Raw genomic sequence first — 72,089 nt, 5'->3', positions numbered from 1 at the left:
CGGAATTTAAACAAATATATATAAAGATAGCAATTATATAATCCACAATGCAAAAATTAAAACAACCTCAAGTGTACAAGTATTGAGAGCTTGATACAGATGTTGTTCTAAGGACAACCTTACACCAAAAACCAATGGCTTATGGTAGGACAACCTGATTCCTAGAACGATCAGTGTACCAAAATCTCAAACTGATATAGAGGAATAAAGAAATAAATAGCAAAGGAAATAACTAAGCTATTACAACATTCCCACACTTACATAAAAGAAATTACAACATTCTCCACAAATGCATAAAGGGAAATTATAACATCCACAAAATGAAATATTCAATCAATCACCACAAGACCAGAAATTATAGTGGTTCACTTGTGTGTACACCAACTGTTTAGAAAAACAACCACACAACTACTCCACTCCTAATATGCTCACACAGTGGATATTAGCGTTCACTATGAAAATAGGTTTTTCAAGGTTCACCTAAAACCCTCACAATTGCGTCTTTCAAGTGGGCTTACATAATTCAAAAACCCCATACTCTGAGTTTTCTGGATCACCTCAGATAAACCAAAATAGAGATTTTCCTGGCACAATCTCAAAAACCAAAACAAAAATTTACAAAAAAGTAAATAGACTTATCTGGATATTCTCCTTTGATACAGCCCGGTAGAACCAAATCGGAGTAGAAGTTCAATGTCCACACTCAATTTTGAAATGGTTATAGGTTCTAAATGATTTTTAAATTAAATCAAGTTGGGCTAGCTCGATTTGATTTTGATTCCAAGAAATGGGAATACTTCAATCCCTCTTTCAAATATAATTGGAATGCAGAATACAAAATCAAATACAAAAAGCTAATTAAAGAGAATATGAAATGAGCACTAAATAGCTTAAGAATATCACTAACTTATCTCTCAGAGTGAGACATTGATTTTGCTTGAATTGGATATCAAACTCTGAATTTCGTGCTCTATTTATAAGTGCAGAAATCGCATCTACGACCGGTCCTAAGGTCGATTCGACTGGTCAAAGGACCAACAAACTTTTAAAATTTTGGGTTCGATAATATAAGGTCGCTCCACGACTGGTCGAAGGACCTGCTCGACCGGTCGAGTGGCCTCCAAGACCGGTCGAGTCCTGTCCACGACTGGTCATGTAGAACTCAAATTAGTTGCTGGAGTTTGAGTCGAGCCTGCAGGACTGATCGAGCACTGTTCACACGACCGGTTGTAATGACCCGAAAATTTTTGTGCCAAGACCCGAGTACTACCTCTATTTTTCCCTTGGTAGTTAATTGGGGCAATTAGCGCTAAACTCGATTGCCTGTGGAATTCGCATCAATCACTTTAAATTTGATCTGCATGACTCAAAATCTATAGTATCATTAGCGCTAGGTTACTCTGAAATCTGGGATTCATTGCTAAATCCAGTTGCTCTGGGGAATTTTTAAAAGTTCTGGATCGGACCTGGACCGCGCGTCGAAAGTCTGATAGCGATGATCTTAGGCTGTATTGGTCACCATGTTGGACTTGGCCATCACCTCAAAAATCAAGTCCAGATGATGTTCTGGGTCGATTTGATTGAGTTCGGAATGAAGAGAGTGAGAACGGTGAGATATTAATGAGATTTTATGAAATCTGAGTCGTGTCGCTTGCGCGATGATTTTAAGCAATCTGACCATTGGATTCTGACCCAATTTCACCCTCTGATCAGGAAAGGTGGCCCAGGCATGTCTTTATACTTGTGAACCTGATCGAGTTTCAGTGACCGTTGAATTGAGTGTGGTCCGCCACGGATGATCTGAAGATTCGATCGGTACGAAAACTCAGCTTGACCTAGATCCATGGTCAGTGAGCTTAAGTCTGACCTCTCGTGGAAAAAGGCCCACCGGAAGTGCTCCGTTAGATCGAGAGAGGCCTATTTTGGTTATAACCTAAGTATACCTTAGCCCTGGGGTTGTTTTCGTCAATGTTAGGCCTATATATAGACCTTAAAACCCTAACTCTCTTTTCCATACAAATTCCAAACCCTAGCTAAGAAAGCGAGAGGAAAAGAGAGAGAAAGTGAGAGAGAAGTTGGTGAATCATCTTAGATTCTTTCATGTTCTTCTTCATCCTTAAACCTTCACTTTTGAATCATTATTCCGGCGATTCTGAGTTCATCTTTGGGTAAGTTAACCTAACCCTAATCTTTTTTAGAGCTTAGAATAGTCTTTGTGTTGTTGTAGCTCATTTCTATTCTTGCTTTAGGTTGTCTTGTCGCCGTTGACGAAGACATATCGTCTGAATCAGTTCGGTGTTCCATTTCTGGTTAAGGTGCAGACTTTAATTGTATAGGTTATGGTTTTCAAGGCTTTCAATGTTAGCTAATGGTTTATTCTTGTTATGGATGAGATTTCACATGTCAAATGTTATGTTTATGTTGCATTCCTGATATGCATGTGATATATTGAGATTTGTGTATTCTATGTATATGTAGGAAGTACTGTATATGCATAAAATATGCACCTGTGTTTGCCATGATTAATTGTCGTATACTTATGTTGATTGTATGTGTGTCAACTCCTTGGTAAAAGGAATTGTCCAAATGCGTGTATTTCAACATACGTCATGTATGTTGAACTATTTATTCTAAGTGTTTGTAGAAATGTCTGTATGATCTAAAGTGTAATATATTAACCTATTTGCGGGCATTAAGAAGCGATTCTCAACACTCCTATTGATGTGTATGATTTCCTACATGCAAGTCATATTCCTTGTTGTTTAATTTCAAGCATTACTTATATGTAAAATATATGTTAAGTTGATATTCTTTAAATGTTTACATACCATATGATTTGAGTTGTTGTTCCATTACTATTCTCAATTATTAATATGAATATCTGTTGTAGTGAGATGTGTTAAGGACTATGAATAGTCCAGAAAATCGATAATCGGCCTTAAGATTGTGGTTGAGGTTACTTTCGCTATAAAAGACGTGATTAGATGAACCCGAGTCGTATTAGAGTTGTCGGCAGTGGTTTGGCCACACAGAGTGTTTGCGCACTCTATGTCGATCAACCCAACGTGCGCTCATGCTAGTCGAGTTCGTCAATTAACCCAATTGTCCGATGTATGTTCACCATGTATGGACGCTATTGTTTGAATCTAGGGTACCAAACTTACCAGTGCAAATCCTGTAAACCGTTGTACCTTGATCCGCTAAGACTTATGAGTCGAACATGGTGGTATGGAACACCATGGTCGAGCTGTCGGCCTTCGCTGGGGTGACGAGCCTCCCCTTAGTGACCAGTGAGCAACCAAACTCGTGAGCCGATTATGGTGGTATGGGACACTATATTCGTGCTGTCGGCCTACATTGATTGGTGACGAGCCCTTTGTAGTGACCTCGAGTATGCCTGGATACCGCATTGAGGTGACGAGCCTTAGTGTAGTAACGAAGGTATGATAGGCGTGCATTGATTGGTGACGAGCCCTTTGCAACGACCTAAAACTATATGATCGTTTGAGATGCCTAGGACTGACGACCCTAGAATGGATCACTGTTTGGACGTTGATATGAGGAAGGTACCTTAGCTTCCTAATCCTGCTGTATGAAAAGGATTAATAACAACTCGGTAATCATGTTCATGCACCGCATTTGCATGTGCTTTGTAGACATGGCACACTTTGAGGCGATGTCATGCGTAACGTAAGATGAAGACGTTGAGGGTGTACACGCGAGGGCACGCATCATTCTGCATACATCCTTGCATTAACAAGAGTACTTAGGACATGTTTGATTGTTTTGCTTTACCATTACTGCTTGATTGAATTGATAATATGTTAACCTTTGCTTTATTGTTCCACTGAGTTGATCACTCACTCCCACATTCTGGGACGGTGTTTAAACACCCACCAGACTCTGTCTTAGCTGCAGATGTTGATGAGACCTCTGAGGCAGAGCAGGAGATCGAGGATGATGAGGCTGCATTTTCTTTCATGCAGTTTTCAGACGGGTTCTAGTGAGCCTTGTTCTGATGTGCGGGATGCTTGAATTTCTTTTGGGATTAAATGATGTAATTTAATACTTATAATTTTGATAGTAACACTTGTAACACGACCTGGTATGTATATGTATTTCAGGAATTTGCACATGTACACATGATTTTATAAGTCTTCCGCTTGTGTTCTTCACTTATCCCTGAATTATGTTTGCAGTTTGGCTTAATCTATTCCATGTTTTATGCACTCATACAGACAACATACATCCATCATTCAATATGTTGCATAAGTGATGTTTTGAAACTCGGGAGCTGAGTTATGCTCGACCCCCGAATTTCAGGGCATTATAAGTTGGTATCAGAGCATGAATTGGATTAAACTGTACCTGGGTAACAACCTTAGGACTGGTCGAGGATTTCTTGGACTGGTCGAGCTAGTGATAGGACTAGTCGAACTTAGTCTAAGACTAGTCGAAAAACAGACTATGCACTTATAAAATGACCCGATTAAATTATGTATGCAAAATGACTTATCCTATGGTCTATCTAGGGTTATTCATACCTTATACATGATGTATGAACATTGAATCTTCTTTTGCTTCAGTTGATAGTTGTTCTTTAAAGTTCACGGAGCTTGAGATGATGAAGCTTGAACTTAAGACTTTTAAAGCTTGAATATGACTAACATTGAAGCTTGAGCTTGAGGTTCAAAGTAAAGAATTTTGTCTTGGCTTGGACGAAGCTTTTAAAACTTGAACTATTGAAGCTTGAAAGATTGAATTCACACTTGGTGTTGTACTTGAACATGAACATGTAATCTTGCATTTGAAGTTCTTAAAGTAAAGACCTTTGATCTTGTATATGAGATGCAATGTCTTGAACTTTTAGATGAGCTACACAAGACATAGATTCCAAGAGGTTTTGGCACTACAAGATTTGACAATCAAAGGAGCTAGAAAATATAACACTTACAATTCTGCCATATGCCAAGTTCGTGAAAGACCTATGTACGGCTAAGAGATGACAAAACATCAAGAAAAAAAATATTTTTTTACTGAGAAAGCAAGTGTTATCCTAAAACAAGATGTGCCTCATAAATACAATTATCCTACTAGCCCAACCATATCTTATGTGATTGGGAATCTCCGGATTTAAGATGCACTATTAGATTTGGGGGCAACTGTGAATTTGATTTCATACTCGGTTTATGAACAATTTAGCCTTGGTGAATTAAAACCCACTAGGACCACACTCCAACTTGTTAATCATTCGATTCATATACTGAGAGGGATGATAAAGGGCGTGTTAGTCCAAGTCAATAAATTCTACTATCCAGTAGAATTTATTTTTTTAGATACTCATCCTGTTATTGATGCAAGTGCTCAAATTACAGTTATCCTTATTGACCATTCCTAGCTACATCAAATGTCACAATCAATTACAGGAATGGGATCATGAAAGTAACTTTCGGGAATATGACATTGGAGCTGAACATATCTGTAAGTGCTATTATGTTTAGCACACATAGATTGTCAAATTTCATAAAAATAAAAATTTGTAAGATAAAATAGGTTCGAGATTAGTTCTCAAGTATGGATTCACAACAATTATACATGCCTTAAGATCAGCTCAAGATCGACTTATGATCAAGTCAATATTAGCACATCTTTTCAAAGAAATCATCGCCCATATTCAAGTCAAAGTTCAAGACTTAGTTCAAGACAAGATGACTCAGATATTTATTATAATATAGGTGGTATAACCTTAGAAAGACCTTAGGAATAGGTGCTTTCAAAAATTCTCTATTTTGGGTTTTTATAAGTGTTTTTACTATGGAATTCGGCCAGCCCAACTTTAAGCCCGAGTAAAAATAACAACTTCTGTTGTAAATTCGGCTAGCCTAAGTTTTGGTTCGGCTAGCCCGAGAAAGTTCAGGTGAAATTGCAGCAACACATATCTTTGGAATTTGCAGGAATTCGGCTAGCCGAGTGGAAAATTTGGCCAGCTGAATTTTTCCTCGAGCCAACCAAATTTTATATAAATCTTATCCCACACAATCTGATAGCCGTTAAACCAAATTCAATGAATTTCGTCCAACAAAAGCCAGTCTTGGGATAGCTGAAGTTTCAACCTCTTTGCCTATAAATTGAGTCTTTCTCCCATTCCAAATTACAATGAAAATTATTACAATTCTTCTGTAAGAAAGAGAGAGAAGCTTAAGTCATCGGCAATGAAAACACGAGCTTAAGAAGTCCTAGAAGGGGGTGTGAATAGGACTATGCCAAATAATCGAATAAAGAGCTAAATAATAATTAAATCAGAGATCTCAATCGCACTAATATTGAAACGTTGATTCAAACTGATTCCTAGGACAACCTTCACCCAAACAAGTTTAGGTAGGACAACCTTATTTCATAAATTTGATAAGAATCAAAATTCTAAACTGAGCGAGAGTAAATAAAAACTAACTATTACAAATATTCATCACTTTAACATAAAAGAAATTACAACCATTAACCACAAAAATAATAAAAGCATTCACCACAACACCAAGAATTATAGTGGTTTGGTGTGTTAACAACTGTTCTCAAATAGTCACACGTACTCCAATCCCAAGATTACTAACCACGTAATCTCTGCTTTCACTATAAATAAGGTTTTCACAGGGTCACCTTAAAACCTGATACAGTTGTAATTTTATTGGGCTATCACAAACAAAGAAACCCCTCATTGAGATTTTCTAGCTTATCTTAGAAAAACCACCTCTAAGATTTTCTAGCTATCTCAGAAAAACTAAATACAAAATATAAATGTATACTTATCTTCACCGTAGAGAAGTTGTAGTTGTAGAACCGCTATTCTTGAATGACGAATGTTCAATGTTCAGTCCAATAGAAAAGGTCTAGGGTTCTATTAGTTTTAATTAGATTTAAAAAAATGGCAACTTGTAAATCACAAAAATAAGAGTATTCCCTCTCTTTTTAGAATCAGAATGATAGAATTAGAGATTAATAAATTAAACAAAAAAGCTATAAAATGATTTATAAATACCGCTTAATAGCTTAACAATAATTAAGGCTTCTTTCTCTCTTCTAGAAGGATTTTGATAAACTTGAATTGTATTTTCAGCTTGAGAAAGAACCTCAATTTATAGGCAAAGAAGTTGTTTTGACTCATTTAAGATAGTCTTCGACTCGTCTAAGCACTGGATTCAATTCTAATAAATTTTTAATTTTAAGCGGGATAAGATCTAACAGATCTTCGACTGGTCGAAGGACCTGTTCAACTGGTCGAACATGGTCTTCGACTGGTCGAAAAGGCCAAAAAATCTGAACTGAATTGGTCACTAGACTTCGAGCCGAGGAACGCTCCACTAGTCGAAGAGGGTCCTTCAACTAGTCGAGGAACGCACTCAACTAGTTGAAGATCCAACTGAATTTCTGTTTCACTTCGGCTTGAACTAAGACTAGTTAAGAAATTCCTTGACTAGTCAAGCCACAATTTAGGCTAGTCAAAACTCAACCAATTATAAGTATATAAAAACCAAGTTTAAAATATATTTTAAAAGCACCTAAATCTAAGGTCTTTCTAGGGTTTATAATACATGTATGGACTGAACTTCATTGCTTTGAAGCATATTAGAAACTTAAACATCTCTTAAGAGCTTGATCTTCTACTAGAACTTAAGTAAATCGAGTTTGTTCTTCAACTTGAGCTTGAGCTTGATCTTCAACTAGAGTTTGGCTTAAACCTTGATCTCGAACCAACTTGAAGATCACTTGCTAAGATTTTCTGACTAAATGAAATTTGACAAACAAGGTGTGAAGAGTGCTTTGAACGTTATAGCACTTAAAAGCAAGCTATTTGTTGGTATTTACAAATTTATTTTATAACTTATTCAATTCCCTTATCTCTAGATCATTTTAATCTCAATCTAAAAGAGTAATCTATACTCTTCTTTGATATCTAAGATAATTGAATTAAGTAGCATTTGGTTTTTTCATTTTTAAAATCTATAGAACCCTGGACTCTTTCTGTCTAATTAAACACTGCGACATTTATGTTCAAGAAAGAAGTTCTTCTTGTACAAGCTTCTGTTATGTCTTCTACATTTGAAGATAAGTATACTTTCTAAAATTCTTTTTGACATTTTATCCAAGATAGCCTGTGAAAATCTCAGTGAGGTTTTGTTTAAGATAACCAGTGAAAATCTCAATAAGGTTTTTATTATGATAGCCTGTGAAAATCATAAAGAACTGTATCGGGTTATTAAGGTGACCCTATGTCATGCCCTAGACTTGGTAACCGGACTCACAAGGAACCCGATAGCCGGTTCTAGCCGCAACAGCCTCTGTAGTACCCCATTCTCGGCTCTTGAAGCGGGTTCTGATCCTAGGATTCTACAAGGAGGATTTTCATAAATCATATATCCATTCTAATAAGAGCATACCCAAGATCACAGTAAGAAAATCTCAGAAATAACAAAGGAACACACCATAAAATCCACTATAAATTTAAACTTTGAATACATGGTTGAAGGAAATACATATGATAATAGAAGAAAGAGGGAAGGATCTGTAACATTGGGGTCATCGGCTCAACTCTTATCCAAGCTTCACTGTTAAGACACCGACCTAGGATCTCCTACACGCATCAATCGTGCATAAGCTTATAGAAAGCTTAGAGGGTGGTGAAAGTGTGTGACAATGGTGCACAGAAGAATAATAGGGGATGTAAAAAGGAAATATGATCAATGCCAAAATCACTAGCCTTACCAAGGCTAAGCCATAAATGCAGGAAGCTATACCAAAGCTATGTAATGCAATAAGGCTTATGCAGTAGATACCAATGCAATGCAAAGCAATGTCAATGCTCATAACCAGTCCACATATCTAATACAGTTCCATCATAAGGGATATCACTAGGGTTTAATGCACTACAGGATGATTGCCACTCTCAAGACCGCACAGTCAAACGAGCGTAAAAGACCACACTACCCACATGTGGATAGCCAATCACTAGCAAGGCTTGACGATAATGGACCCACTCACGAGTTGGTCAGACTCAGCCTAGTAATGCCCACTCACTCAGGTGGATAAGGCCACATCTCATCTCAACCGACTTCATGACAGTGGGAGACACGACCTAACGGTGTAAGGCACTCGGCGCTCATGATTTTTACTCAGTTATGGTGTTGAGGCATCCTTTAGGTACCTTGAAGGTTTAGGGGCTTTTATCCAAGGATATCCTATACACCCTAAATGCTCAAATGATATATTTCTGGTGTCCACATACAGCCATCTACGAATATACCTGTTGAGGCAAGGCCCTGGTGAAACAAGAGCGATCATATCTATGAGATGCAATGTCAGATCATGCATATCAATCATGCATTAGATCCAAGCACTCAATGTGCACGAGAGGGGAACTCCATGCCTCTATCATATCAACCCAATGACCATGTACAAATGAAATCCAAACACACCATGATGCATATGGGTCATGAGGATGCGTCATACGGCGATGATGACTCAGAACATACTCCTCCTTCCCAATGAGGGAATCAAGTCTAGGTACTTGGACAATTAATCTAAGGAATAATTCTCTAGTGGGGACCCAATACTTTGGGGTAGCCCACACAGCTAAAGAGGGTAATATATAAGCTTAAAGGAATGAGCGGTCCTAACAAGGGCCTATGGTGGGCCTTAAACCACCCATACCAACTCATAGGCCTACCTTAGGGCCACCAAGGAGGACATCCAACCTCAACTAGGTCCCAAAAGATAGCCCACCACTACTCGAGTATGAAACAAGGCCCAAGGCCTAAGCAAATCCATGGCCTAGTGGGCTATACACCAAGCCCAACACATAGGCAATATGGTGGGCCCTCAAGCAAGATTTGGGCCCAACCATAAAGGTCATCAATTCATATATTGTGGTGGGCCTAATGGGCAGCCCGGTAATCCAACCATAAGGTCAATCCTTATACTTATTTCAAGTGAGTTGGGCCTCACAACTTGGCTCAAGTACAATGGTTATTTTGGTGGGCAACCAATGGCCCAACTACTTGCATATTATGGCCCACAAACCCATTACAATGAGTAGTAAATGTAGGCCCCAAGGTCAAGGGGTCCATCTAGAAAGTTCCACCCTTTATGGCCTAAAGAATCTAACAACTAGCTACATACATGGGTCCATTAACATCCAACTATGGTGGGCCTGAGAAATGCATTAATTAATCCTAAGAATTAGGTGATTTAAAGTATGATTTATTCCTTTTAAGTAGCCACAATGTGATGGGCTCCATTCCTCAAAATATCAGCCCAAAGGCCAAGCATTTTAATAATATATCACTGAATTTTTAACCTAACAGGTTTATGGGCCTGTTGGAGCCCAGAAGGTGATCCATTTGGTTAGGACGTTAATCCAAGGAGTCTAATCATCAAGTCAGAGGGCCCCACCACATAGGATTACATTTCATTATACCAGGAATTAGGTGAGCCATACAAAGGAAGGCCAAGGGGAGAAAACACATATCATGGTGGGCCACAAAAAGGGGTGGACGGCCAGCCCATGCTGGACGTCCCAGCCTTGGGCATCCACCTGGTGGGCCAGTTCAGCTCTCGCCATAAATCACACAGATGTCCGTTGGGCCTGAAATTTTTTGGTGGGCCCATCATAAGTGGGCCACCTTCTGAAAAAATTTCAGATTTTTCTGAGCTAGGAAAGTAGTTTTATGAATTAAAAGAAAACAGACTGTCCAAAAAATTTGGTTAGTGCAGAATTATGGCTGACCCTGTTTTGAGCACCCAATGGGGTGGGCCCAAGGTCTCCAAAAATTGGAAAAAATTGATTTTAACGTCCCCACATAAGTATAGTACAAGGTAGGGTCCACCAAAGTGGCCCACCTATTTAAAAATTATTTTATATTTTGAGTTTTCCAGACTGTAATGTTGTTGGAATTTACAGCAAAAAATCCAGCAATGTATGTGATTGTACCAACTTTGGGCACTCTAATGGAGTGGGTCCAGGGCCTCTAAAAATCTAAAAATTTAGGGACAAGGCCCCTAATAATGTATATAACAAGGAAAAATCCATAAAGATGCCCCACTATCAGAGAAAATATTTTTAAATTATGGTTTTATGTGGGATAATGTTGCTGGAATTTACAGCAAAAAATCCAGCAACATACCCATATTGGCCCACTCTTTTGGAGACCCAAATGAAATCAGTTGATGCTAAAATTTGGCATGTTTATAGGAGGGACATACACCTTCAAAAGTAATATATTATTTGGTACAAAAATCCCCACTAAAAGCCCCAAAATCTGGCCTCAAATTGACCCTAAAATCTGTCCAAACAGTTCTGGACAGCAACATATAACTGAAAAGAATTAAATATAAACATTATTTAAAATAGGATTTAACCCTAGAAAATCATGTTGTGTACCACCCAATGGGCCCCAAAAATATCCAGACCTTCCCCATCATCAAGTCCCCCTTGCATGTGCCCCATTTAGGTGGATTTTGGGGCCATATGTCCAAGGATGGACTGCCATGGGCGTCCAACCTCCATAGAAGGTCTGGATTTTGTTGGTCCATGAGGTGGGCCATACACACATGATTAAAATGCTAACATTTAAGAAAATTAAAGGATCAGCCACAAGAGGAGGGGCTCCATCACATTGAGGCCCTCCCCTTCATCACATATGCATATTCATTCCATTATACAAGATACACAAGATATACATGGATCATGGGATTCCTACTTAGGATCTATGGTGTCCATGGAGAATGGCCCCTTGTATTATCCCTGATCTAAGGAAGAAAAGGCCATGAAGGGGTCCATGGAGAATGGCCCCTTGCATGTACGTGCATGCAATGTAGGATGGTTTCAACCACATCCATGGAGTCTTAGGGCCACCATCATCTCTTGATGGGCCCCACATACTCTAATATGAAAGAAGAGAGGGAGAATAGCTACAATGCAAAGAAATCTAAAGATTTGAAGAACATGCACCCACCTCTTAAGGATCCTACTCCAAAGTTACATCAATATACTCTCTATGCTCCAAGGAATATGTTTCAATGGGTGAGATGGGTTGTTGAAGGCTAAATAGGAGGGGATTAGAGGGAGAAGGGGCTGGATAGAAGGATAGGGTGGGGGATGTTTGGAGGTGTTGCTAGGAGAAGAGAGAGGAGAGAGTAAAGAGAAATGAGAGGAAGAGAGAGAGAGAGAGAGAGAGAGGTTGTAGGAGTGCAATCATCACTCTCTCCTCTCTCCTAGATAAAGAAATATCATCATAGCCTATGGTGATTTAAACTATGTTGCTAGGCTAGGAGTAGGGATGGATGTGTTTGGGTGGTGGGTAGTGTAGGTTATGGCATTTTGGGTGGTGTTGGGTAGTGTGTGTTGGAACTTGCACCAAGGGATGGGCTATCATAGAAAAATGTGTACACCACTCTTAGGTGGGCCACGTGACCATGATCAAGGGCTAGAAAATGAGATGCACACAACTTATGATCTACATATCGGATGGTCGCATAAGACGCGTCATCGGAACTACAACGACGATGCGAACGAGATGGCATAGGTTTCACTCGATTCGAATCGGGTCTACATGACGAGACTTAAGGATGACCGCAAACACTATTCAAAGGTCACGAGTTGCTGGGATTCGACCGGTAGGACCATGGGAATAAGAAAAATGAAATGTGCACTCATACACACACATGCATAAATATGCACTCGGGTCGGGTCTTACACCCTATGAAAATATTTTTATAGTGAAAGTCAAAATTACGAGGGTAGTAATTTGGGGAGTGGAGTAGGTGTGGTTGTTTTAAGCACCAAACCACTATAACTCCTTATGTCATGTGGTGAATGTTTTATTCTTTTTGGTGATTAGATTTTATTTATGATTTCATTCTTGTGGTGAATGTTGTAATCCTTTTATATACTCTTGCTAGTTTAAAAGATTGATTTTAAAGACATTCGTGAAATAAGGTTGTCCTCCCTAAAATTTTAGGTGAAGGTTGTCCTATGAATTATTTAGAATTAAGGTTTCAAAACTCAAGCAATTGAGATTTTTGTAATCTTTACATATTCCGCATTTATTTCGATTATTTGGTATTGTCCTATTCCCACCCCCTCCCCCCCCCCCCCCCCCCCCAAAGACATTGTTGGCTCTCCATTTCAAATGGTATCAGAGCGAGTTACTCTTTTAATTTTTAGATTTACTTCCTTGAGCAAGATCTAGAGCTACATGATGTCAAATTTCGAAAGCCTATCCATTACCAGGCCACCTCCCTTTAATGACTCTAATTATTCATATTGGAAAGTCAGGATGAAGATTTTCCTCAAATCCATTGATGAAAGTGTGTGACAAACTACTGTAACTAAATGGATCCCTCTTATGATGTAAGTAGTAGCCAATGATGAAACCATATCTATGGAAAAACTATAAACAATTTTTAAACTACTATTCAGAAAAGTGAAACCAGTGCAAATGCAAAACCCTTAAATGTAATAACTTATGCTCTATCGCCAGATGAATTCAAAAGAACCATTTCGTGCGATACATCTAAACAAGCTTGCGATATTCTTGAAATCACAAATGAAGGAACCACTATAGTCAAAAAATCTAAAATCCAAATCCTCACAATCAAATTTGAGAAAATTTGATTGAAAAAAATGAGTCTTTTATGGACTTCTATATGAAACTGAATGACATAGTAAATTCCATGTGGGGTCATGGAGATAAAATCCCTGAAAGCAAGGTTTACACAGAAATATTTCGATCACTTCCTGATAGGTTTAACTCAAAGGTTACTACTATATAGGAATTAAGGGATACAGATATTATGAAAGTTACGGAGTTAGTTGGTTCTCTTCAAACTTATGAGTTGAATTTCAAAGCTCCTAAAATCAAGTCCATTGCTCTTAAATCTTCTAAATTTAATTCAAAGGAATCTAATGTAAATTCTGATTTTGAAGAAAATGAAGATGATATGGCTATGTTAGCAAAAGAATTTATATAATTTTAAAAAATAAGAAAAGAACAGATTTTCAATAAACCATTTAATAAAAGAAAATGAAAATCAAATTTTTAAAAATTTAAAACAAAAGACACCCAATGTTTCAACTATTCTAAATATGAGCATTTAGCTTCTAAATGTCCTAGAAAGGATAAATATAGAAGAAAAGGCATGATAGCTACTTGGGATGAATCATCAGAATCTGAAAGTAATTCTAAAACTGATGAATCAAACCAGGAAAATGCAAATGATTTGAAAGCCTTTATGACTATAGCCAGAATCACTTCTTCAGATAACTATGATATATCTAATAATGAAACTACAAGAAGTGACTCTGAAAATGAAGATGATCTTCAAGATGCATATGATGCCCTATACAGAGAAAGTTGTAAAATTATAGTCAAGTTGAAAATTCAAAAAGAAAATTATGCTAAACTACAATTAGAACTTGAAAAAGTTGTTTTAAAAAAATCTCATTTTTCTAATTATTTTGAAAATACTAAATTAGATTTGAGTTTTAAGACTTCTGAGTTACAAAAACTTAAATTCGAAATTGTGAAACTAAAACTTGAAATTTCCTCCCTTCAAAGTTCAAAAGACACTTGGAAATATACCATTGGTGACCTGAAACTTGAAAAACTACTAACCTCATCTAGGCGATGTGGTGACAAGTCTGGACTAGGTTATATTAAAAATAACTCTTTGAAATCCAAGGATTCTGCTCCTACCTTTGTAAAAGGAGAATCCTCTAACTCTAAAGCAGAGACTCTAAAAGATTCAAACTATAAAAAGAATGACTTCAAAAACTCAAAACCTTTTCAAGTCTCTAATATAAAAATTAGTACCAACCACCAAAATCAAAGGAATAATAACAAAAATCTTCCTTTAGCTGAAAAAATTGTGGACTTTCTTAAAGAACTATTGAAATCCAACTCTAATAAGACTAGAGTATATAGAAAAAGGAGAAATCCTAACTCCCAAACACAACGTAAAGTTAGAGATCCTCCTAAATCTAAAACCATAATGAAATGGGTTCCAAATGTTAAGTGTCTTGTAATCCACCCAGCTGTCATAGCAAGTAGTCATTCAAGATGGTACCTAGATAGTGCATGTTCGAATCACATGACAGGTGATAAGGCTATACTCTCAAACATCAACCAAATAAATGGCGGCTCATTTACATTCCAAGATGGAAGCAACTGCACGATAATTGGCCATGGTAATGTACAACTTCCTAACTTACCTCTCTTTGAAAATGTTCTATATGTTGAAGGATTAAAACATAATCTTTTGTGCATATCTCAAATCTGTGATAATAAATATAACATAAAATTTTCAGATCACAGATGTGAAATAATAAATGAGAAAGGAAATGTAATATTAAATGGTTGTAGAACGTCTAAAAATTGCTATATAATTAATAACTTGTGTTCAACAAACCATTCGTGTTATATGGTCCAAACAGACAAGACAGAACTATGGCATCAACGTCTTAGACATGTAAATTATAGAGATTTATATAAATTAAGCAAAAAAAATCACTTATGTGACCTACCCAAACTGAAAAAGAGAAAAGTTTGTGGCGCATGTCAAATAGGCAAGCAAGTTAGGAATAGTCACAAGAAAGTGAACTCCTTAGCCATAACTAGACCTCTTGAACTTCTTCATATGAATTTAGTCATACCAATTAGAATGGAGAGTAGAGGTAGAAAGAAATATTTTCTGGTGGTAGTTGATGACTACATAGATACTCTTGGGTAGCCTTTCTAAGAGAAAAATTAGGTACTCTTGATGAAGTCAAAAAACTTATAAAATATATCTAGACTGAAAAAGAGTTATCTATGGTCAGAATTAGAAGTGATCACGGTATCAAATTTGAAAATAGCAATTTTGAGAAATACTGCAATGATCATGGTATATTGCATGAATTCTCTGCTCCAAAAACACCTAAGCAAAATAGGGTTGCTGAAAGAAAAAATAGAATTCTACAAGAAATGGGTAGTGCAATGCTAAATAGCATGAAGCTACCTAAGAATTTATGGGCTAAAGCTATTAGTACTACATGTTATAAATTAATTGTGTTTATATTAGAAAAGTTAAAAACAAAACAACTTATGAACTATGGTTTAACAAAAAGCCCACTATTAAATATTTTTAAACTTTTGGAAGCAAATGCTTTATTTTACGTGACCATGAAAACTTAAGAAATTTTGAAGCCAAAAGTGATAAGGGAATATTTCTAGGTTATGCCCTATATAGTCGGGCATACCATGTTCTTATTAAAAGAACTGGCTTTATATAAGAGTCTATAAATGTTGTGATAAATTGTCAATCGATCACACCCAGTCTTGACCAAGATGATGATGATGATATCAATTTGGTTAATATACCTGAATCTTCATCTAAATTTGACAATACTAAGTTAAGGTTAGTCAAAGACCATCCAACTAATCAAAAACTTGGTAACCCTCACACTGGCATTTAGATAAGAAAACAACTTGGAAATATATGTAATCATGTCTGCTTTACTTCCCAAATTGAATTGGGTAATGTAGATTAAGCGCTTGCCGATGAGAGTTGGATAAATCTCATGCAAGATGAATTAAATCAATTTATCAGAAATGATGTATGGTATTTGGTTTCCAGACCTACTGACAAACATGTGATTGGAATGAAGTGGATTTTAAAAAATAAAACTGATGAAATGGGGAACATTATCAGAAATAAGGCACGACTGGTTGTACAAGATTATACTCAGATGGAAGGTATTGATTACAATGAAACATTTGCACCAGTTGCGCACCTTGAATCAATCAGATTATTTATTTTCATTTCATGTCATAAAAAATTCAAAATATATTAAATGGATGTAAAAAGTATCTAAACGATGATTTAAATGAGGAAATCTATGCTGAACAGCCAAAGGGTTTGAAGATCTCAAACTTTCAAATCATATCTATCACCTTTTTAAGGCTCTTTATGGTTTACAACAAGCTCCAAGAGCGTGGTATGAATAGTTGACTAAATGGTTATTTAGTCATAATTTTGTTATGGGTAGTGTTGACAAAACCTTGTTTGTTAAAAAATATAATGATGATATCCTAATTGTTCAAATCTATGTTAACGATATTATCTATGGATCTACGTGTGCTAATTTATCTACTGTTTGCATATCTCATAAAATCCAAGTTTGAAATGAGTATGGTCGGTAAACTAAACTATTTCCTTAGATTGCAAGTCAAACAGCTTTAAAACGGTAAGTTCATCTCACGAACCAAATATACTTTGAACCTTGTAAAAAGATTTAGTTTTGAAAATGATAAGAATTTTAATACTCTAATTAGTACGATTCTTAAACTCTCAAAAGATGAATCAAATAAAAGAATAAACTCTCAATTATATTGTAGTATGATCGGAAGTCATCCGCATTTAATTTCTAATAGGCTTGATATTGCATTTAGTGTTAGAATCTGTGCTAGATATGAATCTGATCCTAAAGAATCTCACTTATCTGCTGTCAAACAAATAATCAGATATATCGTAAGTTCTACGAACTTAGGCTTATGGTATCCACATGATATGTTTGTACAAATCGCAAGTTATGCAGATGCAGACTGGGCAGGAAGTGTTGATAAAAAATCTACCAGTGGTGGATATTTTTATGTTGAAAACTACTTAGTATCATGGCTTAGCAAGAAACAAAACTCCATATCTCTTTCTACTGCAGAGACTGAATATATTATTGCAGGGAATGCTTGTACTCAGCTAATGTGTATGAAAAAATGTTAGTTGACTGTGGAATTATACAAGATACAATGACTCTATATTGCAATATTTCTAGTGCAATAAATATATGTAAAAATCCTATTCAACATTCTTATACAAAGCATATTAACATACGATATCATTATATTCGAGAATTAATTGAAGATAAGACTATCATGATAGAATACATTCAAACTAAGAAGCAGCTTGCAGATATACTAACTAAGCTGCTTAACAATGTTAAGTTTTCAAATCTGAAGCATAATATTGAATTGTGTATTGTTAAATAAATATTTTTTTCCTTGCATTTATCTTTATGTTTATTTGTAATTATGAAATGCATGAAAAATAAAAATAAAATTTTTGAGATTTTTCGGCTAGCCTGTCTTTGACTGTTGAGGGTCAAATATTGCATATTATCCCCCATTTATATCTTGATTTTATGAACATGATAATGCTTAATATCCTATTTTATACATGTTTGTGTTGCGAGGTGAATTTAAGAGCTTGGATTGAAAAGAATGCTAAAGGCATAGATTTGGTGCTCAAGAACAACCAAGGCAAAGGAGGGATCTTAGGATACTAATAATGGAGAATTCTCATGCCAAAGACCCTAGGAAACCAAGTACAAAAGGATGGAGAAAAGATTGGCAAAAGCACAAGTAAACAGCAGAAAAACATCACATTTCGGTGCCACTGAAAGTGCACAAAACAGTCTAGTAAGAAAACAGCTTATTTCGGTGTCACTTGAGCTTAATTCGGTGCCACCGAAATCGAGTAGAGTTGTTATGCGGGGCCAACACGGATTGCATAATTTGAGCCGATTTGTGGAAATTCCAAGTCGGTGCGAAAGGTGGAGCTTCACAACTATAAATAGGAGTCCCTATGGCATTCCTAGGTATCTTCGAGGGTTTAAGGAGTAGAGCAAAAGGGTGAAGCTGTCGTCCAAGAGTTTTCTTCTTCTTCCTTAGTTGATTTTTATGCTTTATTTGAGAGACTTTAGTTCAATCATGTCTATGGTTGGCTAAACCTCTTAGCGAGGGCTAAAAGGTGAAGCTTATAGCATGATTGGGATGTTTTCTTTGCTTTAATTCATGTTATGTTGAACCTCATTGAATTCTAGTTTGATTATAAGGAATATTTTTAGTTTTTAATGGTCCGTTGTGACAAATTATAATAGATCTACAATGGCTCTGAATATTTCCTTTTCTATTTTAAGATTGCTGGATTGGTGAATCCTATTGTTTGCCATCGTCCCATGGGCATAGTTAGGTGACAAAATCCCTTCCAATCTTCCCAATACTCCTACTTTGAGGACTGGATCAATAAGAAGTTCAGAGATCATACCATCTCTTCTTTTTAACTGGATAATATAGGACTTTGATTCCAGTTGTGTCCTTAAATCAAGTAAGGTAGCATCCTAAGAAGCTACAAGTAGATCCTTGGCATCCTAGTTCCCACTTTCAATTAATAGTTACAACCTTATTCACAATTACTTCTTTAAATTTTGATTTTTGCTTTAGTTCTTCATCTAGCTCTAGTTCTAGTTAAATTCAAAAGACATACAAGTTTAGTCCCTTTGGATTCGACCTCAAACTCACCAAGAGTATTACTACATCGCGACACTACACTTGGGGTTGTGAACAAGTTTTTGGTACCGTTGTTGGGGACTAACGGTTGCATTTTTCTGAGATTAACTAATTTTTGAATTAGGTTAAGATTAGGGTTTGTTTACTTTCTACTTTTAGGTTAGGGTTTTTTTGAATTATTGTTAAAAACTAACTTATCTTTCTATTTTTAGGTTAAGAACTTTCCTAATTTGTTTTTAGAAACTAACTTGCTTTTCTGTTTTGTAGGATTCTAACATAGTAACTTTTATTTAGTAATTTTGTTCCAACCTTCCCTCTTATCTTTTCTAGATCTCTTCTTTATTTTAGTTCATCTAGTTTTCCTTCTAGATTAGATTTTTCTTATTTTCTGAATTTTTCTAATCTAGGGTTCTTAGAACTTTCTAATTTTAGAGTTTTGTTTTTACAAATTAACTTTATTTTCTGATCTTGTAGGATCTTCAATTATAGTCTTCTCTTCTGGTAACTTCTTCCCTCTACTTACTCTCCATATTGTTGTAGGATTTTCTTTTATAATTAGATTCAGAATTAGGGTTTTATCATGTATATGCAAGAGTGGGAATGTCAGTACACTGAGCTAGTTCTAGAGAATGCGAAAAATTTTGAAGGGTTATCAAATAATTATGTTAGGAAACAACCTATGTCTCAATTTTTTTCTAAAATCATCATCGAGAACCAACTGAAATAAAATGATTCATCGGTTAAGAAGTCCTTACGCGATCATATGTGGGAGAATAATTACACTCCACTAGAGGTGGGCATCGAGTCGAGTCAAACCGAATTAGGTCCAACTCAACTCAATCCGAATTTTTCAAGTAATTGATCTGAACTCTATCTGATCTGGGACCGAGTCCAGGTCAGCTGACTCGGTCCAATCCAATGCATTACTGGCCTGACCTGAATCGAGTCTGACTCAATTGGGGAAACTGAGTCAAATCGGGTTAAGTACAGTTCAGATCGAGTCTTCTGTTTTTTTTTAAAAAAAAAATTTAAAAATAAAAAAATATAGACGGCATGGATGAAACACATACATCATGGTGGGGCCCACAGAGCACCGACCATCTGCCATTGGCTGGTGGCGGGGGGAGTAGCCGATTCGTTTTCAAATTGGAGTTGGGAGGGGAATAGGCGAGATAGAAGACCTACTTGGTAGGGACTCTAGGGAGCAATGGGATTTGGGCGGAGGAGAGGGAAGCAGATTGCGTGCGTACTAAGTAAACTATGTGGGGCCCAACATGATGTGTTTATTTTATCCACTCCGTCCATACATTTTATAATTTAATTTTAATAAATGGGACCAAAAATAAAGCATATCCAAAGCTCAAGTGGACCACACCACAGGGAATAGTGTGAATTGAACATATACCATTTTAAAATTCTTTGGGTGGATGACATTTTGGACAAGCTGATATTTGTTTTTTTTTTCCCTCATCCTTGTTCTTGTGAACTTATGAGCAGGAAGGATGACAACTAAACATTATATTGGACCCTAGGAAGGTTTCAACGGTGGAAATAATTATTCCCACTGTTTTCTGTGGTATGGCCCACTTGAGCTTTGGATATGTTTCAATTTTTGGCCCAATGGCTAAAATGAGATAATAAAAAAACAGATGGGCGGCGTGGATAAACCACATGAATTCAAGGTGGGCCGACAGAGTTTACTCAATATAATAAAAGCATACTGAGTAACACAGTACGCAATTCGATTTCAGAGGAGAAAGAAGTGGAGTAGTCACCACCATAGCTGGCTGCCTGCCTGCCCAACGCAGGCCTCATCAATGTGCCACCCACTACCCTCACATCACCTTTTCTTGGGAAATGGTTTAACCCCATCCCTTTATTTCTCATATAGGACCCGACCGAATCAGATCGGATAGGATCGAATCAAATTGGATCCTAGATCGGATCGGTCTGGATTGACCACTAATCTGAACTCGATCCAATGTATGATCAGATCTGAGTGGGCTTACTCGCACCGATCCTGACCTTCAGATCTGGTCGGATCCATCGGATTGGGTTGGATTCTGCCCAGCTCTACACTCCATAGACTAAGAAAACAGTACGTGATTGTTGGGATCATCGTGATTATGGGAGTGTGAACTATTATTACCCATCAAACAAGAAGAAAACAATGCGCAATTATATTATGGGTGATAATATGTACCAACAACCATCAGACTCTCCCACCTATGACCCATACGATTATAATCAGTGGAAACATCAATATTGGGAAGTTGAATCAGCAATACTTCATAGTGATAATTCTCTTGGATCCTCTACCTTTGAAATTTAACCAGAAACAACCCAAGATAATTCACTTCAGAGTAACACAGACTCTCTTGTAGGCATTAGAAAAATATTAGAAGCACTTGAATCGTGCCTCGATAAGATAGTGGAGGCTAGTTTATCCCAACGTCAACCCAATCCAAAAACACAATGCGAGGAAAGTAATCTCAACTCGCTTATGGAGGACACTGGAATTGGGAATGAGGAGTGGGATCATGTTAATGAGCATATGGTTCAATTTTCTAAAGAGTCGATCTCAATGACTGTCCAAAGGAATGATCAAGAGACATGGGTGTCTTTCAAATATAATGATACTGACACATTCCAGTCACATGACACACTTAACTTTAATGAGGAGGAAGAGGCTAGTCTATTTAAACCTCAACTCAACCTAGAAAAACAATGTGAGGAAAGTGATCTCATCCCACTTGTGAACTATACTAAATTAGAAGATGATAAGTATTGGGATGATAATCATGAGTTTACATCCCAAGATTCACTAGAATCGATTTCAATTATGACTCATGAAAGTGATCACGAGGTACAGGAAGCTGTCGACCATAATGATCTACTTCACCCATCTGACACATTTAATTTAAATATGGAGGAAGAGTTTCTTCCAAGTGAATCACAGGACTCTTTTGAGGCATGGTCGGCCCACTCCCTCCATTTAAATGATGAAATGATTAGGGAGATGGACAAGTTGCCCGAGATGACTTTGGAATTTGAAACCACCCAGTTGAGGTCACCATCTGAGCTTCACACCCTAGACGATATAATGCCCCTACTGAGTAGTATCAATGAACAAAATCTTCACATCAATTCTTCACCTACTAATCTTCAATCTACCTATACAGGGCAAGGTGAAATGTATCCGGTGACAATTGACTCCCACCAAGGTGAAGAATAAGAGAGCATTTTTCCCTTTATTATAAGAGAAGACAAAGGAATCATTAGGCATATCATCACAGACCTCAATGTGGAGAACGAGTCCCTCTCAACTGACTCTCAACTCTCCGGAAGATTGCTTGGCATACTTTGTAGATTCAAATAATCCCTTGATAAAAAGAAATAATGGATGCCTTTCAAAACAATACCTTGGTAGTTGTTACTGACCAAGAGAACCCTTATTTTGAAGTCCCTCCTTCCACAGATCCTGAATACTTACCATTAAAGGAGGAGGAGGAGCTAAAAATTGAATCGAAGTCTGAAACTTCGGAGTGTGTTAAGATTACATCACCTACTGAGAATTTTTCTGAATTTTATCTACGTGTAGTCTCTAACTCACCATGTTGTACTAACTCTAAAACTTTCTCTGTCACAGGCGAATCGTATATACTTTGGACACCTCAAGAGATTAAAAGGAAACTTTATGCTAAGGTCTATAAATTTCTCTAAAAATTCATGTTCTAGGGCATATAAGCTTATTGGAAAAGGGGCTTTTAGATGAACTTGGTGAGAAACCTACTGAGGAATTTATTAAGATACTGGCCGGAGGAGGAACCTTGCGGCATGATTGAGTGGCTTTCCCCTATTTTCCTAGTTAAGTTTACTGCTTTTTGCTGTTTAAGATAGTTTGTTTATCGTCTGTTTCATTGTTGTGCTAAACCATCTTGGCATTAAGAATTTTAGAAAAACTACAATTCGCCTTCTTCAGGTACAATCTTCCCATCACTACCCCTTTCTATTCGTTGCCTCATATGCATTGCATGCTCACATCTTTTACACTGAGGACAATGTAGATTTTAGGTTGGGGGTGTGGATTAGGTACACTAATCAGTGTTTTCTTAGTCTTTGAGCAAAAATTGTGAAAATTTGTAGAAAATTTTTGAAATTTCTGTAAGTTAAGTGATTTTAAGGATAATCCAAAGTTTAGAAGTATAAGATACTTAATGTTGATGATTTATGTCTCTTGGATTTTACTACGTGTTAGATTTCAAAGTTAAGTTTGAATTATTAATCCATGATTAGAAATTTTAAACATTGATCGAGTCATGATTTCAGATGTCACATCTAGTTTTCATATTAAAGTTTTAGTTTGATATTGAATTGTTAACTTGATGTTTATTAAGCATGGAAGGAATCGACCTAAGGAATTTGTCCATCATGTTCATGAGAATAATTGAAAAGAAAGAAAAAAATATATAAATACCCAGAAGAAAAAAAACAGTTGTCGTAAAAAAAGGCTACCTATTATAGATTATTGAAAAGATTGAACATAGCGTGAAGCCATAGATAGAAAAATCAAAAGCCAGAAGCATAAAACACTGAACTATAAGGCAAGTTTCGATTTAAGTTTTGGTTGTCCTGAATGCTCTTTTGATTATTAATGTTATAATGAAAATGAAAAATTGAACCTTTGATTGTGATAAGTCTAGACTTCATTATGCACCCATGGAACTCAATGTTTGGAATTGTTCTAATTGGAGGATTAATGCTTTGAATTTGATTATGAAGTTTACCGAATGTTAAAATTTAGGAGAGAATAATGCTCAACGTTGATGTATTTTGAAACTCTATTGTCTGGATTGTTTTTTAAACCTTTTAAGCTTATGGAAATTATACAATGGTTTTCAAAATATTTTTTCGCATACTTTGCTCAGGACTATCAAAATGCTGGTTAAGGATTATGTTGAAGGTCAAATATTACATATTAGCCCCCATTTATATCTTGGTTTTATGAACATGATAATGCTTAAAATCCTATTTTATACATATTTGTGTTGCAAGGTGAATTTAAGAGCTTGGATTGAAAAGAATACTAAAAGCATGGATTTAGAGCTCAAGAATCATCAAGGCAAAGGAGGGATCTTAGGAGACCAAGAATGGAGAATTTTCATGCCAAAGATCCTAGGAAACCATGTACAAAAGGATGGAGAAAAGATTGGCAGAGGCACAAGTTAAATAGCAAAAAAACAGCACATTTCGGTGCCACCTAAGCCAATTTCGGTGCCACAGAAAATGCACAAAACAGTTCAATAAGCAAATAGCTTAATTCGATGTCACCTAAGTTTAATTCGGTGCCACCGAAGCCAATTTCGGTGGCAAATTTTATCACCTAAGTACTCTGCACATAGAATTTCAGATGCAGATACGATTTCGGTGCCACTGAAATCGCGCAAAGTTGTTACGTAGGGCCAACACAGATTGCTTAATTTGAGACGGTTTGTAAAAATTCCAAGTCGGTGCGAAAGGTGGAGCTTCACAACTATAATTAGGAGTCCCTAGGCCTTCCTAGGTATCTTTGAGAGTTCAAGAAGTATAGCAAAATGGTGGAGCTGCCATCCAAAAGCTTTCTTCTTCTTCCTTAGTTGGTTTTTATGCTTTGTTTGAGAGACTTTAGTTTAATCATGTCTATTGTTGGCTAAACCTCTTAGCTAAGGCTAAGAGGTGAAACTTATAGAATGATTGGGATGTTTGCTTTGCTTTAATTCATGTTGTGTTGAACCCCATTGAATTCTAGTTTGATTGTACGGAACATTTCTAGTTTTTAATGGTTCGTTGTGACAAATTACAATAGATCTACAATAGCTCTATATCTCCTTTTCTATTTTGAGATTGTTAGATTGGTAAATCATGTTGTTTGTCATCGTCCCATGGGCATGGTTAAGTGACGGAATCCCTTCCAATCTTCCCAATTCTCCTACTTTGAGGACTGGATCAATGAGAAGTTCAGAGATCTTACCATCTCTTCTTTTCAACTGGATAAGATAAGACTCTGATTCCAGTGGTGTCCTTGAATCAAGCAAGGTAGCATCCTGAGAAGCTACAAGTGAATCCTTAGCACCCTAGTTCTTACTTTTAATTAATAGTTTAAGCCTTATTCACAATTACTCCTTTAAATTTAGATTTCTGCTTTAATTCTTCATCTAGCTCTAATTTTAGTTAAATTTAGAAGACATACAAGTTTATTCCCTATGGATTCGACCTCGGTCTCACCAAGATTATTACTACATCGCGACCCTATACTTAGGGTTGTGAACAAGTTTTTGGCGCCATTACTGGGGACTAACAGTTGCATTTTTCTGAGATTAACTAGTTTTGCAATTGGGTTAAGATTATGGTTTATTTACTTTCTACTTTTAGGTTAGGGTTTTTTTTTAATTATTGTTAGAAACTAACTTATCTTTCTATTTTTGGGTTAGAAACTTTCCTAATTTATTTTTAGAAACTAACTGACTTTTCTATTTTGTAGAATTCTAACTTAGTAACTTTTATTCAGTAATTTTGTTCCAACGTTTCCTCTTATCTTTTCTAGATCTCTTCTTTGTTTCAGTTTATCTAGTTTTCCTTCTAGGTTAGAATTTTCTTATTTTCTGAATTTTTCTAATCTAAGGTTTTTAGAACTTTCTAATTTTAGAGTTTTGTTTCTTAACTTTGTTTTCTAATCTTGTAGGATCCTCAATTATAGTCTTCTCTTCTGGCAACTTCTATTAGCTCTTTCAATCAGACAGAAAAAGTCTAGAGTTGAGAGAGTCAGTTGAGAGGGACTCGTTCTCCACATTGAGGTCTATGGAGAAGCTCAAGTCATTAGCAAGTTATTTGTTAGTATTTATAAATTTATTTTATAACTTATTCAATTCTTTTATCTCTAGATCGTTTTAATCTTAATCTAAGAGAATAATCTATACTCTTCTTTAAGATCTAAGATAATTGAATTAAGTAGCATTTAGGTTTTTCATTTTTAAAATCTATAGAACAGTAGACTCTTTCTGTCTGATTGAACGCTGCGATATATATGTTCAAGAAAGAAGTCCTTCTGATACAAACTTCTGTAAAGAAGTCCTGATACAAGCTTCTGTTACGTCTTTTACATTTAAAGATAAGTATACTTTCTAAAATTCTTTTTGAAGTTTTGTTTGAGATAGCTTATGAAAATCTCAGTGAGATTTTGTCCGAGATTGCCTGTGAAAATCTCAGTAGGGTTTTTATTGTGATAGCTCATAAAAATCACAAGGAACTATATTGGGTTGCTAAGGTGACCCTATGAAAACCTTTTTATAGTGAAAGCCAAAATTACAAGCGAAGTAATTTTGGGAGTAGAGTAGGTGTTGTTGTTTTAAGCACCGAAACACTATAATTCCTTATGCCATGTGGTGAATGTTTTATTCTTTTTGGTAATTGGATGTTATTTATTATTTCATTCTTGTGGTGAATGTTGTAATCCTTTTATATACTCTCACTAGTTTGAAAGATTGCTTTTAAAGACATTCGTGAAATAAGGTTGTCTTCTACATTTCAATATTCAACATGCGCAAACAACCAGAGGACGTTGATGATGCCTACCAAGTAAAATCGATTGATTCATTCGTGGAAGATAGGTCACTTTTGAACCTACACTCTAACATTCTAGAGACATGCTTGGCTCACTCCCCTAATTTAGATGATGATATAATTAAAGAGATGAATGCCTCGTTCGATGTTATATTGGTGCTTGAAACTAACTGATGGAGGCCAGAACTTATTTACAGCAATAAGTTGAAAATTATCCGAGTACATTAAAAGAAAATTCCTCTATGTGGTCCACTCCTAACCAATATAGATAGCTATTTCCAGCCTCTTTATCCACATATTGTTTCAGCGAAGCAGCATTGGTACCCATCTGTAATGGTCATTGTCAAAGTCTCCATCTACAAGTTTTAAGAAAACAAACATGTCAAGAAGTTAAACAAGACAGTATAAATTTTAAAATCCAAATTCCTTAGTTTAAAAATGATGAATTGAGTCACGATAATTATATTTCTTGTTTATGGAGAAGGATGAACCCAGCTATCAAAGAACACTCAACACATTTTCAAGAAGAAAATAGCATGTTTATGAAAGAAGAATAAGCATCGGCAAAAGCAAATTGGAACAACACTATTGTTACGCTCCTACACTAGCAAAACATAATTAAAAAACAGGATCAGAGAAACAAGTTTTGAAATCAGATATCAAAAGACACAAATTGACATCAGCATTTCAATGCATTCAGAGATCCATGTGCATTTTCGTAATAAAATTGAAATTCAAAAACCAAAAGACAAAATATTAAAAGAACAAAAGAAACGCATTCCACTCAAATAGTTTCCAATTATTCAATTTAAAGAAGTATTATGAAGACAGCTAAGTGTGTCAAAATTTCCAATTCGAACTCTAAAAGTAAAAGATTAAAATAAAAACAAAGTGAAATTGTTAGAACATATTTGGGAAAATAAAGAACATGAACATTATTTATTCTTGAAATTAGAGTTTTACACAAGGGAAAATATCCCACTTCCATGCTTCCTTCTTCCACACCGAGGCATTGTGTTTCCCAATATTAGCTTGCTCTATCAATACTTCCAACTAAGAAAGCATTGCGTGCTTCATTCCAATCTGCCTTGTTGCAGTCTTGGGAGGTAGGATGAGGTGCAAACATCTTATATTCAACAAAATAAAAAAAGTTTACATTTTTCATAATACCATTCATCATAGATAGCATTTTCCAGTAAACATTAGAGGAAGCATGAAAATTCACTACAAGGATACTTCCTTGATCGAGTTAGAATCAATGGAACCATGGAAGAATAAGATAGCAGTTCATAGATAGCACAAGATGACAAAATTCAAAGAAAAGCGAGGTTAAAGAAACGATTGTTTTCTTTTTCAACAAAATGAAAAAAGAAAGAAATAGTTGATTCATGCAAGGTTTAGAAAAGAATAGGCCACACCTTCCCTCAGTCAAATCTCACCTTCAAGATAACTTTCAGTTAAATGCCTACAGGTAGAGAAACTCAAATGGTGAGTTCATCTCTTAAAATAGAAATATATAAATATATATATATATATATATATATATATATATATATATATATATATATATATATTTATATATTTATATATTTATATATTTATATATATATATATATGGCCATTTGGGCTAGGGTCCATTCCACCCACAGGAAAATATAATAACTTCCAAACGCACCATAAATTACTTCAAACAATAGAACCATCACATCATATGTTTAGATAGCTTGTAAAACTATAAAGAAAACATAAGTTGAATCCAAGATTATTAAAAACACTATTTGGTCAGGCCTGGATTACCATACATGCAAAAGTAAACTATCAACTATCAAGTATTTACTATAACCAGATCCAATGGTAAAAAAAAAAAAAAAAAAAATTGTATGCAAAGCAGTTTGTAGCATTTCAAACTAACTAAAGCTATGCAGAGCACCAGATGTCTTTATCATTTTATAATGTTAAATAAAGAAAGAAAAATCTACAATCAAAATGAATCCACAGCATCTGTTTAAAAGGCTTAAAATAACTTCAGACGAGCAATGTATTCATGTAGAATTTGATGCCATGACAATTGGCAACTTAGCTTCCTTACTCTTTCACATCACTTCTACTGTTATGTTTTAATTCTTGGGGTAAACCAAAATAGCAAACTGTAATTCCATAAACTAAATTTCAAGTGAAGTTTCAACAAGATTTTCATCTTAACCACAAGAAAAAAGAAGGACACAAGTCAGATATGCATGTAAGAAAATGAGTACCTCCAACAGCTCCAGTGAAAACGTTGAAATTTGCAGCCTTTCTGAATCTTCAAGAGATCCAGAAACAAAATGCTAATCATCTCATCCAAACACCCATTCCATTTTCCATAGATTTACAACTTGCTTTCTGCAATCGAAGGTGAAAAAACTTGAATTATCTGTAACTCTACAAAAAAGATTGAAATAGAAGAAGATACCAAACATACCAACATTTTGAGAGTGGCATCTAACTTTTAAAGGCCTTTGCTTCATGAATAGGCAACTACCTATCTGAAATTGTAGTTATCTAGTGGCTTTGAGTTACAGATGCAAAGTACTGCTCTAAGGTATGGCTTCATGAATAGACTGCAATCATGTATGGCTTAACAAGAAGCAAATGACCAGCCTGAAACCCACAAAGGAATGCATATCCAAAATGAATATGGACACAGCCTAAACCGGGCAATGCATCTAGCAACAAGAGGGAGGAACAAATGATTCCAAATTGAAAATTGATCAAATCCAAATGCTCTACATCAGAAATCACAAGCACACACCAGAGCAGAGTTTGAATCCTGGACAGTTTTAGGTCAGTCAAACAAAAACAATCTACAACTCAGCACGCCAAAGTCCAGAGCAGAGTTTTAAAAGAAAAAAAAAAGAAAAAAAAAAAAAAAAAACTGTTATTCCAAGAACTGGAACTACCAGGAACTCATGGTTCCAGAATTTCGGGATTTCAACTACTAGAAATTATGGGTTCTAATACCAAAGGCATAGTAGTTTGGAGGACCACTTCTCCCCCATAATCAGCTATCTGAATCCAAATCATGATCGAATACTGAATACAAAGTGTAACTAACCACACAAACTCACCTACAATGTGCATCTGCAACCACTGGAGATGGCAACATCCCTGTTTGGATGTTCACTTGAACTAAAATGCAATAAATCATTTCAATAAAGAACAAGAAAAGTACCAATGTGGGTGTGGCCCCATTTTAAACTAATGATGGTCAAAGCTATTAATGATGTTCCATGTTTGGTGGCTAGCCCCACATGGGTCATTCCTCTTTATTGACTTCAACTATTGGAATCCATATCAATTGGGTGCCCAAACGCACCATAAACTATCAACATTGATAACTAAACTAACAGCCCCTTCAAATCATAGCAACAAACAACAACTAACAAGCCTACTTTTTTGTAACGATGATCTGAAACCTGGTTTCAAGTTTGTGTAAGATCAATAACAATCTGCAATTACTCAAAAGTGTTGGTCATAGGCCTGTGGGGCCCACTGGTGGGCAATCACTAGTGGGTGGGTCCCAGCAGTTTAGGCCTCTTCCAGACTCTTCCATTAGAAGATGATTTTCAAATATAAATTTGAATGAGGATGGGAGATAGGGATAAGACCGGATAAGCGGGTCTCATCCAAACTCTCATCCTTTCCTATAAAAGGGATGAGGTTCACTCATGAAAAATATCATCAGAAATACCAAGAGTACAAATAGGAATAGTGGTTGGTACATACAAATTTGTCCATTTAGTTTGTCTTTGGGACGATCTAAGCCATAAATCATAATCCGGGGCCATCTATACCGTAGAATCAGAGAGCTGAATACACCCATCTGCTCCAGTAATGAATAGGCGGGCCGCTAGATCTGGAGCGTTAATCTTCGGCTTCGTGAAGGTTCCATATCATGTAAACTGTCAGATCTTGAGGGCTCACACTTCCACACTTCCTAACAGTGGTATCAGAGCATCTCAACGGCGGATCTCTGATTTATCATTTTTATCAAAAAAAAGGTAAGTGGCCCTTTTTTTTAAGATGAGAATTCCTTTCAAAAAATCTGCTTTGGATTGCGATGTGCACATATGCACCAAATTTGGGCTCACGTGGATGCATGTGCACGTGTAAGATTTGAACTCATGGATGTTCATGTGATGTAGAGCAGGTTGCGGACAGTTACATGGCCCAGATGGATTAGAAAAGGCCCGGTCGACGACAGAAGTGATCCAGACCATCGAACCTTAAATCGGGCGTATCTTGCAATCCGGAATGAGTTATCAGACGTAAAATATATGATTTTGGGCTAGAACGATCTACTTTAACCAACCAACCCCACTACGCCGAGTTATGCAAGCCAGATTTGCGAAATACCCCTGGATCGATGGTCGTTTCCCTATTTTAATTCCATTTTTACTATAAATAGTAAGTTTTAGTTTGATTATAACTCTTCATCCGTTGGGCTTTAGGAGCTGCACCCAACGTGAAAAGAGCTTAGAATAATTAGGAGAACGGTTTGGTGAAGCCAAATAGGACACTTACTATTTTTTGGCCGAAAACCTTGCGCACTAGTAGACATCATGACCATCTATAAATAGTAAGTTTACTATTTATAGTAAGTTGCAAATTCTAGGAGTTTTAGTTGTAGTTTGATTCTGATTTCTTTCTCATTGCTTGTTACCCCTATTTAAAGGATTGTGAACTCATTTTTATTCATTAATCAATCAATTTCGAATTTATTAGAATTTATTTCTATTTTCTTGCTTTCTTTCCTCGTGGATTCGAGAAGTCTCTGTGAGGAGTCCAGAGAAGTACCGTGGATTTGGAATAGTTATCCTCTTGAGAAAGACAGTGCTCGACCTCACGTCCTTCCCTACATCAGTTTGGTATCAGAGCGAGGTTTTTCCTCGAATCGATGGCTTCTAACGACGGGTCAGGCAACAATCCCATGGGCGGAGCTCCAAGGAATTTACCTTTAACGGCAACAGCTTTTGAAGCAGTGCAGCGAGAGAATAGGCAAGCCATGCAAGGGCTACAGGCTTCCATTGACCGCATAGCGGATCTCTTGGTGAAAACCCTTGGGCAACTCCATGTTCCTAGTGGTAATCCTTCACCGCCAATTGCTGAAACTCGTAATCGCCCTAATCGCAGGATAGTACCGGCAGTGCATCCAAGGGTCATTCCTAAGGAAGGGGGATCCAGCGAGGAGGAGATCGACTACATAATCTTCCAACACCCCAGACAAGGCGGTGACTAAGTAGATCGAACAGATCGAGAATTCAAGATGCGGGTTGATATTCCTAGCTCCAATGGCCAACTACACATTGAAGATTTCCTCGATTGGCTTTCTGAAGTTGAGCGATTCTTCGACTATATGGACATCCCTGAAGCAAAGAAGATCAAGCTTGTGGCCTATAAGTTGAATGGCGAAGCTTTAGCTTGGTGGGAACAACTGCAACTCGCACGAACCAAGCAGATGAAGGCACCAATCCGCACATGGCAGCAGATGAAGCAGCGACTACGTGCTCGATTCCTCCCTGGAAACTATGATCAAGTATTATTCCAATAATACTAAAATTATAGACAAGGTAACCGGTTGATGAGAGAATACGCAGAAGAATTTTACCGCCTGACGGTGCGTAATGATTTGGTTGAGACTGAATCACAGCACGATTCAACGGTGGATTGCATATGGCGATCCAGGATCGGGTCCAGATGGAGTCCGTCTGGACGATAAATGATGCGATCAAGTTGACTACTCGAGCGAAAGTGCAACTTGAACATCCTAACACACGGACCTATCTTATCGCAAGAGTCACTGCGGCAAGTCCACCTCAGGGAGCTCCACAGCCCAAGGGGAAGGAGCCCGTAGGAGCATGCACTCAACCTCTTATATCTGAGAGCCGATATCAGGGAAGCGGGCAAGGTAGACCCCAAAGAGATGTATTGACTGTTATTGGTCCAAGTAAAATCTCGAACCCTTATGCTCAACCAAGGCCCGACAACTGCTATCGTTGTGACCAACCGGGTCACCTATCAAATACTTGTCCTCAACAAAAAGTGGCAAACCTTGCTATCAATGATAGTAATGCTGATAATGCATATGAAGATCCAAATATTGAAGAATAGGAGCACACCACCGAGGATGAGGCAGATGAGTTGGGTTGGGTTTAGCAAGATCGCGGCTAGTCACTCGTCGTGAGGCTGCTATTATATGCGACAAAAAAGAAATGCATCCACAACGGCATAACATCTTCCGAACTAAGTGTATGGTGAATCAAAAAGTTTGTGACGTGATCATTGACAGTGGGAGCAGCAAGAACATCATCTCTAAGGTCATGGTGGAAAAATTGCAATTGAAAACGGAACGTCATCCCTCTCTATATACAATCGATTGGATCAAGAAGGTCAGCGAAATAAAGGTAACTGAACGGTGCACCATCTCCTTTTCAATTGGCAAACATTATAAAGATGAAGTAGTATGCGATGTGGTTGACATGGAAGCATGTCACATACTACTCGGTCGACCCTGGCAATCTAACCATTATGCCACTCATAAAGGGTGAGATAACATATATATCTTTGTCAAGGACGGCCTGAAGACCATATTAGCCCCTATGGATCCAAAGGGACCACCTGAAACTTCTAAAGTAGAAGGTCGTTTTCTCTTAATCATAAGGGACTTTGTGGAAGAATCCAAGTAAACAGGACAGGCTTACGCATTAATTGTAAAAGGAGAAGAACTTGAGCCTACCATCATCCCTGAAAGACTAAGGCCCTTGTTACATGAATTCAAAGAAATTTAGCCTGATCACCTTCCCGATGGGTTACCCCCATGCTGGATATCCAACACCATATAGACTTTGTCCCTAGGTCCAGTTTACCCAATTGCCCATACTATCAAATGAGTCCGAATGAGTGCGAAATTCTGCAGGGGCAAGTGGAAGAACTAATCCGTAAGAGTCTTATTCAAGACAGCATGGGCCCATGTGCCGTACCAGCTCTATTAACACAAAGAAAGATGGGAGTCGACGCATGTGTGTCGACAGCCGGGTCATCCACAAAATCGTCATAAAATACAGGCTTCCTATACCACGGTTGGACGATATGCTAGACATGTTGGAGGGTGCAAAAATATTCTCTAAATTGGACCTAAGGAGCGGCTAACATCAGATTCGAATACGGCCGGGTGATGAGTGGAAAACGGCCTTTAAGACCAAGGAAGGATTGAACGAATGGATGGTCATGTCATTCGGTCTTTCAAACGCGCCTAGCACATTCATGAGATTGATGAACCAAGTTCTGAAACCTTTCATTGGGCGGTTCATTGTGGTTTATTTCGATGATATTTTGATATATAGTCAAGACAAAACCACTCATATGGAACACCTTAAGAAGATCCTTTAAGTGCTCGCTAAAAATAAACTTTATCTCAATTTAAAAAAGTACAGCTTCATGACTAATAACCTGTTGTTTCTGGGTTTTGTCGTAACATCTACGGGTATTCGAGTGGATGAGGAAAAGGTGAAGGCAATCAGAGAATGGCTAGTTCCTACAAATATTCACGAAGTGCGAAGTTTTCATGGACTGGCAACATTCTATCGTCGGTATGTGAAAATTTTCAGTACTATTGTATCACTAATCATAGATTGCATTAAGAAATGGCAGTTTCAATGGACTAATGAAGCTGACAGGAGCTTTGCCAAAATTAAGCGTAGGTTATCTACAACCCTGGTTCTTGTACTTCCCAACTTTGACAAACTGTTCGAAGTCCAATGTGATGCCACTACAAGAAAAATAGGCATTACCGCAGCCAAAACCGCCCCTAAAAGTCTTAAAATCCACCTGTATACGGTCAGGCGGCTACCGCAAAAGGGTGGCGTTGCTGTATCATTTACCAGCGTTCGTCTACTTTTAGCGGTGTTTTTGATAGCCACCGCTAAAAGTTGACATTTACCGGCGCTTATTGTCCTTTAACGGCGCTTCTGCTGATTGCCGCTAAAATATAAAAGCGCCGCTAAAAAGGTATGAAGCGCCGCAAAATCTCTACGAAACGCCGAAAAACTTTAAAAACGCTGCTAAAAATATGAGGAACGCAGGTAAATTTTGCAACAAACGCCGGCATGTAACAATGCTAATGAGAGATTAAAAAATGCCGCTAAAATCTGTTTAAAATGCTAACAAATCATTTACAGTGTAAAAGAAAAAATAATAGAAACAATTAAAAATTCTGCTAAGATGAATCTTCTAAATCAAAAGACCTTTACAAGCTTAAATTAGCATTCAAATACAACCTGTAAATCATTTACAACTAGCCTCATTTACAAAAAATTTACAGATTGAGACACAAGGAAAAGCATGAGGAAAAAAAAAATTCAACGGGTTTCAGCGGCGCCCGAGGTGAGACTTCTCAAATGCACCCCAAGAACCAGAACTCATGCCATATAGAGGACCTTTGTCAGCAGCACCCTGCCATGCATAGAGGTCAAGTAATAAAACAATATGTACACTCATAATCTGAGTTACACTATCTAAAATTAAATTTTCAGTCATAAATATTTCCTGCAAAAACAACCATACTGAATGAAGTCCATATCCATCCCCATATGAAGCAGCAAAGCCCCCCCTCTGTAAGCAATGCTCCACCTTTAGTTACCAATGCAAAGACAAAAGTTTACAAAACAAAATAAAATAACCAAAAAAACAAATTTGATATAAAATAAAAGGAACCAATAAATACCTATAACTAGCAGATGGAGGAGAATAGCTATGGAATTTTTTTATATAAATATGTGGACAGATTTTTCTTCCCTTTTTCTTCAAGGATAAAACTACATCATAAGCATCATAGCATGCAACTCAATATGAGCCTTTTTACAGAAGCATTAACTAGCATGCAACTCAATATGAATGGACCTGAATTCAGCATAAGGAAAGCCATATAGTGGCTTGTACCTGATGAGCAGCTTTGTTCATGCATCCATGTAAGCATTGTAGACCCCTGAGCCTACACTCTATATAGTTACTTCCACTTTGAATAAGCATCTTACAACCAAAGATAAATACATAATACAAGTCAAACATTATGGAAACCCTTCGTTATATTGAAGCAATGAAGATTGGTAAGAAAAATAAAAATAATAATAATAAGCCAAGGGTGTGGGGCCCTTGCTTTTGGCGATCCTTACATGGAGTGGACTTGCCTGATTTTTGGACCGTGGCATCAAGAAGTGGGGAACCACCTAATGGAAAGCTTGGATATTGCACACCTTCTATCCAGGCCTGTGTTGGATTGTAAGAGAGCTGGGTTGCACAAGCTTGAGGCTTTCCGACCTCAATGCATCTATGTAAGCATTCGATACAAGGATAATTAGTGGTTGAGGTCCATTTCTTGGCTCAAGCAATTATGGACAAGCCAAGCACACATGATTGTATATTTTGATGATCTGAAACATCCCTCTGATGGATCCTTATGTATCTGGATAGACTGAAAATTACTTTGGCAATTGCATTTTCATCATCGAAATGGTATCCCTCAAACAGGGTTAAAAACAAAATTGGTTAAAGCTCATCAAATCTATAAGGTGTAAAAACACATAATGATGAAAGAAAAGTTTAAATGGTCAGACTAGCTCTACTTTTATCCAAAGGGGCATCAATGGTATGGTCTTCAACCATACATCCATGTGTGCCCATTCATCGATAGAGAAAGATGGTCCCACAAGTGAGATCCACACAAAACGTTCTTTATTGAGGTAATTCATCCAGCAGTTGGTATGCATGATGTACGACATGTGTTATACATTGTTCTGTCTGAAGGATTACAGAATACTATTTCGATTTTCAGTTTTTACAAGTGAGCCCATTGGTCAGTGACCAAAAATGTCACTAGCAAGATTTGGTATAATAAACAAATTACCAACAAACAAAAAGGACAAAAGGGACAAGAGAAATATGGACCATGCATGTGTGCCAACTCTACACATGTGGATGACCATGGATGCAGGTCCAAGAGTAGCATTCCTTCAGATAAAGTTGTCTAACACCGCTAGTGAAGTACTCCTAAATACAAAGCCTACTACAAGCACATGCATACACTCATAAAGGTAAAGGATTTATAGAACTTCACCTGATCCACATCAAGAGATTTGTCAAAACCCCGTACAAATAAATAAATTATTGCTTTGTATCTATTCTTACGCGAACGCTTCTAGGTCTCTATAAGTAGACAATGGCTAAAGGACTAGCTGGACTTAAACTTCACTGATGATTCCTTGTTTCCTCCTGCTTCCCTGTCAGTTCCAGCCTGCGTTTTCAAAACAGTAGGTTTATGATGCATCTAATATCCAGTATACTTCTAATCAGTTGGAGTATCCAGCTTTGTGTGATGCCTAGAACTAAAAAGAAATAGGGAAAAGAGAGAAAAAGAAAGATAAGGAAAAGAAAAGATTCACACAACCTGCATGTATTCAATATCATGAAACCCACATCACGAAAACCCTAATCATCAAACACCATTTCCATTTCATGTCAAACAAACACATTAGAACTTCATGCGCGGGTGGTTACACTTCTACATATGTTTGTAGGAGGCAGGGTATATAACTGAAGGTGGTGGTTGTATAACCATCTGATGTGATCCCTGAGATGCAAAGACTTACATTTAATAAAAACATGTAAAGGCTCTTTTACAATTAGAAGGAAAAAAAATACATTGCATATAAACAAAGACACAGAATTTTAAAATACAAAGCACTAAATATAGATCAATCCCTATGGGCTAGCTTTGAGGACTTTTTACTGGGTCATGTCTACACTAATGCCTATGGGTGATATGAGATTTATATGGACTATTTGATGCATGATTGACTGGAACTGGAATTGCAATTTTTTTCATCAAACTTAGGACCAAAATAACTTGAAATTCCTATTTTAGTTTAAGCAATGTCTCCATTTTATTTTTACACATGCTTGGTATGTGCAAGTGGTAATGGGCTGGCCGTGCTAGTCATGGGCACATTAACTATCATATAAGTTGGTCATGGACAATGCTTTGGATATTTTTATGAACATGGACCAAGCTTGGGCTAGCTTTGAGGATTTTTTACTAGGATTTGGCAATATGAAGCCTGGTCCCTTGACAGCCTATCCAATAGATCACCACCAGGCCATTCCTTATAGCCCATAGTTCTAACTATGAATTCAAGTGGAAACACCAGCCCACCATGATGGATGGGTGGGAGCTGTAGGTTTGAAGTTTTCTTTCTAGCAATGGCAATGCAAATTTCTTTGTATGCCTATAATAAAGAGCAGTCCCAAAGCAGAAAATGTTGCTAAAGCTATATGCACCATTGCCCAAACCTTATTTACATATGAAAGATCCTAACCTCATTCTATCAACAACAGACAGACTCTGATCTCCCTTTGTGAGTAGCAGGAACTATGGCCTGGGTTCTATCATGCAAATTGTCACATCATTTACCGAGTTATCCACAGATGGATCAGCAGACGTTAGACTCTTCCAGGTCGAAAATGCAGGTTGCTTGGGTGATGGTGGTCTTGCACTTTTGCCTAACATAAGAACAATAGAAGGCATGGTCGGCCGATCAGTTGGGTCCTCTTCGACACACAAGAGCCCCACATGGATGCATCTGTCTACTTCATGGGCCACCTTCGAGTCGCTTATTGATGGATCCATGATCTCCAATCCCCTACCTTCATTCCATAGTTTCCATGCCTACAAGAATCCAAAATCGGATGTCTTTGTCAAGAAAAATTAAAATTTACATGAAACGAAAAGATGGACTGATTGCCCTTTCATGATGAGAGGGACTCTATATGCACAACCAAAATGGAATGGGATAGAAGTCCCACTTTGAATGAGCATAGAGATTTGTGTTGAACATGAATGGATGGGTAGGGACTGTTGGTACACAATGTCGTGTGTAACAACAAGAAACTAGAAGTTGGGACTCAACCAAGGAAATATAAGTCTTGGATGGTACTTACATATCCTAGAAGATTTGACCACTGTTCATTAGGCAAAAATCCAGTGTTCCGCTTCCCGCTTACGATTTCTAATAATAATACTCCAAAGCTAAATACATCGGATTTCTCTGAGAAAAGACCCTGCGCGGCGTACTCCGGTGACATATAGCCCCTATAATCAATCATTCAATTGTAAAATAAAAATAAAGAAGAAAAAAGCTAGCAGTGTTAGAAATTAGTTTCTTTGAACAAAAATTCATCCACATTGCTGTCCATAAATAGTACTTACAATGTCCCCACTACTCTAGCAGTGTTTCCTTGGGTTTGATTTCCACTGAAAATCCTCGCCAAACCAAAGTTTGATATTTTCAGGTTCATTTCACTATCTAAAAGAATGTTGCTGGCCTTTAGATCTCTATGATTGACTCTTAATCTCAAGTACCGGTGAAGATAAAGAAGCCCTTGAGTGATCCATGCCAACTATGTCAAGTGACCTGAATACACACTGGGCCTAACAAAGCTTCCTAACATGAGTTCTTATTACTTAACAACTAAAAAAATTATTTTTGAACTAAAGCCTATTTGTAAAGCAATAAATAAATGTGGAAATAGAAACTGGAGATATTTGCTATAGTAGGGCCCCAAATCTCAATGATTCTGACCCTGTATGATGGACCCCAGTTCTACAAACTGAAAACAGTCTTGGCATTGCATGGTAAATTGTATGATACTTGAAGATGTAAGGGACGGAAAAAAAAAAAAAATCAGGCCATGTTAAGAAGCATAAGAAGAAAAAGAAATCCTAGGAGCCCATAGGCTCTAATACCATGTTAAGAAGCAGGAGAGAATTTGAGAGAAAAAGAGCATATGGGGCTGGAATGTCCAGCCCACTCTTATTTATAATATTAGAAGAAAATGTAAAATTACATATTATGCCTTATATTAAGGAAAAACTAAAGGAAGAGTAAGGGGCAAATAAAGAAAGCATGAAACAAAGATAAAAGGCTGAAAAATTGGGGATAAAGGTCCATAACATATATAAAACCCAGGTGTATTTACCTATGGACATAGTCATCCTTCTAAAAAACTTTCCTCTTTTTTCTCTCTCAATATTCCAAAATGGTTAACAGATGGTCAATTAAAAAAGCACAATTGTCTATATTCAACTAATCTAGGACCTCTTTTATATTCATGGATCTAGGACCTCACAACCTGAAATGATTTTTTATAATGATCCATCCACAGTGGTATAGTTCAGACCAACGGTATGGATTAGTCACCATTTGATATAAAGTAAGGTCTAAAGTGTCAATTTCGTATGAAATTTGGAAACATCACTGGAAAATGTCTACAACACTCCTATGTTAGTTTTGCATCATTTAGAACATGGTGGTGACTCTTCACCGATTGCAACACAAAATGTGCCAACCTGGAGAAGCAATTCCACTCTGCTTACTTCCAGCCTCCTTGAGCTGAAAACCACCAAAATAAAAATCCTCATAGGTCAAAATACTACTGACATCTACAATGACATGATGAACATTTGAATTGCTTGATTTGTCGACCACATAAATTTTTAGAAAGCTACTTCAATCATGCATAGGTGCAACATGCCTTTTGTGTTTGTTTGCAAACTATTAAAATAATCCCAAATCATGTGCGTGTGATCATGTAGATGCTAGATGATAAAAAATCAGATCATAGTAATAAATGAACCTTTTTTGCACGTATCATGTTATGAGACAGCACTAACAAAAAGAAAAGTCACATCGAACCCCTTAGCTATTGAACTGAGCGAGGTGCTCATGTGTGTTTATGTATATGTGAAAGTTCCCATGCAGCCCCATCTTTCTCACCAATTGTGTCACGTGTGTTGAACATCTGACCCATGCAAAAGGTCAAACATAGATCACCTGATCACAAAATAACGTTGGGCAACTCACTAGGCAAGCCACACCGGAAAAATCAATGAAAACCAATGATTTGACTCAATGTATAGGTCTGACAAAGTTCCCATTGACATTTCCATTGAGTTACTTTTCAAAAAGCATAAATAAAAATGTAAGAATGGAAATGTCAATGGGAACTTCAAAAACTCCCATATTGTCTTCTATTCTACTTGAAAATCTCTGTTTTCTCGTGGAAAATTGTTAATGCAACAATCCCTTTGGCCACTATTTAAATATATGGGACTGTTTAGCACCGCAGCCGTACATTTGGCCATTGAGTAAAAAATCCACCCATCAGGCAAGTCACCGCGTATGAGAACAACAGGTAGTTCAATATAGCCATTGAGTTATGTCCCATTTGGTTAATAGATGGTCGATTAAAAAAGCACAACTGTCTATATTCAACTAATCTAGGACCTCTTTTATATTCATGGATCTAGGACCTCACAACCTAAAATGATTTTTGATAATGATCCATCCACATTGGTATAGTTCAGACCAACGGTGTGGATTCATCACCATTTGATATAAAGTAAGGTCTAAGCAAGCAAAAGGATCATGTGCCCAATGACCAAACAGTTCTCACATTAACAACAAAGCATAAGAATGAATGATCCCTGTGATAGGTAAATCACAAAGATAAGTAGCAACCTAACACAAAATCCAGCAGCAACATACTCCACTTATAGCAAAAACGACAACAAAAGAAAAGCAAAATGCAGGTTATAAAAAAGAAACATTTAAAAATCCCATCTTCAAAAGATTGCTCCTGCAGGGGCAGGCGGCATAGTGCTATCACAGCGGCATATGATGACCACATTGAAGCATAAAGTAGCAGACGACCATCATTATCTCCCCCAAATGACTCATAGAAGGGGGAAAAAAAAGAATCATAGATTCAGCAGAAAACTGCTACTCAGCAGAACAAAATATTTATTAACTTCAAGACAAACAGACCCTAAGAGCTCCACCAGACCTTTTTTATCTGGAAAAAGGTATCCCCCCATCAATTCTTGGGGAAGTAACACCACGAAAATTCTAAGTGATGTCTAGCAACTACTAAATTTCAAGTTTTCAATTCAATACAGGCTTAGAGCAAGGCAATGAGCCTGGAAGAATGAATATCATGTCAGAACAATGAGATATGCACTTGGTCAAAAAAAAAAAAAGGGCTGAAAGCCTGCCACCATAATGCATTAGAAAACAGTTGCACACAACGTTAGCCAACAATTGGACACTACAAATGGTTGTGTGATAGTGTTCCCCAGTGGAGGTCAACAGAAAACATCTTAGGAATTAAGGAACCATACATAACTAAATGTCTAAAAGCTTCCATGTACAAGCATGTATCAGAGTAAGATTGCCATGTGGATACAATGAATGCCAACCCAACCTGCCCTGAATATATAGCTCTCAATTTATTGAGAAAACTGACAAAATGGCGTTCCACGTGGAAATACAGAGTTGACAACAGCAGATTCAACAATGCCAATAGTCAAGCAGCTGAAAGGTATCAACAAAGTGACATGCACATGCCAAAATGTCAAAGCCAAGAGACCTAGATATTCAAAGATAAATGACCATTTGATATGAAGTAAGGTCTAAACAAGAAGAAAAAGAGAAAAAGAGAAAAGGAGAAAAAAAAGAAAAAGAAGAGAAGATCTAACAACTGATATGGACAATATTTGTCTATTTACAAGGTGAGAGTGTTTGGCCTACTATTTTTATGGTTTTATGAGAAATGGATGGATCCTCGAGCTCTTGTTGGAATACTAATAAACATGTCTAGGCAACAAAATAAAACTAATGGTTTTCTCTACTGCTCTGTCTAAAGCTGTAACTTCACATTGCGATCATTTGCTACCTTAAGTCAAGAGTGTAGCTATTAAAGGGCTATCACTCAGGTGCTTCTCATATTATAATGCATTACTGCCTAATGGTTTTCTCTACTGCTCTTTGTCTAAAGTTGTAACTTCGCTTTGTGATCATTTGCTACCTCAAGTCAAGTTTATAGCTACCAAGTGCTATCGCTCAGCTACTTCTCATATTATAACGCATTATTGCCTGAAGGGAAGCAGCAACATTGTCGACCTAGTTGCGCTTGCTAGATTGAGATGTTCAAGGTGTGGGGACATTGACAGTATTGTAAGAATTTATTTATTTTTATTCAGGAGAACTTTTGTAAGCTAAACAGGTGGCTAACAGCACAGGAAAAAAACAGAGATTGTTTCCATTTTATCTGAGATACACCTTTCTATTGGGAAAAATGATAGTAATGGATAGCAGCGGTGTTTGTGTCATAGTAGTAATAGATAGCATATTCAATGAAGGGAAAATACCCAATCCACCTACATATATTTGGCACATGTATTGATAATCTAAGCCATTCATTCATCTTAAGGTCCACCAATCGACCATTTACCAATCATCATCCTGATCAGATAATCCTAGCCACTAACTACAGTTTAGTGATTTTATACACTACTTTTTCATGTGGTTAGAATTGTGTGGTCAGTGTAATTTTCAGCCTATGATCCATTCCCGTTTGTCCACAATAAACCAACAGTTCGGTTCATCAAACACATGCCATGTATGCAGTAAAATGAGAGGAATGGACTGGATCTTCTTAAAAAATCAAGCAAAAAACAGACCCAAAAATCAAAATGCCAAGAACCCATTTCTCAAGACAGAAAATTCAAAGGACCCATCAAATAAATAAATAAATAAATAAAAGAAGAAGAAGAAATCCTATCCATATATTCCAAAACATAGATACAGATCAAATGGTGGAAAAAAAAAACAGAGCAATGTACCGGTACTATTGACAACTCCAATGGTTGAGACAGCAGCAGCTATGGCTTCTCGAGCTATGGCTTCCGTGGATTAGGCGATACAGAGAGAGAGAGAGAGAGAGAGAGAGGCGTGTTACGACGAGGAGGGCACGGCCGAGAGATCAGCATACTTCCTCTTGTGGGCCTTCTCGGACTGTGGCATGTTCCAGCGAGAAGGACGGCAACGGCCGATAGATTAGCATCTTCAATCAGCAATGGAAATGGAAGCCAGGTCAAGAGAGGCTGGAGTGGAAAATGGAGATCGAGAGATGTTGGAGAGAGAGAGAGAGAGAGGACTTTCGGTAGGATATTGCAGGGAGGAGAGAAAATGGGAGATGGGTTTTGGTAGAAAAGAGGTGGGAGAAGAAGAAGCGCAGTGGATTTGGGATAGGGCTTTGGAAATTTGGGGATAGGGCGTCGCGCGGGATATTGCTGAAAATTTGGGGTTATTTATTTATTTATTTCAAATCTGTGGCGGTGGGTCATTTCGTACACAGGCGGCTACATAAAAACACCCCTCTTTTCATCTACAGGGGCGGTTTGTTGTGGCCGCCTGTGCTAAAAATGCCCCTAATAGCTATATTTTTTGTAGTATGCCTCATATGTCGGGATTGGGGGAGTTTTGTCTCAAGAAGGTAAGCCGATAGCCTTCTACAGTGAGAAACTTAGCGATGCACGCAAGAAGTGGTCTACATATGAGATCGAGTTGTACGCGGTGGTCCATGCACTATGACACTGGCGACATTATTTGATTCAAAGGGAATTCATACCTTACACGGACCATCAAGCTCTTAAATTCATTAATGGCCAAGCTAACATTAACCGTGTGCATGCTAGATGGATCTCGTTTTTGCAGAGATTCATATTTGTGCTAAAACATAAGTCTAGGCAACAAAACAAAGTAGCTGATGCGCTGAGTCGCCGTGCAACTTTGTTAGTCACTATGAGTAATGAGGTTGTCGAGTTCGAGCGCCTCAAGGACATATATGCTGACGACGACGAATTTAAGGACGCATGGGTTAGATGCAAAGAAGGCCACCCCGGCGACTTACATATGCAAGGCGGGTTCCTTTTCAAGGGGAATCAACTGTGCATCCCCAAAAGTTTGTTAAGGGAACAAATAATCCAAGAGCTACATGGAGGTGGCCTTAATGGACACCTTGGGCAAGGTAAGAGGCGAGCTCTTATGAAAGAGCGGTATTACTGGCTACAATTAGTACATAATGTGGGGAAGGCAGTTCAACGTTGTTATATTTGTCAAACCTCAAAGGGGCAATCTCATAATACGGGCCTCTACACTACATTACTCGTGCCTGACGACCCTTGGGAGGATTTATCTATGGACTTCGTGCTTGGTCTCCCACGAACGCAATGCGGCATGGATTCGGTGTTCGCGATAGTAGATCGTTTCTCTAAGATGACGCACTTTTTTCCATGCAAGAAGATTCTCAATGCAATACACGCGGCGAATCTATTATTCAGAGAAGTTGTGCGGTTACACGGGGTTCCCAAGACCATTACTTCTGACCGTGACACGAAGTTCATAAGCCACTTTTGGCGGACTTTGTGGACTCGATTTGATACACGACTTTAGTTCAATAGCGCCTACCACCCACAAACTGATGGGCAAACTGAGGTTGTGAATCGTACGTTGGGAAACCTCCTTCGATGTATTTCAGGAGAAAAATCGAAGCAGTGGGATTTGGCCTTGTCTCAAGCGGAGTTTGCATTCAACAACATGATGAACCGCTCGACGAGTACCTCGCCACACACTAAACTTGGTCCCTCTGCCCAAGTTCCCAGGCATAAGCATTGTAGCAGAATATATGGCAGACAGGATCATTGGCATTCATGCGGAGGTACAAACCAAGCTTCATGCCTAAAACGAAAAGTACAAGGAGCAAGCGGATAAGCATCGGCGACAAAAGGTGTTCGAGGTGGGCGACCAAGTAATAGTCCATCTGCACAAAGAAAGATTTTCGACCGGAACATACAACAAGTTGAAGAATAAAAACATTGGACCGGTACCAATCATCCGAAAGATCAATGACAACGCTTATGTTGTTGATCTTCCAAATGACATGGCGATCTCACGGAACTTTCAACGTCGCAGACCTGACCGAGTATCATGAACCAGAGCAAGACGAGAACTCGAGGACGGGTTCTTTTGAAGTGGAGGAGATTGATGTAGAGTGGATCACAAACAATTACATGGCCAAGATGGATCAGAAAAGGCCCGGTAGATGACAGAAGCAATCTAGACCATCGAACCTTAGATCGAGCGTATCTCGCAATCCAGAATGAGTTATCAGACGTAAAATATATGATTTTGGGGTAGAACGGGCTACTCTAGCCAACCAACCCCACTGCGCCAAGTTGCACAAGGCGGATTTGTGAAATACCCCTGGATCGATGGTCACTTCCCTATTTTAATTCCACTTTTACTATAAATAGTAAGTTTTAGTTTGATTATAACTCTTCATCCGTTGGGCTTTAGGAGTTACGCCCAACATGAAAAGAGCTTAGAATAATTAGGAGAACGGTTTGGTGAAGCCAAATAAGACACTTACTATTTTTGGCCGAAAACCTTGCGCACTAGCAGACATCACGACCGTCTATAAATATTAAGTTATTATTTATAGTAAGTTGCGAATTCTACGAGTTTTAGTTGTAGTTTGATTCTGATTTCTTTCTCATTGCTTAGTACCCCTATTTAAAGGGTTGTGAACTCGTTTTTATTCATTAATCAATCAATTTCAAATTTATTAGAATTTATTTCTATTTTCTTGCTTTCTCTCATCGTGGATTCAAGGAATCTAGAGAAGTTCCATGGATTTGGAATAGTCATCCTATTGAGGAAGACGGTGCTTGACCTCACATCCTTCCCTACTTCAGCATGCTATGGATATCCATATGGTCCCATTCCAAAAAATCAGTTCGGTCCAGTTATCATGCGGGGGCTATACAAATGGATTGTCCATATGATCAATGGCGCACAATCAAAGTACACCCAACTAATGGGATGGATTTAATCTGGGGCCGGAGCATGATGGCGTTGGGTCCCACTTTGTTTGTGGCTCGGATCTACCACAAGATTTCCCAGTCTCACTACAAGAAAACTGGCCTTTCCCGGCGGTCGGGCAACTGCTGGTAAAGGCTCCGTCGGTAGAGGGTTTACAGGCAGCCATCAGCTTTTACCAGCGGTTTTGTGGGACGACCCTAAATCGTCAGTTTTTACCAAATTATCATGGTCTATAGCTACGGTTAAAATCCGTAGCTAAATACCTACTGCTACGGTTACCAATTGTAGTATGAACATGCTATTGAAAATTCATAGAGAGCCATTTCTTCCGTAACAAAATGGACAGACAGAGTAACAAATTCATGTTAATCCTGGAAGAACTGTTGTGTATCTAAGAATCCCTTCTAAACAGGAGAGCAAAAAAAAAAAAAAAAAACCAAAACCAACTTCAGAAAATGAAAAAGAAGAAGAAATAGCTGTGGGTCCTACTCATAGACAGATTCTGGTCCAGAATCTGGGGTTCACAAACAACTTTGGCATCCTCAATGCTGCAGCCTCTTCTATCTTCCTGGCCAAAGGTTCTCCAATATTTAGTAATTTAAACGCAGGAATTATTTGAACTTTGCCTGAGACAGATTCTTTCTTCTTTTTTTTCTCTTTTCTTTTTTTTAATATAAAAGAAAAGAAGACAAAAAAGAAGAATAAAATGGATGAGAGAATAAACTAATAAACTAAATTCCATGAGACAATTACATATACAAAGATGTTAAAGAATTGCAATATAAGAAAATAACATAAACAGTTAGGTAATAAACTAATATATAATTAAACAGGTGGCACTAATGACATTAATTTTTTATGAGGAACCTTTATCTTTCATATGATAACGATTTTCTGGGAGATTCTGGTTGAAACTATGCATGAAAATAAGTTTCGTCTCTACACCTAGAAAATTTAGACCAACCACAATTTCAGCTAACATATTTTTTTCTTATTTAGAAATAAAGTTTCAATCTTCAGTATAGCTCCAGGAGTTACAACCAACAGATGTACTAGAAAGAGCTCTCAAATGCACCACCTCCACAAGTTTTTGAGGTTTTTTGCCTGTAAATGGAGAGCCTGTAAATGAAATCACAGCTTTTTGCCTGAAAATCAAATGGGGCTGAAAACTGCAAATGATTCACAGCCTGTTTTAATTAGACTAAAAAATTAAACATAAGATTACTAAACTTAAAAATAAATCTCTTAGTTGTATCCAGGAGTGCTGGACACCAAGGCAGACATGCGTCAACACTTGACATAGCTTAATTTCAAAAGAAGTGCCATGTCTTTGTTACATAGGTTTGGATGCATCCCTTGTTCTTTACATAAGTTTGGAACTTTGGATGCATCCCTTGTTCTTTCACCACATATCATTTTGAATTTATTAAAATGATAAATTTATTAAAATCATAGGAAATACAAGCTTTTCCATAATTTCAATTTCTGTACCACAAACATTAGTCTTTTAAGAGAAATACAAGCTAAGTTTGCAAAAAATATGGTAAAGCTAAGCTTTTATCAAATTATGGAAAAATGGTAATTAATAATCTAGGAGCAATTAACCATCATTCGAGCCTTAAATGACTTTGCCTTAGCTTCCACTGCTTTCACACCTCCAGAAACAACATAGTTACCCTACCATTATGGAATGAATTTAATGTCAAATATTAAGAAATAAAGAAAGGCTTCATAAATTGGATAAAAGAAAATACTCAATGACAATCTTACTGGACAGAGGAAGTTTGCAATTTGATCTTTATTTTTCTCATCTACTTCTTCATTAGCTGCATCGCATAGCAGCTGGACCTTTTCTGAATCTAGTTCTATGACACCAACCATAGTACTGTTAGCAGCATCTGCAACTTCCTGAAGAAATTGAAGAAGTATCATTGACTAGAAAAATGTCTATAATCTATCAATACCAGGTTTTGCAAAGAGAAACTATTGATCATCTACCTAAGCAATGGAAAGAGAAACTACCCATTGAGCCAGCTTAGATGCCCACCTACACGGCTTCTCCTCTGACCTTGACCAGCCTGAGTCCATCCTCGAAACCTGTAATGCAGAACATCTAATCCAAGATATCCAAAACCCATTTGACTCTCACATCATTTCCACACACAAATAGAACAGGTCCAGTCATTACCAAGTCAGAACCAATACCAAGCATTAAAACCTCAAATTGTGCTAATCCCATTACCAGGAGCAGTTCAGAGAGAGAAATGACTTTTGGTTTATTAGTAAGAAATGAGAAAAATAGATATGCAAAATTGCAACCCCTGGAGTTCAGGCATGCACATTCTTTCTTCTAGCAAATCCTGAGCAAGAAACACACGGCGAGGTACTCATTGCATCTGCAACAGAACATTTTAGTAGATCTTCATAAAGATCGGCTGATCGCTGAATTTCAGGCACATCAGCCCAGTACTCTAGGATCAGTAGTGCATATTCACAACACCTGCAGTAGCATAAAAATTAAAATTAAAAAAGAGGAAGGCTCTAAGAACTGTGGAGAGGTTACTGCCACTAGAAGAAAATTTTTAAGGATATTCAGGTACTACCAAGTGCGCTTGCATTTGGTTGGACAGCTACCATGAATAAAATTTCTTATTGGCAACCTTCTCAGTGGTGGCTTTTGTTTTGAGTACAGGTGAGTATCATGTTGTGTTGTAGAAGAGACCACATATCATTTATTCCTCAGCCCACTGGATTGATTTAGCATTCTTTCATTGAGTATCATGGTATCTAAGATATGTTGACAATCTGATCTAGCTGGCCTTTTCAGTTAAAACTTAAATGACAAAATTTGTAGACGCTGTCTGCAGCAATCTGATGGGAATACTGAAAGTAAGGAATAACAGTACTTCTAGAAACAGGGTGAAAATATTGGCATTGGCATGGTGAGCCAGCAGACGAAGGACCTCTAATTGCGTTGGCATACAAGTAACTCAGATTAATATGTCTAACTTGTCAGCACCAACTTAGATGCATCATAATCCGAAAATTACCTTGATTTGATTACCTAACTAGCCAATTGGTGGACAAGTATCAGATGGTTAAAATTGAAAAAAAATAAAAATAAAATAAAATAAAATAAAATTTAAAAATCCAACAGTTCAACAAATAAGTTTCCACAAATCAAGGTTAAGATTGTTGAACCAATCTGATTTTCAAATTATATCCTCTATCTATAATGGACCCCACAATTTGAATGGCATAATGAGATAATGCATGTCGCATTTACAGATCTTTATCTTTTAGTGTCTGTGTATCATGCATCAAACTCTACCAAAGTATGAAGCCCACTGTAGAAGCTTCAAACATCAGAACACTGATCCCACGGTGCCCGTGAGGGCCATAAGAGTGATGAGCCCTCACTGCATCATAAGAGCTAAAATATTCAAGAAGCTCTTGATTTCCCATGCCTAGACACTGCAATTTGTGTCCAAACATAAAAGAATGTGCCCGGGGTTCAGGTAAAATAATATTAAGCCGCAATTTACAAGACGATCTTGAAATGCTTGAAGCATCTCTACTGCCATTTTCTGTTCTCCAAGCCCAAACTTCCCAAATCTGAAAAAGAGATGTCAGAACTCTTCCATTTGGAAAATAGAGTCTAAATCAGTTGGAATTCAGATCATCATTATAAAATAAAATAAAAATAGGTATGCGCCTGATTGTTTGTGTAGACAAGGGCTTGCACCTTGAACATGCAGGCCATGTTGGCACATACGCATGGCAGTCGTGTATAAGAATTCAATTAAAATAAAATCCATCCTTATTCCTATCTTCTCTCAACACAATCAAAATCAGAAACTAAAGCAACCCAGATCAAGAAATACAATCCTCATCATTGAAGTTAACCACCAATACAAATTCCTTCCAATCGAATAAAAACATATCAAAAAAGAAAAGCCCAAGTAAATATCATTTGATATAAACACTAAAAATCACCATTTAAACACACCCTTCTCCTTGTACTTCTAGTAACACAACAAGACACTAGCATATCAGTATTTAATCGCCATGAAAGCTTCTCTACCGCATACATGGCCTACATCTCACACAGCCAAGCACCTAATTAGTAAGTTTTTGGTCTAATTGAGGATACAACTAGAAGAATTATAATCTGACGTCGAGGTGTGATCTAGCGGAATCAGAAATGTAGCAAGCAACTCATTACTATAGAGTGTGCAAAAGAAGCATTCAAAACAGGATGATGGAGATCCAACCATAAACTATGAATGAAGCCTATTAGATTGTGATCAGGGTATCCCAAATCGGTTACGTATCGGCCGTAACGGCCGATACGTAACGGTAACGGTGGGACCCGTTACGCGATACGGGATCGAAACGGCCGTTATGGATTTCTGTGACCGTAATGGCCGTTACGGGCCATAACGGCCGTTACAGACCCGTAACGGCTGTTACGGGCCCTGAAAAAAAACAATAAAAAAAAAAAAACCTTACCGTTTTTTCCTTTCTTTTCTTCTTCTTTTTCTCTTTCTTCTTCTTCTTCTTCTTCTTCTTCTTCTCGAGCAGCTGCGGCTACGGCTGCGCCCGGCTGCGGCTGCGGCTGCTTCCTGCTCTTCTTCTTCTTCTTCCTCTCTCTCTCTCACTCTCTCTCTCGCTCTCTCAATCTCTTCTTTCCCCCTTTCCCTCTTTTTTTCTTTTCTTTCTTTCCCTCGTTTTTTTCTTTTCGTTTCCCTCTCTCCATTTTTTTTTTAATTTGCAACTGTTGTAGGTACGTGTCACGCAAAGACGAGCGCTGACACTCCTCGAGCTCCGAGTTGTACGAACGGTTCAAAGGAGATCAAAGTTATATGGGCTCCACAGTGATGTATTTATTACATCTACGCCGTTCACCTATTTTCAGAGATCATTTTAGAGCACCCGCCAAAAAAATGAATTATATCCAGAGATCATCTGGACCACACCAAAAATAGCAGCAGCGATAATGATTTTCACGGTTAAATAATTTGTAGGCGCACGGTAACGTTTATTTTCCATCCAATCCGATCAGACCCGAGTAGGCCCCACCATAATATATATATTTTATCCATATCGTCCATCCATTTTGCCACGTCATTTTAAGTCAGAATTCAAAAAATTAGTAATATCCAAATCTCAGGTGGACCACACCATAGGAAATAGTGATTATAGAATGCTCACCATTAAAAATTTCCTAAAGTCCATTGTAATGTTTATTTTCAATCTAACCTATTAATTGGGTCATATTGATGTGGATGAAGGGAAAACACACATCTCAGCTTGATCTAAAACTTTTCTAGCCCCAATAAATTTTTAACGGTGAATGTTTAATTATTATTGTTTCTTACGGTGCAATCCACTTGAGCTTTGGATGTGCCTCATTTTTGGGCTCATGCCCTAAAATTATTTGGCAAAATGGATGTATGGTGTAGATATAACACATTCATCACGGGTGAGGCCCAAAAAACTTTGACATGTGTGCTGCACTTTACATCCGAGTCCCTCCTAATTCAAGCCTTAAAAAATTGTACACGAGACATATATTAACTTGAAATTTGACAATTAAATTATGGACTGCAATTGCTAACTCACAATGCCAAAATCAAATTATTTGAATAGTTTTAATTGTTAATTTGTGAACTTTTATTTTTTAAAATAGGGCCTTTTGATTTTATTATATTTTTTTATGATTCACTATCCAATAAATGTCCACCAATTTATAAGTGGGATAATGACAATAAATGGTATGAATTTGAGGCTGATTTGGAGAATAAATTGGTCCTCCAAGTCAGCCCCAAATTGGCAACGCCATCTATCTGAATTTAATTTCATTTTTTTAAAGAACTATTGGGAGAAATGATATCAAGATGTTAAGTATATAAATTACGTATTTAAAAAATTAAATATATGAATTTTGTAGTCATATTCAAGTTACCTGGTTAAAAAATTAATCAGACAGTCCGATACAACTTCTCACCAAAGAGTGGACCATTACACCACCATAAATATGTTCCAATTTATAAATGAATGCATATTTGGAATGCTTAGAATATTCTGGATTTAATCCATATTTTTTCATATTTTTTTGGCAAAAAAAAAAATTTGCGCCGTTACGGGCCGTTACGCCCCCGTATCCGTATCGGTTTTAAAGGGCACCGTTACGCCAACCGATACCGATACGGGACACCTTGATTGTGATGCACGTGCAGGAGCAGCACATATGGATGACAATTGATTAATCTAATGGCTGAGAGTCCCAGGTCTTATGAATTGTTTGAGCGATATCCATATTAACGAATTCGAGAAGGAGAGGTTCACCCGCTCCATGACAAAAAGCGAGTATTTGCATTTAATCCATTTGGATACCACCAAATAAGTTACTTTTTCTACTTACAACAGTAGATAAGTGACTTATTTCAGATAAATAAGTTTGGTTTATGATTAGTTATAAATAACTTTTTTACTTAAAAGTACTTAATCACTTCAGTTAATTTTTTTAGCTTTTTTACTTTTAATAAGTTGATGAAGAGAGACATTAGGAGAGCCAAAAGAGAGGAGATGCTGGTAAATATATTGTTTGCCAAACATGCTTATCTTCTAAATAAGTAGAAACTAAGATAAGCTACTTGTGGAATAAGTAGCTTATCTTAAGCAACTTACAATTCAAACAGGCACTAAGAGTAGAAGAAAAAATAGGAAAGACTGGAGCTGGTGCATTACCTGAGACATTCATAATAGAAACAAGGGATCAAAAGAGTTTTGTTGAACTAATAACATGGCTTCTTGACTGAGTACGAGTCAGCTTGGATGGGTCGCATCTGACTTTGACAAGTTGGCAATCCATGACTAATGCACTATTAGGGGAAGGTCGCCAATCCGATGCAAACACAACTTTGAATACAAAATCCTTAGGCCCTGTTTGGTTGCCACTCGAAATGAGCTCAGGTCCTTTTTTTTTTTTTCAACAGAAATCATGTATTAGAGATTGAAATGATTAAAATCTTTGATAACCCATAACTAAAATAAGATGAAATTATCTTTAAGTTGCTACAAAGGGCCTAGATTGGTGGCCATAAATTAGATTTTAAGATCAATTTCAAGCCATGCTACATCAAGTGGCTTGTGATTCTAGATGGTTTGGATCTTGCATGGCTAGGCCTGTCCAAGGGGTGGCCCTGCTTCAGACCATGCTTGGACCTGTCATGTATGGCCCAATCAGCTCTCGGGTCAGGCCTGGTCTTAGGTTATTTTAGCCTGGCCCCACTTGGTATGTATGTGTTCTATTCAACAAACATTCAAGTCCAATCTGATTAAGGGATGTATTAGGTCAGTCAGGCCTTGTTTGGCATCAGACAAGGCCTAGCCCATATGGCATCAGACAAGGCCTAGCCCATATGTGGCCATGGCCACCCCTGGCTTGTTTAGCACATCACCTGACTTTAGTATTTAAGGCACTGGTAACATGTGGACATATCCATAAAATGTGCCACCCCACATTATCCTGGGGCCCAAAAATCAGCTCATGTGGGTCATAAGGGAGGGAGATTTTTGGGGCAAGACAAAAATCAGGTTGTACTACATCTCACCTTGTTCCCTGTGTTGTGGCCCACTAGAGTTTTGGATGGAGTTGATTTTTTAGCACCGTAGATAATTTGAGGGGACACATCTGATGTACAGGTTGGATGTGATATACACACCACATAGGCCCCACATTACACTTAAGTAATTCCATAATTAAGCCATTAGTGGCTAAGTAGTCAATTGTCCAAAGTCAGTGAAGTGTTATTGCGTGGAATTAAAACAAAAAATGAGCATAGAATGTCCAAAAAATGCTATCGGAATATTACAATTTAGAAATACAAGGCTAGTTAGGATCCTCAGTTGGACTGATGCATGGCTTCAATTAGCAACAACCATTAACAATAAACATCCTTTTCAGGCATTTTATCGAATGAGTAGAGGGCAGATATAGAAACAGACTATTTCCACTAATGACAAACCCGATCTCACCATGGCACAAGTACTAATTGCACACTAAGGCATAAACCTATTTGGTTGGTTAACTGTTTAGGCCCCACTATGCCTTTCTTATGATTGTAGTGTCGTCATGGGTCGACTGGACTTTTATCATAGTTTTAAACTTAGAGCGGTGTTATCCTTATTCTTTATTTTCAGATGTCTTTGAGGTAAGCAGTCCCATCTTAATGTCCAAGATCACAAAAACCATTTAGACATATCAATACTATCAAATATCTTTAAAATTTATTACTCTAAACCCACATACATTAGAGACTTCATAACTTAAGGCCACATTCTGGATTAGCGAATTAAGGCCACATTTGTGTAAATTCGGTGTAACAGTACCATATATTCCTTGTGATCATTAATCACATTTATATAAAATCTTCAAGCGGTAGCTACTACAGCCGAAGTTCGAATTCCAATGCTGAAAGCTCAAAATAACACAGAAAAATGCCCCAAATCTAGATATCTTCACTAGCATTCCTTCAAAATACACCGCCGTAACAAGACAAAGGAAGAACAGAGGAACATACCTTTAAAAGAAGCAACGAGAGATCAGAAATCTGCAAGCATTTCCTCCAAAGAACTACATAAGGATGCTGCAGGTCCGCCATTAAAGCCGCAGAGAGCTTCGCTACACAGAAACTCCTTAAATCTCTAAGTTTCTCTCACAAATTCCAATTTCAAACCTCTGGATTCTCCATTTCGGCCAAAACCAATGCAAAAGGAACTCAAAATCTGCAGATTTCTCCCAAATTCCCCTGTAACTCTTCTCGTAATCGAACGACAGAGCTTTCGCTCAACCACTGGAACTCGATTCAGCTGAAATCGAACCAGAGAGCTCGGAATAGCGACAGTTACATCAAGAATCCATATCGGTTGATGGGTTAGGGTTTGGAATAGAAAGTAGAACAGACATGATACTCTGTTTGTGATGGTGGTGCGTCAGGCGACTGCGAAAGTTTGGAGAAGAGGAGGGCTAGGGTTTGGAGATAGCAACGATCAGGGGTTTGGAGAAAAGAGGGTTAGGGTTTGGAAAAGGAGAGCTTTTGAAACTTTTTATTATGAGAGAGAGAGGGAGACAGCGTAAGCGCTTATTTCGCCGGCCATGGGTAAAAATGGGTCGGGAATTCCCACCTTTCTTGTAGTGACTCTACGGTATCTCATCGCGCGTATCGCCCAGTGTCTCTTTTTGACTGGTTCAGTTGATCTTTCTATTTCGGAGACGTTCAGTTGTATGGAATTTTCACCTACAACTATTCGATTGCGTGGGGAGAAAAACAGAATGGTTGGTCCATCCATCAGACGGCTATTCGATTGAAACCCATGATCAGCCGATGGTTGGGTTCAATGTTTGCCTGTGGACCACCTGATGAGTGGATTGGTCCAAATTTCCTCCGGGCTTTCTTCATGCTATGGCCCTCCTTTCACGGCTGATATGTTCTACTGAAGTGACACATCAGCAGAAGATGGAAACGTGGCATGTGAAATTTTTATACAGCATTGCATGCGTACAACATTCTCTTTTTGCATGTAGTATGTACCTGCCATGTTGCATGTGATTCCCGCGCACAAAGAAGGCCTTTTAGAGTGGAGACCCTTCATCTCAGCAACCATGTGTGATAAATCTAGACCATGAGTAGTGTGCATAATGAGCCACACACATACGGTGAATTTGGAATCAAAGAACCAAAATTTTTCTTCTTGTGTTTCTCGAGGGTATGCCGAGTGTAAACTAGCTGATGAACCGCCTAGATCTCTGATATACGTGCCATCCAAGTGTTGGGAACTGGGCTTGCATGGTGGCTCTGACGTGGGCCCAATTCTATCTAAACCCCACATCAGATTTGGGGTTGCAAGTCCTTTTAAGCAATACCGGGACAATTTGTACGCCACTATTGTACTAATGGGTCCATGTTTTGATAATCCAAAACCTTAATATTGCTGGACCCACTTTCGGATTGCCTATGGGCATATAATCTTCCACGTGGAAAATTCCTAACTCTTTGATAAGCCAAATTAAAATATAAGGTCTGAAGTTTGGCCTTAGGTGATAAAATCGAGGGGCTCACCTGTTAGATTCAGTGAGCCCACCGTGAGGTGTCTTACATCCAATCCATTCATTTTTTGCCAAATCCCATGGTAAGACTTCAGCCCAAAACATATTCACGGTGTATTAGTATCATGAAAGTTATCATTTAAGGTGTGCCATACATTTTTATTTTTATTTTTTAGATAAAGTAAAATGTATATTTCACATGTTTCTTTATTATTACATATACATGCATGTAGATGTGATTTCCTTTATATCATTTTATTCACTGTTGATCAAAAGATCATTAAGTGATCGAAATGGTCATCAACCATGATGATCAATGTTGATGAGAGGATCTATCATCAACAATAATGATCGGATCCATCGCAAATGGTCATGTTCACTGGTGATGAAAGTACCCTCTTTATGACTAAGCACTTTTTATTTTTTTTAAATCTGATGATAATGTTTATATATGTGATATAATTAGGCTTGATGTGATTAGAATTAAGCCCATTTTTCATTAGAAAATAAAAAACTTAGTGCTAGAATGCTCCCTATATATAAAGGTTGTGCATAACCTAAGTGAGAGTTTATTCTCCTCCACCAAATGATGCATGCAACTTGTAATGGAAGGTTGGATGTTATACAAATAAATTCTTATAAAAGCATCAATTTCATTTTAAAAAGAGAACTTGATTGATCTACACTGCCCACTCGAGTATGTAAACTTTCAGATCTTGTTAAGATGTGTTGACTACTTTTATAGCTTAAAATTTTGAATAACACGTAGAAATACTGATGATTAGTGTCAATACTTTAGATCATATCTAATTAGTGGTACTTGATGCAATATAAAGATGGTCACCAAAGCGTTAATCGTTGAACAGCTCAAAGGGCAATAATTTGACGGTAACAATACGAAGACTGGTCTCGCGCTATATGAAGCCTTCTAGACGAGGACGACATATCGCATACACTCGATGGGGTTCAAAAGGAACCTATATTAGCTTAAAATAGAAATTTAGGACAATATAAGGCTACAATGACCCACTATAATAAGTGGCGTAAATCGAATCGTTCAGCTCATAATGTCCTAATTAGCACTATGTATAAAGAACTCATATAACGTATGAAGTGCATGACACCGCTAAAGGAATCTGGGAAGCATTGACAAATGCCTATGCGCAGAAGTTAGATGCAAAAGTTCGGGCAATAAAATTAGAATTCTAAGAGTATAGGATGTCAATCGGCTGCCCCATCAAAGATAATATCTGTAAGATGGAGCAGATGATAGGTGCCCTTAGGAATATTGGGTATAAATTGACTGAAAATCAAAAGATAATAGCAATGCACCGTTCATTGCCTGAATCTTGGGCCCCAATCAAAAGAATTCTGAACCATACTAATTCTATCACTATGTTTAGAGATTTTTGTAGTCATTTGGTATGAGAGGTTGAAATGAATACAATTTAACCAAGTTCAGCCAAGACCTTTGCAACAGAGACGCATAAGAAGAAAGCTAATAAGAAATGGTTCAAAGCATGCAAGAAGGTAAAAAAGAATAACCAAGAACAAAAGTTCGCAACACTTCCTCCAATTCTCAAGAAGGGGAATAGAAAAAAGAAAAGAAAAAGACTAACATAATCTGCTTTGTCTATAGAAATTCCGGTCATTATGCCTGGCAGTGTGCTCATAAAAAAGACAGTAATTCCTAAGTCACTAGATACTTTGTATGTACGCGTTTGTTCTAAAATCCTTTCCATTGATACTATATCTAATGAGTAGATTTTTGATTCAAGCACAACAAATCACGTGACACGGAGTCGTTAAGGACTCGAGGAATTCCGACTTCTAGCTAAGGGAAGTTACAAGTGTATATAGGAAATAATGTTGTTGAAGACGTACGAGGGATTGGTATTTTCCATCTCTGTACGCGCATAGGACGAACAATAATCCTCCGTGATACTCTTTATACATCGGGCATGCGTCGGAATTTAATTTCTGTGTATAGGTTATTATATGATGGTTTTGATATTTGTTTTTCTAGGACATAAGTTTCTTTGAAACTAAATAACTTTATCTTTGCATGAGAAAATTTAATTTTAAATTTATTTATTCTGGACATAAATAGTGATAATGCACCTCTTGTTTTATCTGATATGTCGAATGAAACTGTAGTTTCTGAATCTCTAAAATGGCACACGATGTTAGGTAACATCAGAAAGGATCTTATGACGAGACTAATTCGTTCTAGTCTATTAGACTCCTTATCTAAAGTTGATTTGTCATTTTGTGAACATTGTGTGTTCGGGAAGACTTCGAAGAAACCATTTCCTAAAGCGGCTAGGTCCAACGGCCCACTAGAGATAATCCATTCAGATATCTGTGGACCCTTCAATGTATATGCTAGAAATGGATGTCAATACTTTGTCGCTTTCATTGACGATTACTCACGCTATGGATATGTGTATCTCATCTTACATAAATCTAAGGCTTTTGATTGTTTTTTTATATATAAAGCTGAGGTGGAAAATTAGCTTGAGAAAATGTAATGCCCCGTGTTTTCAGGACCCGAGTATATGACCCGTATCCCAAAAACTCGAGTGTTAACCTTAAAGGATGGTCAAATTCGAGTATACATTTTTTTTAAACTATCAGAGTTAACAGATGAGCGTAGAGTGTACAAATCAACATACAGGAAAGTTTGCATTTACATATAAAATATATAAGAGGTTTCCCATAATAACTTATACAAACCAATGTCTCGATATAACAAATAAAAGAATTTACATGATTTAATACATGAAAAATGACAGAAGCATATAAATATAAGCCGCAAGACCGCACAGCTCCTCTTAGCAACATGGCCATGCATCCCTGGCTCTCATACCCAGTTCCTCATTAATCTGAACCTTAAAATCACTTAAGCCACCTATGCTACTTGTAAGATTATATATTTGATGAATGAGTGACCAACTTAGTGTGAATTCCCCTCAAGATTACACAACGCCACATTAGGTAAGCATAGTTACAAAAACATAACAAGGCATACAAAACAATATATGATGTAGTCTTATTAGATGCATGGATGCATGAATGCAATCATCGCCCTGGGGATGCTCATCCGTGCAGACAGTGGGCTCATCAACCATGCAATCATCAGCCTGGAAATATTCATCCAGTAGGACGAAATACATACATCACGTAGGATAGCGATAGACGCTGGTCTATGCCATATATACATGATTAGTCAAACCATTATTAGTCCAGTTATAATCAGCCAATTTAAATAAGCTCAAGATCCCTATGAGGGGTTCGTCACCCAGCGTAAGCCGATAACTTGGGCATAGGTCCCATACCACCATCCCCGGCTCATGAGACTACCACCTTAGGATGTTTAATGGAAATTTATTGACTAGTGACCAATCATATTACAGTATATGGGGCTTACCATCCCAAGGTTGCACAATATAAAACATAAAACCCATATAAGGCAAATACCAAAACAAAGCCACCTAGGTGAATTTTAAAACTAAGCCACATATGACAATTATCAAAACTAAGCCACATAGGGCCGATATCAAAACAATACAATAAAAACCATCCTTAAAAACCATTTAGACACATCAACCCCTGGATAGTAGGCCCACATCAATATTCAATTCAAGCCACCATTCAGTAACCACTAAGTCGCAGGTCCATTTCAATTACATTCAATCGAGTTACATCCCAAGCATGAGTGTACATTTATAAGCGGGGGTTTTCCACTAATGTACCAGGTTAAGTTCAATAAACAATCCACAAGTAATTCATAAGCATGAGGAAATGTGCAGGATAGATATCATGCATGTAATCTAGCAATTCAATTCCAACAATTAGCACATCTGATTATAAGATATAAGATATCAATTATCAATTGAAATTTTAAATAAAAACTATTACTTAAGCTAATGGGAAAATGAAAAGCTCAAGGGGAAGAAATCATCACCTCACGATCGAATCGCCACTAGTGTTGCTAGGAAAATGCGTGTGCCCTTAGAATTGAATCATACCACAAACATGAGCTTATATAATTAGATCCAAATCTTACGCACTACCTAAGTTTAATATCATAGCCTAGGGGTCGGGTTTACTTATTTTTAGAGTTTTGATGTAGAATTAGGTTTTCATCCTAGAGTTTAGTTAAATACTTAGATTCTAGGATTTGAATCCTAAATTATTATTAATATTATTATTGTACAATGGGTCAAATAATATTTGTAATAGGAGTATTAATCCATTAATATTAATAATGATGGTTCGTAAGTTCATATTTAAATATACCGACATTACCTAATATTCTTATAATGACTAATAATCGCTTAAATAACACAAGTAATGATAATAGGATATTTACTAATGGTAATATGATGATGACTGATAATAATATTCATATTAACAATACTTATACTCATCTCATAATGAAAGTGATAACATTTTCTACTGATGATGATAATAGTTATTAATATTGAACTTATTCATGATAATACTTGAGGATAATAAGTAAAATATAAATGCCTAATAATCGTACGTTTGTTTATAACATCTAATATTAGTATTAAGAATCAGCCAATGGTCAATCATGCTTGATAATCACAATGACCATGATTACGGTATTAACCTAGGTTTAGGGTTTTATCCGTTAACCAAATCTTAGACCTTGGTTTAAGGTTTGAAATCTAAATCATATAATTAATTCATAATAATATTAGAATGAAGTAAAAATAAATAATAATGTTTATAAATATTGACAACACTAATCTTATAACCAATAACTTACTAATGACAAAATAGAAACAACATTAATAATGATAATTGTTAATATCAGGTATCTATAATAACTAACACTAGCAAAATTAACCTACCAATGGGCAACCACATTTAATAATTTCAATAACTATAGCAATACTAATTATAATAACAAATTAAGCAATTTACCTTGGGAGAGAAGGTCGACTTACATTGGTCGGTTTGACAGCTCAACTCTATGCAATTTAGCGTGGCTTGGAGGCATGCATCGCCCCTTAACTCGAATCAAATCAAGCGTTACCTCACCTACACATCTTTTTTCTCTTCTTTCCTCTCTTCTTCCTCTTTTCTTGTCCTTCATGTAAGTCCAAACCTATCTGGACTTAGCCCAAACTCGATCTAAACCCAACCAAACTCGATTCAAGTTCGAACCGAGTCGACTCGGTGTTGACATGAAGACAACTCTACTCGCATTCCTCACCTTCTTCTCCTTCCCCCTTTTTTTTCTTTCTTTCTCTCCTAGGCTAACCCCAATCAGACCAGGTCTAACCCGACCTAGCTAGACCCAGTTCTAGTCGAGTTGATTCAGTTCCAGCCGATTCAACTCAGCCTTCTCTCCCTAGTTTCTTTTCTTCTCTCTCTTCTTCTTCTTCTTCTCTCTCTCTCTCTCTCTCTCTCTCTCTCTCTCTCCTTCTTTCTATTTCTCTGCTTCCTTTCAAACTTGCAACATCTAGCAACTTGCTGGGAAACGACGGGACCCAACCTAACTCCAACGAGTTTCAATAGACTCGACTCGAGATGTCTCCACCTCTCTCTCTCTCTCTCTCTCATCATCTGTTTCTTCTCCTCCATCTTCTCCTTTTTTTTCTTTTGCTGCTGTTGGAAGCATCCAGCAGCACTCAAACCAGGCCCAAACCAAGCATAACTCGGCTGACTAGACCCATCAACTTGGGCAGTTGCACCAATGACTCGATTGGGCCGAGTTTGGTGTAACATGCACACTCTCTCTCTCTCTCTCTCTCTCTCTCTCTCTCTCTCTCCCTCTCTCATTCTCTCTCTTTTTTTTCTTTTCTTTTCTGCCTCTTCTAAGAACCCAACCATGGGTTGGACAAACCCACTCACCTGGATGGCTCAACCTAGCAACTCGGCCCAAGCTCAGCTCAGTTTGGTTCGGTTCAGGCTGTTGTGTAGCCACTCTCTCTCTCTCTATACTTCTTCTTTCTCTCTTCTATTTCTCCTGTCATTTACGGCCATCAAGAACAGCTCCCACACGTCCAAACCTCGCCCCGACTCGAGACGATTGGTGCGGTTTGGAAGTAGAAGAAGGTGGCCATTAATGGTGAATTCACATCGAAGGTGTACTTCCTCGAACCGTCTCTTCTAGGCAGTCCAGATGAACCCCACGAAGCTTATAAGCAGGCTTTTTCGAAGCTTGGAGGAGGTTTAGGTGGTGGGTTCACTGAATGAAGCTTGTGGCCATTTTTTCTAAGTTCCTTTGCAATGGATGAGAAAGAGACATTTATGTTTCCTTCTCATGGAAACCCTGACTCTTCTAGTTCGTTGGATGAAGGATGAACGACCCAGATTCCACTGGATCGAAGCAGTTTCAAGGCACGGCTTGTAAGTCCGAAACCGGCCACGGTTTTGGCTTCATATGGGCAGAAACCCTCTCCCACGTGGATAGATATTAGATGGCTGGGATTGGTTTGAAATGAATGGTCGGGATTGGAGGACTCCCTTTCACGTGGATCGTCAGCCTGATAGGAGTAGGAGACAATTTCCGTTTTGGGAAACTTTGTGTTTCTGAGACCTGTTTGTAGCGAGATTCATATGCACACACACGCGCTGAATCATGTGAAACTTAAGGGTCTTGCTTGCACACGGACCCTCTACCAAATGGACGGTTTGAATCTTCCCCATGTGGTGATCAAGGTGGGACACACACGTTGCAAACGGACACTGTCCGTTGGCTGATGCAACTGAAGAGAGAGAGAGAGAGAGAGAGAGAGAGAGAGAGAGAGAGAGAGAAACTCTCCTTTCTTGGATGAGCACGGGTCAACATTTGTCTGACCGTGTTGGTGGTCTGGTGCACCTTAAGTGTGCACTAGCTGTGCACATGAGCGCCACTAAGTAGGGTCTACCATGATGTTTGTGATAAATCCACACCATCCATTCTATTTGGTGGGCCCTTCCATCGCCTTTTACCAAAGGTGGGACAGATCCAAGGTTTTGGGTGGGCCATACATTTGGGTTTAGGGTCTTACTTGGGGATTCTCATCGATCTAATGGTCGGATCTTCCCGAAATTGAGCGTTAACGGTTAAAAGATCCTAATGGGTCATTTGTAAGGTTATCATCATATGCTACTAACCAATACTAATATAAAATTTATTACTATTGTATATTACTTATAATTATGATGGTTAAAATCTCATACACATATAGAAATATAATTTTAATATTAATGTACTACTATATACATGATATTGATCACATATTTGTTAATACATAATTCATAACATTACATTATAATTAAACATATGTACAAATGAATTGAAAATATTATATTTAATTAAAATTATGTTTGTATTCGGTAACATTGTTAAATAATATACAATTTTATTAAGATACCTAATAATCTTTTGAATATGTATTTATAAAAGATATTTAATACTACATTAATATTTATAGTTCAATTATACATTATAAAATTATCACTTATTATGTTTATTTAATATAATATTATTTTCGTAATATTCCGTACACATTAAGTATATTCATATCACCCTATTGCAGTATATTTTTAGATAGATTATTAAAATACATCTATAATTTTTTAATATATGTTTGTATAATATACTTATTAAATATCATATGACCTCTGGATGGTTTGATTCATTTACAGAGGAGATTGAAGTCCTAATAATGGGTTGTGCTGATGGTGTGATGGTTCATCTCGAACTCTAACGGATGGATGGGTTATCATATGGATGGGGACTGTTTTAAACGATCAGATTTAAACCGTAGTGATCGTGAATATTTAAGTAGGTTAGGTTTGTATTTATACTAAACTAAATTATATGGTAACACCCAAGTACTGGAAAGTACGGGGTGTTACAGAAAAAGATTAAAATCATTTGATCTGATAGAGGGGGCGAGTATACATCTGAAACATTTAAATCATATTGTGAAAACGCTCGCATTATTCGGCAGTACATAATGGCTTACACTCCACAACAAAATGGTGTTGTAGAGAGAAAGAATAGGATACTATTGGACATGGTTAGATCGATAATATCACAAGCCAGTCTCTCTACCACATTCTAGGGAGACACATTGTTAATAGTCGTCTACGTCCTTAATCGAGTCTCATCCAAATCAATTCCTAAGACCCAATATGAGATGTGGTCTGGTAGGATTCCTTCTCTAGCCAACCTATGCCCTCAGGGATCTTTAGGATATGTTTTGCTGCCTGCTACGCATAGAGGTAAACTTGATAGTAAAACCATTGAATGCATATTCATAAGGTACCGTATGCATTCTAAGAGATACATTCTAGTTTATGAGGACTATGGACAATGGATTGAGATAGAATCTCAGGACGTGACCTTCGTCGAAGATAGATACCCCATCCGAATGAAGCAAAAGGTTCCAATAGAACTCTTTGAAATACCCGATGAATCTCAGGAAAGTGGGAGTTCTGCTTCTTAAAAATGATGATGCTCCTACAATTCGTCAAGACAGTGGGAGGACATCTCAGCAGGCTCCTGAGTTACGTCGAAGCGAAAGAGGATTGATTCCTCGAAGATACTTCGATATTGAGGGTTAGACATTTTCTTGCGTTGTGATTGATGATGATGAACCTGATTCGTATCATGATACATTATTATCTTCTAAATCGGCCGATTAGGTGACTGCTATGGACGAAGAGATCGCTTCTATGAAAAAGAATAAAGTCTGGGAACTTGTTGATCTGTCTTCCAATCGCAAAGCGATAGGTAATAAGTGGATACTAAAGATTAAAAGAAATGCAGATAATACAATGGACAAGTATAAAGCACGATTAGTTGCTAAAGGTTTTACACAAAAAGAAGGCATTAATTACGAGAAGACTTTTTCACTTATTGCAAAGTTCTCCTCAATTTGCATGATCTTGTCTATTGTCGTAAGTTTAAACTTAGAGTTATATCAGATGGATATAAAGACTGCATTCTTAAATGGTGACTTGGATGAAGAGATATATATGCAACAACCCATAGGTCATGTGGACAAAAAGCATTCAAAGAAAGTCTGTAAGTTGTTAAAATCTATCTATAGGTTGAAGCAATCTTTAAGATAGTGGTACATGAGGTTTCACTTAGCCATCACTACTTTTGGATTCACGATGAGTGAAGAAGATCATTGTGTATACATGAAACGGTCTGGAATATCTTTTCTAATACTATCTCTATATGTAGACGATATCCTGCTGGCTAGTAATGACATGCAGTTGTTGATATTGACTAAAGATTAGCTATTCTCAAACTTTGAGATGAAAGACCTTGGTAAATCCAACTTTATTCTTGGGGTAAAAATCATCAGGGATCGCCCTAAGAAACTTTTAGGCTTGTCTCAAGCCACCTATATATAAAAGATCTTAAAGCGGTTCAGGATGAAAATTCAAAAGTTGTTGAAACCTCTATGGATAAAGTTACTAAGTTAGAAAAAAAATTGTGTCCCCAGACTGAAGCCGGTAAATTGGCTATGTCCTCAGTACTTTATACAAGCACAGTAGGGAGCTTAATGTATGTTATGCTTTCAACCAGACCAGATATTAGCTATGCAGTTAGCATAGTTAGCCGTTATCAGAGTACCCCGGGACAGTCTCATTGATAAGCCGTCAAACATATATTCCGCTATCTCAGAGGAACAAAAGACCTAATGTTGTATTATGAAGGCACAAGCCTCGAGCTCAAATGATATTCTAATACTGCTGGGGTAATGACGCTAACGAGGGAAAGTATACTTCAGGATATATATTCTTACTCGGAGGAGGAGCTATTTCATAGTTGAGTAAGAAACAGACATCCATAAATCTTTCATCTATGGAGGTCGAGAATATTGCCTGTTGTGTTACAGTTCAGGAGTGTGCATGGGTTCACAAATTTCTACTGGATCTGAGTGTTGTATTAAGCGTTCGTCAGCCTATATCACTAAAGATTGACAATACTTCTGCCATTAATTTGGCAAAGGACCCTAAACACCAGCAGAAGTCTAAGCACATTAAGATCAAGTATCATTACGTCCACGATCAAGTGAGAGATAAGAAGGTCGCCCTTAGCTACATTCCTACTAAGGAGATGATGGTTGATCTTATGACGAAACCTATAGCCAGAGATCTATTTTAGGTTCATGTCAGGTAAATGGGATTGAGGAAAACTTGAGCGATAAACTTATTTTTAGTACTTTTGATCTTTTATTAATAAATAACACATTCCATTTATTCAATATTGAACACTAATATAAACTAAGTAAGTAGATCATTAGCATTTACCTTGAGATCATGTAGGATTTCTATTTTTGTCGGCAGGCCAGTCACCCACTCGCACGGGTTGGTCAACCTTAAATGTGCAAGAAAGGTACATTTGTGGCAATTTTCATATACTGAGATATGGACTTATCTTTATCGTGAATAATAAAGGATGAGGATATGAGTGAGTCATATCCACCTACAATCTTAAAAGATTGAAGATGAGACTGATAAAGTTAAATAACATAATCGCACCATTCTTTTTCATGCGATCAATGTTATGGCCTAAATTTATAGTCAGGTTATGAGGTTATGAGATGAGTCATACCTCATGTAGCATGACATGCGTATTATAGACCCGACATACACCTAATATTGTCTACTTTACAACGTGGATTGTAGCCACGTGCATGGACCTTTTACCTACAGATTGCTTTGATTAAATCTAATCATTACAATGTGCGAGTATTCAGTCCTATAGGTGACTCTTTGTATCCTTAGCTACCCTCCTCTTGTATATAGGAGGATGAGATTGAGTTTCGCTACTTTAGTGTACTATGATGAAAGGTCCTTGATTGGTCAGACTCAGTTACGCTAAGAAAGCGGCTTGATTGATTCCAAATTACACATCTGTGTAGGAAAGATCCCGTGACAACTACACCAAGTTTCTAAAACTATAAATACGCACTTGAAGACTTATTTGCTGACAGTATCGAGTTATTTTTATTAGACTTTTACAAACAATATTTTTTCTTAAAAGCATATATATAAGTATTGCTTTAAATTAGTTTTACTCGAAGTTATTGAAAAATCGAGTTTTTAGAATAACTCAATAGGTTGGATAAGTGCATATGTTGGCCGAGTACTCCATATCGAGAGTTAACTCCATCTGGTGTGGTCATGCGGGCTAGGACAGGCATTGCAAAGCTTGGGTTATTAAGTAATAATTAGGTAGTCACTTAGTACTTTACCACATGTGAGAAGATTACGGTGATCTAATTGGTCCCACGCCTCTGATTCTTTTGATCGCGATATTTGGTTTTGATTATTATTAAGTGAGTTAGATGGATTAAAAAAATTTATGCCTATCCCACAATGTGATTGAGTGGGAGATGTTGGTCCTAGGCTTGTAGGGCCCACTGGTGGGCACTAGTGGGTGAGTCCCATGAGTTTAGGCCTCTTCCGTTAGAAGATGATTTTCAAATATAAATTTGAATGAGGATGGGAGATGGGGATAAGATCGGATAATCTGGTCTCATCCAAACTCTCATCCTTTCCTATAAAAGAGATGAGGTTTTCTCGTGAAAAATATCATCAGAAATACTGTGAGTACGAATAGGAATAGTGGTTGGTATATAGAAATTTGTCCATTTAGTTTGTCTTTGGGACGATTTAAGCCATAGATCGTAATCTGGGGCCATCTATACTGTGGAATCAGAGGAGTGAATAGACTCATCTACTCTAATAGTGAATAGGCGAGCCGCTGGATTTGAAGCGTTAATCTTCAGCTTTGTGAAGGTTCCATATCGTGTAGACTGTCAAATCTTGAGGGTTCACACTTCCGCACTTCCTAACAAAAACAAGAGAGTTTAGATCATTCTATGTAGGTCATGATGTGTGGATGTTTAAGGTGTGCCGACAGTGGAATTACAAGATTTGGGAATTGGAAGATAAAACTAACACTAGAGAAAAATTTCATCAATGCCACTTGATCCAAAATAACAAACTTATTGGGGCACATTTCTCCACTATGTTCTCTCTCCTTTTTCTTTTTCTTTTTTACTTTTTTCTTTTTTATTCAGACTTAAAGCCAAATCAAATAAGCAGAAGTAGAACTGGATACGAGAAGAAGTGAATTTAAATTCCTATATAAACAAAAGAATAGAATTCAAGAAATTTGTACATGATATACCTCAATTGCAGACATAGATGTCTTGCACTTTGCAATCTCAAAGAGATTTGCATCAGTTTTAAGTTTGAAATTCATCCTGCAAGATATATAGAAAGAAACAAAGGATGACATAATAACATCATTTGCAATAAACACCAACAGCGAAAACGTATGCTTAAATTTATAATACAGAGGACAGATGTTCAATAATAGATGAGGGTATTTTCCATTATGCACGCAAACATATCAAGATCCCTAAAGGCAAGCTTATAATTATAGAAGTGCTGACAAATCCAATTCTCAATGATTTTCCACAGGATAATAGGGATCACTAACTATTCAATTAATTGAAGGCTCTATGCATCCAGACCTACAGTTAAAGAGCAGAATATTGAAAATAAATAAATAAAAGGAATATGGAAAAAATGACCACCATATGGCCATATATATATATCACAAAGTTTCAACTAAGAAAAAATTTCTGGGTAGTATTCGAGTCCAAGCCTACTTAATGGGGAATAAAACATGTCAATTGGCCTGCTGGCACAAGGACATGGCTAATTTTAGAGTCAGTGGCTCAAAAACTTTTAGACTACATGTATGCAAATGCATGAGCAAGTTGTTCTATTCATTGCTCATCAACCAAAGCTGTATGCAAGAAATAAATATACCGAACGGAGGTAAGCAGTCTTAAGGAGAACCAACTAATTCTTGTTCTCATGCTTGCATACTTGGCTAACACAGATTGCATAAAACGATAGTCAAACCTGAATGGCTTCCTATTTGGCCAAAGGAGAAGACAAGATAACAACTCAAGCCAAGGTATTCAAACAAGGTTGCGTAAGAGTAACGGTGGTAACCATTACGCGTTATGGGCTATAATGGCCATAATGGCCATTACAGGGCCGAAACAGTCTTTTTTTTTCTTTTTTCTTTTTTCTTTTTTTTTTTTTTTTTTTTTTTTTTAAAGTCATAATGGCCATTACAACCCATATTATAACAGTAACGGTGGTGGTTGTTACAGCCCCAGTTAACGTTATGGAATACCTTGAATCAAGCATAGCGTAATAGATTTGCTTTAGCTCGAGTTTTGAGCATCTTGTGTCTGTTGTTGTTTGTGTGTTTTCTCAAGATAGAATGATGCAAGAAACTTGTAAATGCCTTCATCGATCATGAAATCTTAAACCTGATGGGATTATCGGCTCAATCCTTGTTTTTTCTTTTTTTCCCACCAACCGTTGTTGCTAGGTTTTGTAAATTTCTATAGTAAAATGATCTTTTTTTAATGATTGTTGTAGCAATAGTTTAGTTTTTCCACCTTTGTTACACTTATGTGCAACGAAGTGGATGTTGAAGCAAGAAAACATATAAAAGGTTCTTGAAGTTACAATGGAAAAAGAGAAAATACCCAATGCGTGCACGCATGCATGCATGTATGTCTCTGTGTGTAGCTAATAAAAGCCTAGGACCCAGTGGTGCCTAACCTGGTTAGAGATGAATTCCAACAATAGTGCCAATCCCTGAAAGAAATCAATGCTGAATGGAAAACAAACTAACTGAAATCTCGGATCCTTCATTCATGAACCTCAAAGCTCCAAGAGCGCCATTGACTAATGTAAATGCAAAACTTTTAGACGTGTCATCAGCAGATCCTTCTAAGCTCGTTGCCTCTGCAAAATGCATTTGCTTGTATTTTGAAGTAATAAAAAGCTTATCTAATCATTAAGAGATTATTTTAAGGAATCTAGGGCCATGTATGCAAGTCCATTCAAGTACATGCTTCACGAAATTAGGAAAAACATGACATGCGGAAGGAATCATCTATGCGGAAACCCAAAAACAGATAAGTCATTAGGATATAGTATCTAGGAAAGTACTTCATAGAAAGTATGGCTCCTGTAATAGGCAATACAGAGCAGTTTACACCAGAAAAAGATTTTTTTTTTTTTTTAAAAAATAAAAATAAAAAATCCAAATGCGTTTCCTTTAAACATGAAGCTCTAATACCAATTTAAAGATCAAATTGGAAGCAGACATGTGAAGCCTTTGCCAAGCCATTCGTGATCACAGATCCCATTAACCATGTCCTGGAAGTCAAGCTTCTTTTGGATTAGCCCTTCGATCACAAACCATGTGTATTCGAAGTTCCGGGCACGATGCATCCAAGTTTGTAAGTTAAACATTAACATACTTTAAAACCTTCAATGATTATATTGTAGTTGTGTATAAGCAGCATGATTCATGAAAAGAGGAGGGAAATAAAAGGAAAAACAGTTATTACCATAATGGGACTCTTTGTCATAGCCCATACTTCTACTAGAGCATCACGAAACAAAATAAGGAGGTACCTGCAAACTAATTAAGTCATCTGACGGACAGTAAGGCAACTCAGAAAGAAAAAAAAAAACTCTCACATAACTCCAGACCTTGCTTTCCACAAAATAAATCAAGAAATGGAGGAAACAGAAGAATAGCAGAATGGAAACCAGTAGTGCAGCTTGAACCAAAAAAAAAAAATCTCACAATTTTACCAATGTGTGAAAAGGTGTGAGTACGGCATCTGATAGTTAAGACTTTCCCATCATTGACACACCCAGGCATGCATGAATTAAAAGTATAATCATTGAAGAACACCAACAACCTGGTCAAGTCTTAAGACGAGTTGAATAGGCTCTAATTATGGGTGAATGACAAACATAATAATGTTCTAAACTTCATTTTAAGGGTTTCCAATGAGATTGAAGTGATTTGGCAAAACATAGTAAGGTTACTACCATAGTTACCCAAAGTAAATACCATAGGTCCAACTGATGAAGAATGAGAAACATTTTAATCCCAAGTCCTTGGTTTAGTAATCCTTGGTATAGTAATCCCAGGTCAGAGCCATTGGTTTAGTAATCCTGACCATTGACCCTGCCATGAATTGACCATTGACCCTGCCATGAATTGAACATGCCCCGAAAATCTCCTAAATGGAACAATCCTAAGTTCCTGACCTTTCATTATTGTACCTACAACACAAGTCT

The 72,089-nt window shown here is 37.3% G+C and overlaps 2 protein-coding genes across 14 annotated transcripts; both read right to left on the bottom strand.

Annotated features, from left to right (window-relative positions):
• Positions 1-35,146: 35,146 nt before the first annotated feature.
• On the bottom strand, positions 35,147-44,348 carry LOC131246128 (G-type lectin S-receptor-like serine/threonine-protein kinase At4g03230). 9 transcript variants are annotated; one of them, XR_009171192.1, is made up of 4 exons: positions 43,744-44,348; positions 40,411-40,453; positions 35,949-36,336; positions 35,750-35,824 (listed from the first exon to the last, which is right to left on the bottom strand). XR_009171192.1 is itself a non-coding variant. In XM_058246014.1 (4 exons), the coding sequence occupies exons 2-4, from the start codon at positions 39,357-39,359 to the stop codon at positions 38,434-38,436; spliced, it is 537 nt and encodes a 178-aa protein (XP_058101997.1). In that variant the 5' UTR covers positions 39,360-39,492; positions 43,744-44,348; the 3' UTR covers positions 38,177-38,433. The 9 variants fall into 9 exon arrangements, 1 of the variants encoding a protein (XP_058101997.1); XR_009171190.1 differs by lacking the exons at positions 40,411-40,453; positions 43,744-44,348 and adding exons at positions 39,003-39,122; positions 39,271-40,400; XR_009171189.1 differs by lacking the exons at positions 40,411-40,453; positions 43,744-44,348 and adding exons at positions 37,123-37,299; positions 39,003-39,136.
• Positions 44,349-48,334: 3,986 nt separating this feature from the next.
• Positions 48,335-55,872, bottom strand: LOC131246126 (uncharacterized). Of its 5 annotated transcripts, none has more exons than XR_009171188.1 (4): positions 55,372-55,872; positions 48,782-49,283; positions 48,554-48,691; positions 48,335-48,460 (listed from the first exon to the last, which is right to left on the bottom strand). XR_009171188.1 is itself a non-coding variant. In XM_058246013.1 (4 exons), the coding sequence occupies exons 2-4, from the start codon at positions 48,869-48,871 to the stop codon at positions 48,374-48,376; spliced, it is 291 nt and encodes a 96-aa protein (XP_058101996.1). In that variant the 5' UTR covers positions 48,872-49,283; positions 55,372-55,867; the 3' UTR covers positions 48,335-48,373. The 5 variants fall into 5 exon arrangements, 3 of the variants coding, with proteins under 3 accessions (XP_058101996.1, XP_058101995.1, XP_058101994.1); XR_009171187.1 differs by having other exon boundaries at positions 48,831-49,283; positions 55,372-55,869; XM_058246013.1 differs by having other exon boundaries at positions 48,806-49,283; positions 55,372-55,867.
• Positions 55,873-72,089: the final 16,217 nt, after the last annotated feature.

The sequence above is a fragment of the Magnolia sinica genome, chromosome 5 (genome assembly GCF_029962835.1).
Source record: "Magnolia sinica isolate HGM2019 chromosome 5, MsV1, whole genome shotgun sequence".
In the NCBI taxonomy this organism is placed as follows: domain Eukaryota; kingdom Viridiplantae; phylum Streptophyta; class Magnoliopsida; order Magnoliales; family Magnoliaceae; genus Magnolia; species Magnolia sinica.
This window is presented reverse-complemented; position numbering and strand designations above follow the sequence as displayed.

What these genes read in the sequence shown, in the direction of transcription:
- LOC131246128 (XM_058246014.1), bottom strand. Translation starts at nt 39,359, where the DNA reads ATGAACCTGAAAATATCAAACTTTGGTTTGGCGAGGATTTTCAGTGGA. An exon ending in GCTAGAGTAGTGGGGACATT is followed by an intron (nt 39,154 to 39,270) that starts GTAAGTACTATT and finishes GATTGATTATAG; the next exon opens with GGGCTATATGTCACCGGAGT. An exon ending in GGTCAAATCTTCTAGGATAT is followed by an intron (nt 38,731 to 39,002) that starts GTAAGTACCATC and finishes GGATTCTTGTAG; the next exon opens with GCATGGAAACTATGGAATGA.
- LOC131246126 (XM_058246012.1), bottom strand. Translation starts at nt 48,921, where the DNA reads ATGGGTTTTGGATATCTTGGATTAGATGTTCTGCATTACAGGTTTCGA. An exon ending in AAGGTCAGAGGAGAAGCCGT is followed by an intron (nt 48,692 to 48,834) that starts GTAGGTGGGCAT and finishes CAATTTCTTCAG; the next exon opens with GAAGTTGCAGATGCTGCTAA. An exon ending in TTGCAAACTTCCTCTGTCCA is followed by an intron (nt 48,461 to 48,553) that starts GTAAGATTGTCA and finishes CCATAATGGTAG; the next exon opens with GGTAACTATGTTGTTTCTGG.